The sequence below is a fragment of the Sander vitreus genome, chromosome 6 (genome assembly GCF_031162955.1).
Source record: "Sander vitreus isolate 19-12246 chromosome 6, sanVit1, whole genome shotgun sequence".
In the NCBI taxonomy this organism is placed as follows: Eukaryota; Metazoa; Chordata; class Actinopteri; order Perciformes; family Percidae; genus Sander; species Sander vitreus.
Genome location: NC_135860.1, coordinates 9,489,213 through 9,551,787, shown reverse-complemented (window position 1 = coordinate 9,551,787; position 62,575 = coordinate 9,489,213). Strand labels below are relative to the sequence as shown.

The 62,575-nt window shown below is 40.2% G+C and overlaps 4 protein-coding genes across 5 annotated transcripts; 1 reads left to right on the top strand and 3 right to left on the bottom strand.

The window, feature by feature from the left end:
- Positions 1-1,943: 1,943 nt before the first annotated feature.
- On the bottom strand, positions 1,944-21,471 carry LOC144519349 (mitogen-activated protein kinase kinase kinase 5). Of its 2 annotated transcripts, none has more exons than XM_078252405.1 (28): positions 21,008-21,471; positions 20,768-20,907; positions 19,880-20,067; positions 19,531-19,699; positions 18,634-18,740; positions 17,890-18,060; positions 17,009-17,121; positions 16,436-16,595; positions 16,074-16,224; positions 15,703-15,807; positions 15,354-15,403; positions 14,697-14,792; positions 13,543-13,627; positions 13,048-13,181; positions 12,383-12,510; positions 11,279-11,415; positions 11,039-11,144; positions 9,549-9,706; positions 8,759-8,957; positions 8,377-8,545; positions 7,913-8,078; positions 6,929-7,114; positions 6,730-6,835; positions 6,252-6,498; positions 5,845-5,957; positions 4,022-4,092; positions 3,833-3,909; positions 1,944-3,633 (listed from the first exon to the last, which is right to left on the bottom strand). In XM_078252405.1, exons 1-28 carry the CDS (start codon positions 21,342-21,344, stop codon positions 3,537-3,539), a joined length of 3,966 nt encoding a protein of 1,321 aa, XP_078108531.1. In that variant the 5' UTR covers positions 21,345-21,471; the 3' UTR covers positions 1,944-3,536. The 2 variants fall into 2 exon arrangements, with proteins under 2 accessions (XP_078108531.1, XP_078108532.1); XM_078252406.1 differs by having other exon boundaries at positions 8,377-8,542.
- A 1,361-nt stretch (positions 21,472-22,832) lies between these two features.
- snip1 (Smad nuclear interacting protein) lies at positions 22,833-26,038 on the bottom strand. Its single transcript, XM_078252403.1, has 4 exons — positions 25,722-26,038; positions 25,356-25,485; positions 23,897-24,438; positions 22,833-23,744 (listed from the first exon to the last, which is right to left on the bottom strand). The coding sequence occupies exons 1-4, from the start codon at positions 25,880-25,882 to the stop codon at positions 23,486-23,488; spliced, it is 1,092 nt and encodes a 363-aa protein (XP_078108529.1). The 5' UTR covers positions 25,883-26,038; the 3' UTR covers positions 22,833-23,485.
- Positions 25,420-28,794, top strand: dnali1 (dynein, axonemal, light intermediate chain 1). The gene is made up of 7 exons (XM_078252404.1): positions 25,420-25,507; positions 26,331-26,560; positions 27,371-27,507; positions 27,586-27,755; positions 28,005-28,183; positions 28,435-28,599; positions 28,706-28,794. Exons 2-7 carry the CDS (start codon positions 26,480-26,482, stop codon positions 28,739-28,741), a joined length of 768 nt encoding a protein of 255 aa, XP_078108530.1. The 5' UTR covers positions 25,420-25,507; positions 26,331-26,479; the 3' UTR covers positions 28,742-28,794.
- Positions 28,795-28,826: 32 nt separating this feature from the next.
- gnl2 (G protein nucleolar 2) lies at positions 28,827-41,788 on the bottom strand. The gene is made up of 16 exons (XM_078252402.1): positions 41,579-41,788; positions 41,078-41,162; positions 40,868-40,962; positions 39,538-39,677; positions 35,410-35,594; positions 35,215-35,281; positions 34,947-35,105; positions 34,706-34,819; positions 33,211-33,339; positions 32,135-32,239; positions 31,563-31,721; positions 30,970-31,077; positions 30,366-30,856; positions 29,928-30,016; positions 29,404-29,480; positions 28,827-29,264 (listed from the first exon to the last, which is right to left on the bottom strand). The coding sequence occupies exons 1-16, from the start codon at positions 41,640-41,642 to the stop codon at positions 29,121-29,123; spliced, it is 2,211 nt and encodes a 736-aa protein (XP_078108528.1). The 5' UTR covers positions 41,643-41,788; the 3' UTR covers positions 28,827-29,120.
- Between the last annotated feature and the right edge of the window lie 20,787 nt (positions 41,789-62,575).

Genomic DNA, 62,575 nt, shown 5'->3' with positions numbered 1-62,575 from the left:
TTATGTTGCAGACTTCTACCGCACTGTAAAAAAAAAAAAAAAACTGTATGGTGGGGGAAAGAGGTGTACCAATTTATCAAGGAAATAATGCGAAGAATGGCCCTGACTGGATACGTGTGTGTGAACGTATGCGATCACCTGCAGGCATGTAAGCATGTGAGTGCACACTTTATACAGACCTCAGTAATAGAAGCACAGCAGCCAGCTTGTTAGTGAGCTCTGTTGTTAAACTGGTAATTAACAAGCTCTTGAAGTTGTGGTGCTCTCGGACTGATGGCACGATTTACTCTTCAGAATAAAAGTAAAAGTCAGATTCATGCTGCAACCCCACTGCTGCGTTTTTAATCAAACCAAGTAAGAAATGGTCAAATTTAGCTCTCCCCCGTGCATGTTTGCACAAGTTGAGCCCTGGACAGTGGGGAGACCTATCCTATGGGAGCTGGCAAGGAAGAGGGTGAGCTCGGTAATCCCTGAGGTTCTGGGCCTCCCAGTGTGGCGTCCTCAATCCCCCCATGGCCATGCCAAAATCCCCTTGACAGCAGTCCTCATTATTTGCCTATCAGTGGCTTAGCCTCACCCCCAGTCTGAACAGAGATAGAGGGATTTACTGTAGAGAAGGACGAACAGAGAAACACTTAAACAATACAAACACAGTATCCTTATATCCCAGTTCATCTGAAATATCGTGATAGACTTTTCCTTTATGGTCAAATTCTCTAGTTTCCAATGAGGACAAGATGATAAAAATGAGTCTTAGGATCAAATTTAGTGTGAACAATGACAAGAAACTGTAACCTTGACTGTGTACTCTGTTCATTGTAAACGGATCAGTTTTCCTGCATGAGCCAGTTGACACTGACTCGATGCACCATTATGTCTGATCAAAGCTAACATTTTGCATCCCATTAGCTGGACAACCCTAATGCTATTGTGTGTGTATAAAGCATATTAGAATAAGGGGGACTCAGGGAGTTGCACTCACATTACATTTAATTATCTGTAATAGGAAATGAGTTTGTAGTGACAGCTGCTGCCTGCTTTGTAGCTGTAAGGCAATGTTACTCACAACATAGGACATTAGCATCTCAACAACTGCTTTATGTCAGTTTGTATCGAATAAATCCGCCTCATCTATAAACTGTCAAGAGCTCCAAGGGAGCCATGTGGATACAAGTTTTAATTCCAGCTGAAGAACAGCAGCTCATCTTACTTATTAGCAAATAGCAGTTTTAAGCAGTAACATTATCTGCTGTAGGATTGACAGAAAACAACACACCTTTATACATATATTTCTGAGAAAAAAAAATCCTCTAGGTCACCATTCAGAGGCTTTCAAATTCAGGATAAATATTTGCACTCTATTGTATAATTATTTACGCTACCTAATTATTAGCATGTAATATCAGTGAAAAAAGGAACGTCATATATCAAGATCTTTTTAGTATTTATCAAAAGATTAATTTACTACACAAATAACAGGGAGGCAGGGGAGTGTAATGAGGAGACAGGATGGTGCCAAATTGAATTTAGTTGATAGTATTCATTTCCTTTGACACCATCCAAGGACAAAGCAGACAGATGCCCGGCCTGATTCACTGACCCCTGCACCTTCTGATTTGTCTTGCATTCTGGATTACTGCAGAGGTAAATCAAAGCTTGTCATCTTCACTGCAAAAGGGATGGAGAGGTTTGTTTTTGGACCTTATCATGCTGTACGAATATTGTCATAAATCTATAAAGACAGGGAAGACAAATGCCAGTTTTAAATTATAGTATGAGCTGCTGTTGTGTATATGAGCTGCAACACACTGCAGCGGATTTTAATTACTTTCTTGACAGCGTGTAGGGTGAGGAATATTGAACACACACACATATATATATATATATAAAAAAATACTTTCAATTATCACTCAGATAGGCACACTAGGTCACACAAGGCCATGTCAAAGAAATACCCTTTTAATACACACCCTTTAAAATAATTTTACAGCCAGTTGTTCAAAACAAATGAGTAAGACATTAGTAATATATTTAGTAGGTGCCATATCAGGAGCCAAGTCACACACACACACAATCCTCTGATCTCACACAGGACCAGAGATTGGGCAATGATGACACAATGGAAAAAAACAAAATCAGATATGTGCACCAACGTCTTTCTATGTGTGACGTGTTTCGCCTACAGCTCTATCACCTAACGTTCTGATCCTGACCTTTCCTTCCCGCCCTTTTTATTTTCATTCTAATATTACTCCGGCCCAACTTATAAAGTCTAAACAGTTAACTTGTACCATGAAAAAGTGAGGACGAGACAAAATTATTTATCAGAGTAAAAGAAGTCTAAAACTCAAACCTACACAAAAGCACGGCCACACACACACACAGTTCCTAAGGAGATGTCAACATTGTGAAAACAGATGAGGGAACACGTGCGGAATTTCAACACTGTTCACCACCTCATCACTTCTTCCAGCCTACGTCCCTCGCTGCAACAAACAAATTGCTGCATGCAGATAACAAGCCAGTCTGAAAGATTTAAGGTTCCTGTTTATTATCTGAATGAGTTTTAACAGGATATACAGTACAAGTGATCTGTGTTTTTACCCAGAATTCAGAGACAGTCGTCTTAAATACAGTAGGCGTTTAATAACTTAGGTTAAGTTTTCTGTAAAACACAATAAAACAGCATCATCATAAGGCTCTATTAAAATATAGTTTGCAGACAACTTAATACTCTACTAGGCAGTATTTTTAGTCCCACTTGCCAAAGTCCTGAGAAAATGTATTAAAGTGCTCCTATTATGCTTTTTGGCTTTTTCCTTTTCCTTTATTGTGTTATACATCTTTTTTGTGCATGTAATAGGTTTACAAAGTGAAAAAGCCCAAAGTCCACCCCAAAGGGACTTACCATCTTCAACAGAAAACGCTGTTCACAAACTGCTCCAAACAGCTCTATTGTAGTCCAGTCTTTACTTCCGTGACGAACGTGCTTCACTTTGTAACACACGTTATAATGCTCACCTAGCTGCTAGCGTGAAACGCCCTCATACTCTGCTTCTGATTAGCTAGCAGTGCTTACCTAGCTACTGCACATGTGCGACTCCCAACAAAGATGGAATAGAAGTGTGATGCCTCACTATGTAGCTAAAACGGAGAGCTAAACACACAGGGTGAAAAGAGGAGCTGCAGCAATGTGCAGTACAACAACAATATGGTGTTTTTTGAAAATTAAACTATGGAAACTTATTCTGATATAACCTCTAAATACAATTATGAACCTGAAAAGGAGTATAATATGAGCACTTTAAAAAAATGCTGACTTCTAAGGGAAGATTTTTGCATTCTACTTTACATGCACTATAACTGGAAGAAGTAGTATCTTTTAAAGAAAATACATTCACAGTATAACAAGGTAACCAAATACATATCCTGATTTACATCAGTTCGGTTATGTTCACCACTGCCTCACTTCCTCCAGATGACACAGGACCAGCCCGTCAATAAATCTGTCCTTTGATGTACAACATCAGCAGCCATTAAAGAAGAGTGTCCTCGCTGTCCTCATTGTGTGTGCTGAGTTGGGTCTTCCTGCGAGCTGTGATGGCTGCCCAGATTCGACACAGCATGCCACCTCTGAAACAGCAATTGTGGACTGATTGAAATACAGTGTTACAACTGAGCCATCTCAAACGCCACTGGGGCTTTTTGATGAAACTCAAACTAACGAGGTAATTTGCATCTTTTCGACACCACCGTCTCTGAGGGCGATTCCCCTTTTTTCACGTTTCTGCATGGACGGATGGTGTGAGGGTGATGTGCGGAGGCAGCTCACCTTATTCCACAGTACATCAAGTCATCCCTGGAGGCCATGTAGAAGAGACAGTCCAAGGTGAACTCATGAGAGATCAACTAGAAAACAGGATCACACAGGTTTGGATTAACAGTGGATATATGAGTAATACCAGGCGGCTCCAAGAGTTAAAAAAAACAAAGAAAAAGGCTGAGCTTAAGTTGAGTTTACCTTATTAATAGTGTCTTGGTCTACAGGGACAGACTCGAGCCAGCACACCAAAGCCTTCACATCTGGATTATCTATAATGTACAGAGATTACAACCATTCAGACTGCCTGGGTCAAATTGCACACATACCGTATCTCGCGCTGTTAAATGTTACACACAAGACAAACGTGTATCGTGTTTCCGCAGGCAGACTGTATAATCATTATGCAAACTGCACAGTCAAGTTTGAGCACATTAGTGGATGATTTGATGGTCTACGCCTCAGACAGGAACCAGTCAGGCAGAAATGCAGAGCCTCAAGTTGAGGCGTGGTAGGGATTGACAGGTATAAGTGTTAAGAAACTGTAACGAGAATCACTGAGTGCATTGATAATCCAAAATGGGCTTGGTCTCTTGATGCAACACTGGTCAAGCTGCAGCTTGTGCGGTTAATCATCGGACTAATAGGCTGAGCTCTTACCAAATCCTAGATAATAACTTATCAACTTGTATTGAATATATTCCATTGTAATTTGGCATATTTTCTTAAAGCTTTGGTGCGTAACTTTTTTATATTAATGAACGTCCGTTACATTCAAGCCATTGCCAAATGAGTTGATACAAAGCTCCAGTTCCACACAACTCTCTGGATGTGTCATTACTTTGAATTCCTCGTGGGGGAGACAGAAACTACCCACTACAGTACAATTAGGGGGAATCATAACAAACATATATGCAATGAATATGCAAATATTCGTGATTGTTTGTTTGAAGCTGCTTGGAGTACTGGATGGGTAGGTTTACGAATCACTAAAGTCAAAGCTACTGGCAGAAAGACTATTTGAGAAGACAACCATTAAAAGGATGGCATCAGATTTTTAAGCCTATTTTAATACCCATTATAATGATATGTTTTATAGTTTAAATACACAATGTACATATCATCAGCATCATTTTCATATATAATGCATAAACATGTATACATGCATACTGTCTATAACCACCCATTGCATGTACATAAAGTAACCCATTACATTAAACATTCAGTATTTATTCAAGCACTCTTTGCACTCTGCCCCTTTGCACTATAGTCTAAATTGTATGTTGTTCATTGTTGCTTTGAAAATATATTTATATATCTATTTTTTCCACCTACTTGTATGTTCGTATTAGTTATATATGCGTATGTTTACCAATCTTTGTTGTCCCTCTTTTTAGCTGCACATGTTTTCCATCTATCTATCTATCTATCTATCTATCTTCCTGAAAATTGTTCTTGGAACTGTGTGAGAAAATTGAGTGCAACGAAAAGTCAAATTCATTATGTGTGTACACATAACTTAGCCAATATGCTGATTCTGATACAATATATGAGGTATTGAGTGGGTATATTAGAAAATTGCAGTCTTTTTTTAGCACACAGTTCCCTATTTGTGTTTCCCTGGACAGTGTTTCCTTGCTGAACCAATGTGGAGAAAATAAATACGTCCTAAAAACACCGGCAATAAACCAACATGTGCTTCAAAACAAAGATGGTGACTTGATTTGGCTAATTCAGACTGCTCCAGCCTCATATTAGCGTTAATATTAGCACTTAATATGTTTTAGCACAGAAAGAGGACAATGCACTACCTCCTCTCTTTGACCCGTAACTCTCTCAACATACATGCCATGCAAGTATTGTAATAATTTAACTTTTTCTTTAGCAATTAATATAAAAACTACAGTATCTGAACTGTGCTCCAAAAAAAACATTCTAACACGTGCAATCAAACTTAATTGGCAGTAATACCAGATCTACAAGGATGTAGCAAACTGTGTGGTTTAAAAAAAAAAACACATTACCTTCAGTGACTGCTGATTTCCTCAATGCATCAATCTCTTCCTGTTTCCTCTGGACAGAGTTCATTAGTAGCTCCTGATACTCTCTCTCCTTCTCATTCAGCTGACTCAGCAGTCTTAAAACACAAAAACAGCCATCATTACTCAGCAGAAAGCAGTGCAACTCAAAAATCTTATTAATCACCGTCTACTGCCTAATAAAGAGGCCAGTGTTGGAGGCGTTCGTATTTTTTCCACAGCAAAAACATTTCATTTACAATCCAAATGTCAGTTTATGTAGCCTTGAAAAGTAAACACTTTGCAGACATGACAATCTCCTCTTTAAAAACCATCAGATTTTTTTTTTGTTTTTTTTTGCGTGCATCTTGAACAGAAAAGCTTTATGATAAAGAAACAAAACTAAATGATACCTTCTGGTCTTTACTCGTAGGTCTCTCAGTTGCTCACTGAGGGGACAGTTGCTGTTGAGGACGAGGTCTGTAGGGGAGTTGGGGCTTGCTGTTGGCAGGGTCTCATATTTGGATGCCGTCTGCTCCGTGTCTGCTGGCGCAAACACCTGGTCAGGGACAATAACTACGGGAGTGTCTGGGTCAGCACACTGCTCATCAGGAGTGCTGTCCTCAGTCTCAAATGAGGACTGCAGCTGGAGTTTCAGCGCTGAGGAGAGGGGAGTGGTCGGGATGAACGGAAGAAACATGGACAATTTATAATAACTAAACAACCCTAAACTACTGAACTATATATATATATATATATATATATATATATATATATATATATATATATATATATATATATATATATATATATATATATATATACACACATACACATATACATACACACACACACACACACACACTTATACTGTATAAGATGAGGCGCTACCTGGTAGGAGCACAGTGATGGCATCCTGTACTGAATGTCTCAGCAGATTGTCCAGAGCAAACATCCAGTGAGGTTTCACTTGCTGTTGCCTCAACACCTTCTTTACCTACAGACAGAGCATATAGTTTAGCATGATTCATGATTGAAATCTTACCAGGCCTTTAAGCTGAAACTCTGTGTTGACCCTGAAGTAACTTACTGCATCTTGGAAGCTAAACAGCACCGCCTGCAGGCTGTTCAGTGAAACTGCGGCAGTGAACAGTGAGGTTCGAAGTTCCGTCAAGCTCCTCGTCAGCTGCCTTCTGTCTGGGGAGCGGATGTTGTCTCGCAGGCAGCTAATGAACTTGGTGATGTGGTCTGCAGTTATGGATGATCCCTCGCCATGCTTTAAAAAGAGAAGTTCGGAAAAATGAGGATACAGTACTTCTCTCTCACCCCGGACACAAACTGTTTGAAGCCCTCCACTCTGACAGGAGGCTGCGGTCCATTAGGATCAAAACCTCACGCTACAAAAGCAGTAGGCCTCACCGACAAGGCCCCGGACATCCACTGACACTTAACCCCAGCATCCCTAGTCACTACACTTGCACTAACCTTCATCCTGGACTTTACATCTGCCCCTACTATATGTTGTTAGCAAATTTGGCACTCAACCCATTCAGCCTATTTTTTTTAACAATTACTTTGGATGTATACATTTGTTTTTCTGTATTTAGTGTTTATTTCATATTAATGTTTAATATGTATGTTTGTCTGTCTGTCTGTTTGTTTGTTTGTGTATGCACCTTTCACCAAGGCAAATTACACAGTGTACTTATTGTGACAATAAAACCTTTTCTGATTCGGATTCTATTGTTCTCATTCTGAAAGTACTTAAAGAGTTCAGGTAGTGACGTGTGATATCAATAACAATATTACCAGTAGAATTTGTTTTCCATGCACAATTGTTCCTCTACATTAAGCCTCTGAAGTCACAGCTGTGGTACTATATTGAAGACAGCTTAGTTTTGTGTTTTATGGAATTTGTTTAATTGTTTTAGCCTAGCAAGGGACTGCAAAATAGCTTTAGTTAAGATGCCCTACATTTTAGATAAAAAATGATGTAGTGTATATGTAGGAAGCCATGCAGGTAATACATTTCATAATGTTTTGACCTGTGTTGTTGTGACCGTTCTTCACCCACCTGAGGCACAGATTCCTGTATATTAGAGACGACATCGCTGATGTAGTCAGTAAGGACTCGGTGCAGTGTGGCTCTCCTTTCACTGTCCTTTCTCAGCATAAAAAGACCAACGTTCTCATCTGTTGAGGCTGGACTACTCATGTCTGACGGAAAGTCCTCTGGTATTCTGGACAGTAGGGGGCAATACAATCAATTACACCAGATAAAGTTTAAAAAAAAAACAAGAAATGGAGATACGGACATCAATAATTCATTATGTAAGTAATACATAGTTAACTGTAGACTGACATTTGATACAGTGCCATTATACCCTTTTTATACCTACACAGGATGTCACCTCACAAGACTATCTGACTGAAACCTCAATGTGGTTTGCCACTGATGTAAGATCCTGTACAACCCTGGCTGAAGCAGACATCATAAAGGTTTTTTTTAATCTTCTGTTGGGTAATAATCTGACTCACGACAGGAGGCTGCTGGTGCTGGGTGGGCTCTCAGAGATTTCATCTGCTATGAGGGTGGACTTTCGCTGCCTGAAGTCCAAGGAACTGGACAGGTCGATTGAAACCGGGTATAAATCAGTGTCCTCCACAAGGATGGAGATGGGTACAGACAGGCTGCGTTGGTAGTCTGCTGCAAAACCCGGCGAAATTGTTGTTAGATATAAGTGAGTGTTCAAAATCTCTGAAATTAGCAAGGTTTCATAACACCACTTAACACACACATGTCATAGCACGTGCAATCACAAAAAAAAATAAAATAAAAATAAAAATAAACGTGAGAGAAACAGAAACGTGCTATGAAAAAGAAGAGCAGTATGTGACTAGAAGTGTACTGAAGCTTTACCAGAAGAAATGTCTTTATGTTCCGATTCCTGCGGAGCCCTGGCCTTCTTCTTGGGGGACGACCTGAGGAAGTTTGCCTTCAGCAGCTCTGTGGCTGTGGCTCTGTCATCGGGGTCCGGCACAAAACAGTTCATGATGAAGCCCTTTGCCTCGTTAGACATGCACTCTGGAACCTTGGGGTGGATCTTAAACATGCCCACCTGGATGGAATTGTTGAAAAGGAAATTATTTAGTTCATTAAAAACAACTTTACTTCGAGAGTGGGCGTTAAGAGAAAAGATCGAAGTTGCTTATATTTGTTCATATATTTGTTTTTCGACTTTCTGACTTTTAATAGCGCTCTCATCAACATTCAAGTTGTAATTGTGATTGGGAAACTGTGATGTTTATGAAAGCTCCAGTATATCCAACTTGGCACTGAATAACATGGAAGTGCCTAAAAACCAAACCAATGTGTATTGACGTGGTTTTAGGCTTTTAACTCAAAGCACTACTGTAGTGCTTTAAATTAAAAGCTAACACGCTAATGTTTAACTTGGTCACCTTCACCACCTGACAATTTCAAATTTGGACTTGCTGGCACTAGATGAAAAGTTACCAGTCTGTCTCCCCCTCGCTGCTGAGTACAGCCTCTTTAAGATATTTCAGTCTAAACCCATGAAGAGTGACTTTTATGATTTTTACTCAAAGCCAAACTAAAATGTAGAACTATCCTTTATTTTTTTTTAAACAAAAACACCACAATCTGCATGTATTAACATCGACCTAAAATACAACTTGCCCTTATTTACCTTGAACATGGCTGCCTGAGGACTTCCCAGCTCATGGAAGGGTGGTTTGCCTGTTGCCATTTCTATAATGGTGCACCCGAGGGACCAGATATCAGCCGGCTTCCCATAACCGCGGGGCCCTTGGTCGATAATCTCTGGGGCCATGTACTGAAGAGTTCCTATCGAAAATAATCATAAGAGTAAAATCAATTAAAGTGCTCATATTATACTCATTTTCAGGTTCATAAATTGTATTTAGAGGTTGTACCAGAATAGGTTTACATGGTTTCATTTTCAAAAAACACCATATTTTTGTTGTACTGCACATTGCTGCAGCTCCTCTTTTCACCCTGTGTGTTGAGCTCTCTGTTTTAGCTACAGAGTGATACATCACACTTCTGTTCCTATCTTTGTTGGAAGTTGCACATGCGCAGTAGCTAGGTAAGCACTGCTAGCTTCTCAGTTGGAGAGCCTGAGCGAGTGCCATGCTAGCAGCTAGGTAAGCATTATAATGCGCGTTACAAAGTGACGCACGTTCGTCACGGAAGTAAAGGCTGGACTACAACAGAGCTGTTTGGAGCAGTTTGTGAACAGCGTTTTCTGTTGGAGATGGTAAGTCCCTTTGGGGTGGACTTTGGGCTTTTTACCTTTGTAAACCTATAACGTGCACAAAAAGATAAAATATATAATATTAAAGCACCCATATTATGCTCATTTTCAGGTTCATAATTGTATTTTAAGGTTGTACCAGAATAGGTTTACATGGTTTAATTTTCAAAAAACACCATATTTTTGTTGTACTGCACAGCTCTCTCTCACTGCTGCAGATCCTCTTTTCAGCTGGTCTCTGTTTTAGCTACAGAGTGAGACCTCTTTTCTTCTTCTGTACTATCTTTGATTGCACTCGCACATTCGCAGTAGCTCAGATGTAGATCATGTCAGCTAGCTAGCTCCATAGACAGTAAAAGAAAGGCTGTTTCTCCAACTTCGGTCAGTTACAAGGCAGGATTAGCTGGGAGACTTCTAAATGAGGGCGCACATGTAAGTAGTTCTTTTGTAGATTATGGTGAACTTGTGTGTGCTGTAGCAGTGCTTTGCTATTGAGAACGAGGTAGCATGCTAGCGTTAGCATTCTAATGCTATGAGCTAACTGTTGCGGTTAGCCAGCTCGTTTCGGCTTGTGACGTCACAAGCCGTGCCGATTTTGAACAGCTCACTCGGAGACTGAAGGCAGGACACATTCAGAAACCGTATCTCACTCAAAACAGCATGGATGGATTTTTTTACAAAGTTTGTATGCGTGTGGAAGCACCAGAGACACAAAAGAACACCCCAAATCCCAGAAAAAGTGATTTTTTCATAATATGGGCACTTTAAAGAATAAAGGAAAGGGAAAAAGCATAATATGAGCACTTTAACAATATATCGTTATAATTTAGTTAAATCTGTACATGTATCAAAGTGTGTGAAACAAGAGAGTCATAAAGGTTTTAGAATACGCAGCATCTTACCAGTGAAGGTCTCAGTGCAGGGGTTGATCCCTGCTAATCGTTTGGAGGTTCCAAAGTCAGAGATCTTCAACACACCACTGTAGGTGTTGACCAATACATTGTCGCCCTGCAGCAAAGATAAATGATCCACATTGAGAGGTTTCACAAACACGACAAACTTAAAGCTAGGATGAAATTATCCTAGAAAAGTAGAATCATTATTTGCCACTTGCCGACAGATTCCCAGGGTTCTCCGCTCACCTTAATATCTCTGTGGACTATCTGATTGTCATGAAGGTATTTGAGCCCCTCGAGGATCTGTTTGGTGTAGAAGATGATAGTGGCTTCGTTGTCTTTCAGGGGACCCCATTTGGAGCGCAGGAGAGATGACAAACTTCCTACAAGCAGTACATGTCAAATGACCTAAGCCAATTTCATTTTTCATTTCAAAATTCTCATTTTTAACAACAGAATCCTGCTGTGAAAATCTTATTTCTCACATGTCCATGAAGGCAGAGATGAGAACAAAACATAATTTCTACTGTTTGTATCACATTGGAAAATACAATTTTCTGTTTTTGTTGAAGGTATTTCTTAGCTACATGTGACAATATTAAACCAAGCTATGAACTGGAATTGTTCGCATAGCTTCAGATGTTTTTCCAACAACAACGCCATTCTCCACAGAGATTTTTCTTCAATGGTGCAGGATGTTGGAACCACCCAATTTCTTGAAACTGACTTCCAGTATGTTTCACAACCACACTTCCACTGTCAAATCTGAAGACTCACTTCCTTGATGCTTAAAGGCATCACACAGTAACTAGAAAAATGCAGAGTTGAAAGCTGGGGCATGACTTCCTTAAATTGGCACTTCTTTGTAAGTCTATTTTCATTCCAGTGAAAGTTTCAGGAACATCCGTTAACACTAATATGCCAAAAGCATTAGTTTGTAGATTCCAATCAGTGCAACAATGATATATTAGCCAAAATCTGTGTAAAATGAAAGTGAAAAGGCATCACTAATTGTATGAGCAGATGTGAATGCATAAATAAAACAGAACTGAAGAAAAGTATCACACTGTAGTTTCAGGTTTTTTGATTGAGTGTAGCCAAGAACTAATTTTAAGACATCCTCAGGCAATTCTAGGCAGTTTCTGTTTTCCTGTTTTTAAGTTTCATACTGCAAGGGGATTTTGATGTTCATATTTTTGATAGAAATAGAATATAGTTTTTTAAATACCTTATTATATTGTATAGCCTGTGTGTGTGTGGATTTGGCTAAGGGTGTCTAGTAATGGACAGTTACCCTCTACTGCTCTTTGAAGCTAAAAGTATTGGAAGTTTCAATTTTAGGATTCCTACCTCCAGGTACTTCCTCCATGAAGATCTTGATGAAACCTTCCTGACTGACTGAGCCCAGGTACTGGACAATATTTCTGTGTTTTAGCCTCTTGTGCAGCGCTATCTCCTCATGGAGGGGCTGGGAGTACCTGGGGGAAGGAGGGAGGGAGGGGAGGGGAGGAAGGGAAAGAGCCAGAGCGAGAAAGACCAATAGTATGACTGCCAGGTTTTCCTAAATTCACAATGTCAACAATGCAATAAATACGATAGTTTGTCGTTTTAAAACATTCAGAAATCTTCAGCTTGATAGAAAAGATAAATACTGCGCTGTGTCTTGGACACAAGGTTTGGCAAATGCTTAAAAAGTGATTTCAATAACCCATTTCTTTTGATGGAATCCTTAATTTCCACATAACACTGCAGTGTGGGCCTAAGCTCTTTGTGCAGATTATAGAGCAAACAAAGAAATTAAAAAGTCTAAACACTCATCAATCTTCCCCAATATTCCTAAAGAGCACTGGGGATCCAGAGCATGCCATTGAGTGGCATCTCTGCCAAAATCACTTCCCATTAAGGGTATTATGAAAAAAAAAAACAAAACATTTTTAATGAGAAACGGTGCAGTTTAGTGTCTCCCAGTAAGGGATGACTCTGAAGGGAAAACAGCTAGTGTTGGTTTCTCATACATGCTGTCCCTCTCAGGGATTTCCTTGATGGCGATGCGAACTTGGTTGCTCAGGTCCCTCCCAGCGTACACCACACCGTACGTCCCTTTTCCCAAAATCACTTTGTCGCCATTCTCATTGGTCTCACAGATGTACTGTAGAAAGAAATGAAGGCAGCATAAATCAGAACGCAGTGACTGAAAGCAGGCACATTAGAGAAATTGTGAGGAATTTCACAGAGAGAGAAACGTGAAGGCACTTCTGACATGAAAACAGAGTCAAAGTCCAGAACTCTTAAGAATAAATATAAAAAGGGAATATGAATGCATTTAGTTCTTTACACAAACAGATAATAATACATACAATGCCAAATTACAGGGAAATATGACACTGTGTTATGAGAATGTTTCTGTTGTTGAAAATGAGATTTTCAGCAGTTGTTTTCTACTTGTTGAAGCAAGGGAGACCTAAAATAGAGTACAGTCTGCGTCAGGGGAGTGGAGGACTGTGACTGACCTCTAGTACTCCCTCAGCTTCATGGTTCAGGTCCTGAGAGGAGTGTTCAGCCTCCTGAAGCAGAGAGTTTACCAGCTCGCAGAAGCTAGTGAGAGAACAGTGTGAGGAAACAATGTAGACAGATCCAATGTAAATGAGAATATGCTCTTAATAGAGCATGTATTTAAATGATTTTTTTAGTGAATTTCCATTAAAGTAAAGAGAATACCAACAACATCAGGCAGGCTTGTAGACATTTGCCAAATAATTCACCCATAAAAGGCAAACGAGCAGTATGCGCAAGAAAACATCCCCTTTGTGAATAGAATCAAGTTCACTGTGGAGGTTTTGAGTGGATCCCCATTTTGTTTTGCCGGGGGTAATGCACAAAGAAATATTTGCGTCGACAATGGCAGCGAAAAAGGAGACTGCTGGCAACAAAGCACGAACGTATACAATGCAAGATTTTTTGCAAGAATATTTTTTTTAAAGTTGGCATTGCAAATGTTTTATGGGAAGGGAAATGCTTACACATCAAGAATACACACAATGCGTATTGGTGTGAAACATATTTTCCACCTTTAGTATGTAGTAGCTATGAAGACCGCTTCAGTTTTACTTTCATTTCTTGAATTGGAAGATCCAAGGAAAACGGTCTACAGTCCCGAGGAACAAGGATATTGTATCATGGTTCAGGAGTGCTTCGAGCACCATAATTAAAACTGAGTTCACTTCTATTATTTTAAGGTGGCATCAGAGGTTTCAGCAGTGGGTCTCTCAAAACTGAATATATCTGCAGTGATAGAGACCGCAAGAGGTTAGAAGGAAATGTAATCTTTTTGTGATTTGGGTCAAACGGCTCTCTAAGTCAGAGTGAAAAAATATGTCCTAGGGGGATTTCCTCGACAATAACGAGAACATGACTCATACAGTGTACATTACAACCATTTATTCAGGGCACCTACTAGACTAAGTCTGCGAAGCCAGTTTGCCTATTTTCCGGAACTCTCATTATCTTCCTACACCCTGTAATGATGGTATGTTTGTCTCCCACTAGCCAGTCAATTGGTTAATGAGCAGGTCATTCACACGGTTTCACACACACACACACACACACACACACACACAAACAAACTCTGCCCCGCTGTGTCTTTGCCAGTTTATCAGTCACTCACCCTTTACAGTGGAGCTCAGAGGGGAAGCAGAGCTGGAAGTCATCGGAGTTGTAGTGGACGTAGAGGAAGCAGCTCCGCTCATCAATCTTTGAAGCACTTCAGAGGGAAAAAAGCAAATTAATAACTATTCAAAATGTCATAATCCCTTATTTCTTAGTTTGAAAATGCACGGTAGTGTCAACAACTGTATACAAATACATTTCTGCTGAACATTTAAAACAGACTGAATCTATCAAACACTTTTCTGTTCCAGGGAACCAACAGCTAATGTTTGCATTGCAAAGGGTATCAGCTTACAGTAAACAAACAGGAGGAACATCGACTAATAAAAATTTTTAAAAAAAAAAGAGAGGTATTATTCGTCTTTCCCCAAACATATTACAATCTGATAAAGTTGTTTGTTTACTGTTTTCTTCTCATTTTGGGCATTTGCTGAAAATTGGTAAACAAGAAAAGGCTAAAGTACACACTGATCAGAGAGGAATCAACAAAAAGCCTACAAAGAAAAAAAAGCCTGAAACCATATTGAATACGATCAACAGCCAAGGTTTCCCAGACAACCAGTATGTTTTGGGTCCCCTGGCTTTGCTGCAGGCTCAAACACACCCAGAACAGAGATATTTGAGAGATGTTAGCACATGCTGTACTCCACTTTACCTCACTCCCCTAATTGCAGAGGCTGGGAAAGTCCACTGGTGTAAGCCTTTCTGTAGAATCAGGATAAAGTTAAAACACGGGATAATGACAGTTTGACTGCTAATACTTGGTGCATTACACATGCCTTAGCAGCAAGTAAACAGTCCTGAGGTATGTAGTAAGTCTTACACACAGTGACGCTCAAAGAACACACCCACACACTCACCCGATTAAACATTCACTGAACCATAAATCAGTGTGAGAAAAGTTGGTTCTTCCTTTCATTATGCATTCTGTATGTATGGCAGGTAAACCTGTATTCAGATAAGAAGGGGAGTCTGGGATTTGGGGGGACAAAGGGTCTACATACCTTTAAGGGTGTGACGTGTTCCAACTGGACAGTGCGACTTTCGTCCTCCTCGCTCACACACACAATAGCTGGTTGGAGGACTTTGCTGGGCTCCACAACGAGCACCTGAAAAAGGCAGAACATTTAAATGATATTACCAATATTTTTATAATAGCCACATGACTTTCATTTATTTGTAATGCGGGGTCAAAACCGCCACGCTATCGCCATTATTTCATGCCCATTTCCCTCCGTTTACAGCAGTGTGTGTTACCCTTAAGATTAAAATGAACAGAGCTGGGTCCCAATTAACAGATCAGAACTTCCAGAGAAGTTTAAAGTTTTCTATTTATTGTTACGTTACTGTACAAAGATTATCAGTGCCGTCTTACTGGGCAGCGGCTTGTGGAGTCAGTGGGTCTACAGGTCTGCAAAAGCAGTTCCATCCAGAAGTCCACGGTGTCCTGTGTAGGAGATTTCACCTCCGGTAGCTTGGCAAACTGACGGTACAGGATGTACGTCTCCATAATGGATGCCACATACCTGAAAGAAACATTAAACTCATTAATCTACATTAAGTGAGTCTGGAAATAAGACTGAAACCATTTAAATGAGTTCTTATCCACAGAGGTATCTAAATATTTTTAATTAAAATCATTGAAATTAAACTAATAAGCCCTAAAAACTGAATCCTGATGATTATTAAACACCTTGACCTGAATGATTCTACTAATCAAGAACTGCTAAGCCTCACCAGATAGGGGCCTTTAGCTTGTAGAGTTTATCAGAGGCCATGATGACTTTCCTATGTTCGTTCGCGAGGATGTTTGCTCCAAGGTAAAAGCCAACATCCCAGTAGTCCTTCATCTTCTCCAAACTGCCCTTTCTACCGAGCAGGGTGCTAATAGTCACACCTGAACACCAACATGATAACAGAGAGCAAAACAATGAATTAACAAATGCATATCAAATCAGTTATATATTTCCAAACTAATAGGCTCATATGTGCGTCCACAGATAATGGCCCTGGGCACAACTATAAGCTCAGTCATCCCCCAGGGTGGAGTTTATTTTAAGTTGCGACAGAAAAATAAAATTGGTTTTCTGGATATTGCATTGTGTCTTAAAAACATTTCAAATCTATCCAGAATTGTGGCCTTACACATTTAAATTATGGGTTGTATCGTAGCAAAGCCTAAGGTTTATACCCCAACAACAGAAGTGTAGCGCATAAGTAGTATAAACTTTGACACACTGAATCTGTAAACCATAAAAAGGCATTTGTCATTGATTATCTCCGATACAGAAAGCAGAAAGCATTAAGCACCTATTTTGCGCAGCTCAATAGAAGTGTCAAATTCATGGCCAGCTGCCATCAAGAGGACCACGTTGTTGATGCCCGAGTGAAGAGTTGGCTCCTGCTCAAAAGCTTTTCCATACCTGGTGAATAATATAAAAACAGCACTGATGGATTATACTAGAACACCGACAGTTAAGGGACATCAGTAACATCAGAACAATAATGCAACATAAACTGCAAACGCATACGACCGGCAATGATTTAAAAAGAACTATTAAGTACGGTCTGTAGTGACAAACTGTAGTCCAAGTACAAAAGACAGACATATGCCACCTTTCTCATTAAGTGTAGTCTCGCATTGCCAAACCTTCCTCCACAGCGCTGTGGAGGAAGGTCTGGCAAGTCCACACAGCATTCCGGGATGGGAGAAAAACGTTTATTGGCATTTCTTTAAAACCAATCACAATCGTCTTGGGTGGCGCTAAACGCCAGACGGAGCCACGGTGCCTCAGCACAATAGCCTCGGGAAGGAACTTGTTTTGGTGGAACATGTGTACAGTCAAAGGTTGTTTTAGTCGTACAACAAAAAAAAAAAAAAAAACTGAGATTGGACAGATAGTCTAGCTAGCTGTCTGGATTCACCCTGCAGAGATCTGAAGAGCAGTTAACCATAGTCCTCATAAATCCACCGGAGTTTAAAATGCCAACACAAAGAAAGCAGAAGGTGACGGACATCCGGCCGAAATTAAAGACATTTGGCGGAATTTCCAGAGCACTGGACCAATCCCGGAAGTGGAACATTGTGGATATCGATTAGGTCTAAGTACAAAGGGCAGACACATGCCACCTTTCTCATTAGGTGTGAACCATTGTGTAAGACCAGACACATAAACACAAAGTGGTTGTACCAATAGCAGGACTGTTCTCTGCTGCACTGATCGGTGAACCCAGAGCTCATGAACATGTCTTTGTAGATCCGTCCACACAGGCAGTAGACGTCTGACGCCACTTTGTCCCCCGACTCCACAATAGGCAGAATTGCCTCCAAAGCCTTAGCGCGATCTCCAGGGTGATTCCTCCTGGTGTGGGAAGATTTGATCATTTCAGCAGTGATGAGCTTTGACAAGCCCATTATATCTTGTATACGTGCAAGGAAAATAAAGGCCACAGGCTGAGACTGGCACAAAAACACTAAGCTGAAACCAGATAAGAGAACAATAGTTTAAAGCTATAGTGCGTAGTTTCTGTCGCCCCCATGAGGAATTCTAAGTAATGACATGAAAGCTGTCGGCGCGTCCACGTGATGCAAGCCATCCGTGATCGCCCATGCGCACCCACCCCTCCTCCACGCAGTTGCTAGTAGCCACAGAGGATTAAAAACAAAAACATGGACTCTTCAGAAGAGGTAATTATCTTCCCTCGAGTTTCTGCGTGCGAAAGTTGCAGGACGACAATCTTCTGAACATAGCCATACTGAGAAATACAGAGAGAGTTATGTGGAGCGGATAGTCTTATTCAGCTTTGTATCAACTCATTTGGCAATGGCTTGAATGTAACGGGCGTTCAATTAATATCAAAACGTTACGCACTAAAGCTTTAATTGTGTTCACTTGTAAAACGACATATTGATGCAGTAGGAGCCATCTGGGTACCTGTTTAGAGCAAATATGTAGTTAAACTTGATATTCTGATGTTTTGCTACCAGACACATGGGCAGGTTGCTCAGAGTTTCCACCAGTTTGATTATGGCATCGTAGTCCTGAGAAAAGAGGGTGCAGAATTGCTTTAATAATTGATATCATTACAACATTGACTACTAATAATGATGATTTAAACCTCAACGGTCCTTTTTATTACTATCTACACCCATATGGAACACTTGCTATGCCATCTCATCGTGGGTTTTGGTTCATCGTGATTCTTGCAGGCTCCAACATCTGTTTGCTTAATGTTGTCAACCGTAATACTTTCATTACGAAACAAAATGTTTTTTCATGTATCAAGAAAATTTTGCTCAAACAATATAAGCAACGACAAAATGACATGTTGGGCTCTGCAACCAATCAATTTCTTGATTTGAAAAAGAATTGAAAGTTTAATACACAAATAACCATTGGTAGTAGCCTATGACCTTTTAGACGCTCCATGTCTAGGTAGGGCGGGGCAATATATCGATATTATATGTCGACATCAATATACAAGACTAGATATCGTCTTCAATTTTGGATATCGTAATATGACACAAGTGTTGTCTTCCTGGTTTTAAAGGCTACACTACAGTAAAGGGATGTCATTTCCTGAACTTACCAGACTAACTAGCTGTTTTATTATTTGCCTTTACCCACTTAGCCATTGTATCCACGTTATTGATTATTTATCAAATCTTTTGTTATTTAAATATTTTGTAAAATCACCAATAGTTAACTGTACAATATCTCCACAATATCGCCATTGATGCATTTGGTCAAAAATATCGTGATATTTGATTTTATTCATATCGCCCAGCCCTATGTCTAGGCATTTACTCACATGCACATGTAAACACACACCTGAATGTCCCTGTAGGACAACAACAGGCTCATGACTATATCAGGTGTGAGCAGCTCTACGCTGTCCAGGCGTTTCTGGATATTGCTCAACTCCTCACTCAGGGCTTGACCGCTGAACCTCTCCCGTGCCATACGAATCTCATGCCTGATTGACTCTCGGAAGTACTCACTGTAAGCACAAAAAGCAGAGAAGTCCTAACATTTCACACTTTTACAATCTTAAATACATCCGCCACCATGGAGGAAGCTGTGAGTTACAGCATAAACAAATGCATGTGTAATCTGAGATGATAATGTTTTTGCAAAGCACACAATGGTGGTGAAAGCCGTGCAGTTGCAGATGCCTGACCTGGACTGAATTTGTACATTGTTCAGCAAATGCACCAGTGTCTCCACCAGCGGGGTCAGCAGAGGCTCCAACTGGAAACTAGGCTGCATCAACTCTTTGATAGCAGTCATGATTGTTGCATCACATGCAAACACTTTGCCCTGAGGTGACACTACGTAAGGGATGAACGTGTAATTTCCACACTGCTCCTGGAGGAAGATAATATACGCATCATACAACAAATAGAGTACAAATTGGGAGATCTTGCACAGCCACAAGGGAGCTGGGGCATCATTTGGCAGTTGTCTGTATTTTTCCTTTTAATGCTTCCATTTCAGTTAAACTGTCTGATTTGCTCCTTATTTTTAAACCATTCACCTAATAGTCAAAATAAATCAGAAGATTCATAGATAATGAAAATACTCATTAGTTGCAGCCCTGACCAGATTAACATGCTAGGGGGGGGGGCCTGGGGCAGAAATCAACTGTGGACCCCTATTGACTCCATCATCTTACTCCTTAACTATGGCGCACACAGTGGAACATACAGTGCATCTTAATGGTATTTTGCATAGAGGCCCAGAGAACAACCAGCACCGCTATTGGAATAACTGAGTCCAAGGTTTGCTGTGAAATAATGAATGTCCCAAAACTAAATTTGGCCCCTCTTTAAAAGGCCCCAGATTAGTTAATAATGCAGGATTTTCCTCTTTAGGTCAGTTGTCATTAAATTTAAGTGGTGCATATTCTGCAACTTTTTTTTAAATTATTATTACAATTATCATAGACTATTTTACACAGTGTCATTGACTATTGGGGCCCAGGGGCAGTTTATAATCAATGACTGCAGCCTTAAATTATCCCTAAAGTTATTATAATAAACAGGGGTATGTGTTGATTCTAAATTACCTTGACAGCCTGTAGATCATTATCTTGCTTGTAACAGTAAAGGATTATGTTATTGATCAAGCTGAAACTCTCTCTCACTCCAAGGTGATAGAAAAGGGAAGGCTGGCAGAAAGACTCACTCATCTCGACCACTGCTACATCTGTGTGGGGAATTTAGTAAGGCGGGTTAGTTTGCGTAATTGCCGTAGTACTGCGTACATGTCATCCAAATTTCCCTACAGTCAGCATGCCTTCACTTGCCTGCATTGTAGAAACTATCCAGAATGTCCGTGGTGCCTAGGGATATTCGCTCGAATGAAATTGTTTGGAAAACGGCGTGTGCGTCCGCGCAGGCTTCCTTCAGACATTTCAGGGATAAGTTCTCCTCAGTTTGCGGCACTGTTGCGTCCTTGTTAACAATGTATGCCACGGATACGGGTCTGGTCCGACTCCGTGGAGAAACGACCTGTTTACCCGAACCGCTGGCGCTTAGCTCCAAAGCCGTAGAGTCCTGCCACAAACTTCCAGCTGACACCCAAACTGGATCTTTCCTCTTCTGCTCGCGCAGGCTCATTCGCCTGCGCTCCGAAGTGTACATTTTCTGCCTTATTCCGCAGCTGAATCCTAATGCATGTCCTTCGTAGGGACAACTTCCATTAAAAACGCAACAGCGCGGTTGCTTGTTAAATTATTCCACAGGTGTGTCGCTGTCGCCGCCCCCGCTCACAGCACACCACTCTCATTCCCGGTACTCCTCTCCCCTCGACCCGCCCTCCTCTTCTCTCCGCCCGCTGACATTTTGAGACCGAAACCGTATGCCACGCAGCCTCGACTCTCGCATGACCTCTGCTGTGAAAAACTATCATTCAGCTAGATTACATTTCTGAAAACGGACGTCACGGTTGACATTTGTGTCCCAACCTCAATCCCAATTTGTTAATTGTATTTATTTCTAATCTGTCTTTTAGCATAGAATTAATAAATAAGCCTTAGTACTTGTATCCGTTTCTCCAAAAATAATTCAAGTCCGAGCTGCAGACAGACAAGTGGACAGGCTGGGATGTGAGGGAGATGAATCATGGTGTTTTTGTCTCTTGCTTTGCCTCACCTTTTGCCATGTCTCCATTTTTTCATGTAGTGCCCACACTTAAAGCGTAACTCTCGCCAAAATGCAACAGGTCTTTTTGTGAATGTACCCGAGTCAAACTTTCGTTTAAAAGCATAATTAGGACGTAAGTGCCACTTTTAAGATTGACCGTATTTTCGTTTTCGGTGAAATGGCGTTTTGAGTGCCAGTGCTAGGGGCACTACTATGAATGCATCAAAATCGCTATTTTTAAAACAAAAAGGAGTCTCGACACAACATGAAACTTTGCTCGAAGTATCACCAGGGGCTCTACACATTAACAACATTGTTTGTGTACACAGAGTTTACTAAAAAGAAAGGTTTTAACAACTCACTGTAGCTGTTGGTTTTTCCGTTCGCTGCCATCTTGGCTTTTTAGTAAACTCTGTGTACACAAACATGTTCTCAATGCTGGAGTTCATGTGTAGAGCCCCTGGTGATACCTTCATAGTAGTGCCCCTGGCACTCCCATTCAAAACGCCATTTGACCGAAAACGAAAATACGGTCAATCTTAAAAGTGGCGCTTCCGTCCTAAATATGCTTTTAAACGAAAGTTTGACTCTGGTACATTCACAAAAGACCCTAGGTTGCATTTTGGCTAGAGTTACGCTTTAAAAAGACAGCATACTGTACGGTCAGTGAGCACTTAAGTTATTTAGCTCAACATGGATCTAAACCTGGGAGACATACATTTAAGGAAACATTCTTGTGATATTTCCTAGTCCCTTGCAGTATAGGCTTCCAGTTCCAAACCCAGACTCAGCTAAACCGACCAAAATGAAGATATGCAGAAAATAGGCTTTATAAACGCCTATTGGTGAATGATTACTTTAAATGTTCAAATGCTTCTAAATCTAAATGTCTGATAAGATTTGATAAGATTTTTTATGATTTCTTTAAAAAAAATGCAACTACACAGCTCTGATAATGTGTGCAGCATTAAACCGTTGGAAACGATCCAAATTCCCACTGTCTTTATTTACAGTACATAAATGAAAATTTACTATAAATGCTGTTGGCTTCAGAACAGACAAAAAAAAAAAAAAAAGGAAAAAAAGTCTAAATACACACAGCATTGGTGCAAAGAAAAACAACAGCATCAACTATTTTTCCCTGCACTAAAAAGCAAAAAAGGCAATGTCATTACAAGTTGTATGTCCGTAATGTTTTACTCTGACAATAAGCGCTGCTTTTTAAACACAAATTTTGAGTTCACATTCCATGTATCGACATATACAGCCTGGATATAGACAAGACGAGAGATTAGTCTTTTGCTAAACTTTGTACTCCAAAAATATATAATTAACTATTGTGTTTAGCAAGATATCTATCTGGCACTGAGCACTTTGTATTGTGAACACTGTCAGATGTGAGATCAATCATGCGTCACACAGACATTTCACAAACAACCTGAGAATAGGAAGTCTTCTTTGAGACAGTTGTGGCAGGTTTAAGCAAAAGTTTACCATTTACAGAATATACAAACCAGCCTTGTTCCATTATTGTAGTAAAGTCCCACATTTACCAGTTCAGTTCATTGCTCCATGAATATTGACGATGACGTCGTTATCTAACCTGAATGAACTCGGGCAATACACTTTATGGGAACAATTTACTCATCGAGGCCCTCATCGTCTTCCTCCTCTTCCACCTTGGCGTCCACCTCGCTTGTGTCTGAGAACTCGTGCAAGAGGACGTACTCGCGGCTGCTGAAGCCAAACTTGATAACGTCTTTTTCTTTGAGCTCGTAATAGCGCTGGGCTTCAATGCGTTGGTTGTTCAGGTAGGTGCCGTTGCCGGAACCCAGGTCAATGATGTAAGGCCTTACCCTGCGGCCACTGGTGCCGTCTGCACGTGTAAACTCCATCAGTCTACAGATATACAGACAGAAAGGTAGACATGCATCACTCATACAGCAGCAAAATCATCCAAGTGTCATGCAACATGGAGTAGAGTTTGTCTGAATCACACAGAAGTTGAAGACTTCTAAGCATACACCTTAGCTAATGATCGTTATTCTTACCTATACTGAAATACTGCATGTTGCTTGGAGCAGGATGGATGGTCAATCGGGATATCAGCAATTTTTCTCTGCCTCCCCAACAAATAGGCACTCTGTCTGTGAATGTACATGACTGGAAGGGGTTCATCATTCTTGAAGGGGTACAGTCGCCATCTGCGCTTAGGAATGCGCGCCTCGGGTGGCTCGTTGTACTTGATCACCACCCCCCGGAATGTGTTTGTATCTTCTGTTAGAGCCCCCGACAGCCCAAAGTTGGGCTTCTCCTTCCCAACAGGTGGGTCATTTGGATCGTCGATCCCTCCTTCAGACGGTCCAAAGTCCTGTTCTTGGTTTTCTTCACGACGCTGGCGGTTTTCTCTGCGCCGCTCATCGTGCTGCTGTCTCTCGGCTTGTTGAGAGGCAAGTGCGCCTTGCTCTCTGTGTCTGTCTCTGCCACGGTCTCTCTCCCGCGGTCTGTCTGATTCCCACCTGCTCCGCCTCTCCTCTGGCTGGTCGTTCCTTCTCCTCCGCTCATCAGCACTAGCCCTATGCTCCTCCCGCTCCTGTGAGATTTTTGGTAAGAAGACAGTTAAAGAAAGAAGATTATTAGTCCAGAACAAACGTGTGCAGTTACAGTTTTGTACAGGAATTTCCATTAAAGAATTTATATTGTATTACATTCAATCAGACTGACAATATTGAAAAGTGGCCTTGTTATGCCACTGTCGTATCTAGCATATGACACTGATGACTATGGCGGTATCATTCTACTGGCATACATGGTAAGTTACTGTAGTTACAATAGCTAAAACATCACATGGAAATACACTGTTTAAAACGGGTAATCATTAGACCATTATACTTGCAGATACTTACTTCTCAGTAGTCATGTACCAATACCTTTGTGGTACTGTCGCTATGGTATCTGGCCAACTGTAGCAAAAATAATGTCTCTAAACAAAGCAAGCAGAGCCTATCACACTCAGACCACGTTTAAACGTCAAAACCATTAAATTGTTAAACCGTATTTTATGTGTATTTACTTATACGTTTCGTAATTGGCATGTTATGATACCGAAAGTTTTCAATGCACAACATGCATCCATTGTAATGCCAGTGTCCACATGGGTGTGAGGCAGTGAGACATGGTATATGTCAGGGGAAGACAGGTGACATACAAAAGTACCATATATGCCCGTAAGAATCAGTGTTCAGGCGTCTGATGCCTCCATTTTTAGGTAACATAAGGTGGCTTGTGGCCCAGAGGTGGAGTGGTGGCCCCATAACCACGAGATTGGCGGTTCAATCCCAATGACAAATGTCAAAGTGTCCCTGAGCAAGACACTGAACCCCAAGTTGCTCACCGGATGCTCAATGTAAAAAGCTGTCCAAATATGCTCCCAATATAGAATTACCCTTATAGCCACTATTCGATCTTTGTCATATATTTTATCTTATTAATAATTTAGAACATAATCACCCGCTTTATTTTGACATCAGCACCACGATGGGGAGGAGTGCGACTTCTCCTGTTTCTGGGGGATCTGCTGCCTCGTCTGGCTGGAGATGTCTCTCTTTTAGCTGAACGGTCCCTGGTCCTGGCAGGTGACCTACACGACGAACACAAAAAAGGTCCTTAACAACTTTCTTAAGACATTTGCAAAATGCCAAATTATTGCCGTTTAGATGCAGCTAATGTGGGATGTAGCTACGTTTGGGCTAGCGGACAAAACATTTTCCAGCTTTTAAGGACTCACTGGCCAACGCGTATGTTGTGTCTGTCATGGTAAAACAAACTAAACACACATAGAAAAAGCTAAGTGGTATGATGATTTTTTTTAAATACCTGCTCGTTCTTCTCCTCTGTGGACTTGAGTTGCCGCTGGATCTGGACCTCGAGCGGCGTGATCTCTGTGGCCTAACAGGGCTCACTTGCTCCTGCTTTATCTTAACTTTGGGCTCCCGTTCCGGAGATTCCCTTCTCTTGTGTCGCTTTTCTTTGGTCATTCTAATGTATATATACTAATCCACACGTTATGTAACATCAAAGTCCGCCCATAAGCATGTACAAAACAAAAGAAAACACAAAAATGTAGCGATTAAAAACTTCGACTGTTATGCTCAAATAACACACTTCCGTTTCCGGTGGTACGCCGAGAATTTATGCCGGTGTTCCGGCATGACAGTAATTTTACACTTTAGTTCCGCAGGACCGCGTCTCGGTATCTTGAATAAAGCCAATGTTGTTTAAATTGACAGGATTCTTTTTTTACAACAAATATTTGCATTGTAAGGCGTAAAAGTGACGTAACATTTAAAATCACACCAAATAGAAATCCAGTAGCGTTTCAGCAGTCTTCTTTTGTTGCGCTGATTTATAATAAGGGTCACCAAAAATGAACAGTGCAACAACCACAGAGTTCAAAAAATATTTATTATTTATCTTTGATAACAGCCTACATTTATGAACCAAACCGCTGATGCCACCAAAAGGGAACGCCGGGACGCTGTTGCCATGACAACGTAAACAGTGAGAACGAACTTTTTTGTCATCAACAACACCGATATTTCTGTAACTGAAGGCCAAACTAAGAAGCAAACACAATGATTCCACCAGCCGAGTCTCTCCTGAAATACGAAAATCCAGTTTTGATCAGCAAAAGCACAGACAGAAAATCACCAAAGGTGAGTTTTTACTAAGTAACGCCACCCGAGTTTAGTTAACGTTAACTGGCTAAAGTAACGTTGGATGGATCTGGTGCCAGTCAGGAAAGATAAATACAGGACATCAATACAGAATGGAATATAATATTTACAAACGGGTGTATTTAGACATGCGGATGTGTGCCACTGCCAACTAGCTATACAAAGAAGATCCTTCTCTCCCTATATAGGTGCTTTTTGCGTGTTTTAAAAAAATATGTATTTGATTTTAAGACTCCAAAGACTTTTCTGGACCCCATTTTCTGTAGTAGAGTTCACATCATATCACCTCATCCTAAAAGTGTGTTATTCAAACACATTATGTAGCTATGTCTACTATGCTCTGTTAACTTATTTCTGACAAGTGTCTGTACCCTACAGGTAAGTTAACGCTTAGCTACTTGTCTGAATAACAAGTGCATGAAAAAAGCCATTGATGTTTATTAAATTAAATATATGTCAGCCTTTAAAGGCTAATATGTAACGTTTTACAGCAACATGCTTAATTGTGTTTATATTTGATTGTTTTATCAGGTGATAAATTTACAAATACTTACACAAAGACAATGCAAATACTTAAAGACAATGATGGCAGCTATATATATAAAAAAAAAAAAAAAAAAAAACTTATGCCGTGGCCCTCATTGCCTACAGATGGTACAAGCATTGAAATTGCAGTAGAGTTACAAGGCAGAATATTAAATATTATAGCCATTTAAAAAACATGATTTAATCAAAATTGTTAATGTTAAGTTCATGCAATATATAATGTAACAAAATATGTCACTACAGGGACGTCCTTTAAGAGTGAGCCATCAGCAGCCTGCTAACTCTACCCCTGTTCCACCACCTCCTAAACCCAAATCAGCCACTACTGATGCCACCAAGCAGGAAAATGAGGAGATCCTGAACGCCATCCTTCCACCCAGGTATAGCTCTTCCTATCAACAATATCTTGTTAAACAAGTTCAAACCACACTCATTTATCTCAACTTCTGCTATTGCAGGGAATGGATGGAGGGAAACCAACTGTGGGTGCAGCAAGTGTCCAGCGCACCTTGTACAAGAACAGATGTTATTCACCTAGAGGAACAGCTGGACATAAAGCTGCAGCAAAGGCAGGCCAGAGAAACAGGGATCTGCCCGGTCCGCAGGGAGCTCTATTCCCAGTGCTTTGGTAAGGAGGAGGCTGACACGCTGGTGATCACTGAAGTCACTATGGTTATGATGATGACTGAACACACTGCCTTATACACAGACATGCTAAAAGACATGGATTATAGCTAGTTTTGTGATCAATATAACTGGATTTCTATCTTTATTTGGCTTTTTTTTCTGATGACCATGTTCCTATATTCCAATGAAGGCAGATTTCCACCCACATCAACTCAACTGTCTTCTGTTCCTAATTTTCTATTTCTGTAAGACGAGCTGATCAGACAGGTGACCATCAACTGTGCTGAGAGGGGTCTGCTGCTGTTGAGGGTCAGAGATGAGATACAAATGACCATCGCTGCCTACCAGACACTGTATGAAAGCAGCGTTGCTTTTGGAATGAGGAAAGCACTGCAGGCTGAGCAGGGCAAGGCTGACATGGAGAAAAGAGTAAGGACAGTTCTATGTTGACTTACAACAACCAATGGCATCCTGGGCACAAAGCATTTCATAGGATTGCTGAATTTTCCACTCATCTAAAGCCATAGGAATAGTTATAGGCTGCCGTTCAGTAAGGTATCCAGCAGAGAGCAGCATTTCACTTCAGTTATTGTAAAATACAAAATATGGTGGTAGTGCTCTTTACATAATTGATCCCACATCTGGAACAAACTTACAAGTGTGTCTTATTACATACCTAGATCTCTGATCAGGAGGATGAGAAACAAGACCTGATGAAGCAACTGAACGAACAGAAAGCTAAATGTGATGCCATTGAAAAGAGAGAAAATGAAAGGCGACAGGTGGAGGAAAAGAAGCACACTGAAGAGATTCAGTTCTTGAAGAGAACCAACCAGCAGCTCAAGGTGAGGTTTCAAGATTACATAGCAAAGAATTATAATTTTTTTGATTTAGCACCAGTAGTATCCGTGTTGCATATCTCAATATTTTAATATTTGTCTTCCTATTTAGACCCAACTGGAAGGGATTATTACACCAAAGAAGTAACTTCGCCAAACAAGATCTGAGTTGCAATTTCCCAGTACAGAATGTCTCTTTCTAAATTATATTAATTAATGTAAACTTAACTGTGTAATAAGCAAATATTTTTATTACAGCATGGCATGACAAGTACAGTTCATACAACCGTACATTTCTCTTTAACATCAAGAGAGCATTACACCTGTAAATGATGAATGAAATGTCATTCAAAAACAGTTCTGGGTTGAAGGACAGTCAAGATAAGGCATCAAGTGGCCACATGATAAAGACCATTTAACACTTAGTTAGAATTCCACCTGCTATCAACTCTGCATTTTCAATAAAAAGCTGTCCTTTTTGGCTAGTTTAAATAAAGATTTATTACAAACTTTATCATGACTCCAGTTTAGTGCTTTGATCTTTTGGCCTTTCGGCCTTCTGTGGCTGATGCTGGGGCCTTTCTGTTCTTGTTCTTGTTCTTGACATTGTGTGTTTCGTAATAGCGCACACCAACTTTCTTCACCTTCTTGGCACGGTCCATCGCTCTTCTCTGTACAGATGGATAAAAAGAACAAAGAAAAGAATGAGCTTTTCATCTCCATTCCTGTTACGTCAGTATGAGGAATGGACATTCACTTAATGCGTCGACCCAGAGAGATCTGTTTGACATCTGAGAGAACACTGCATACCTGTTTAGACGTCAGTCTGTCGGATTGGGTGGACTCCTCGTCCTCAGCTTTCCTCTTATTGCTCCTCTGGTTTGCATCTGAGATTGATAAAGCTGATGTCAGTGCCTGGCTGGATCTCAATGTTACCTACCCAATTTGTATGGCTATAGGCAAATAAGCTGTAATATATATATATATATATATATATATATATATATATATATATATATATATATATATATATATATATATATATATATATATATATATATATATATATATATATATATATATATATATACACACACACACACACACTACACACACACACACACACACACACACACACACACACACACACACACACACACACACACACACACACATTCATAATAGGCCAGTAAGATGGCATGCTTGTGTGTCTTTTATTTTGTTCTGAGGAAATGTGAAAGCTCTTTCGGACCCTAACCAAATCTGATACACCTTCCAAAATATATCTACATTCCGCACCATACAAAGTCATGACAAACATGTTGACTGACTACCTTTCTGCTGTGCTTGCTTTGCTGCTGCCGCCGCCACTTGTTTAGTCTTGATGTCTGTGAACGCTTTGTCAGAAAGTGCCTTAGGTATCCTGTCCAAAGAAGAAGAACAAGAAAAAATGTAAATCAAACGGTTTACTCCTGTTGGGATCAGTTGAAATAAGCATTAGTGATTAAATTAGGCTCAGATTATCTATACAACTGTTATTTGACTTGTCTTCAGTGTGTGGGCAGAAGATTAAAGAACACAATCACATGCAAAAGTAGAGAGTAAAACTGAAGACCGCTAGTCCTCAGGAGCTTAAAAACTGGTTAGCACGGACCACCTAAAAGGCATGGCATCTCTACCCGACAACCTCACGTTGACTTTACTGAATAAAAGAAATTAGGGCACTTCACTAAACAAAGTAATATGTAAGGTTTGGGTGAGAGAAGACGGACCGGATTGCAGAGAAGCGTTTGGATTTGGCCCGGTCCAGGAAATGCTTGTACTTGGAGATCTTCTCATCCAGCTCTCGAATCACCTCGCGTGAACTCTTGTTGCTGGTGGCTTTGCCAGTCTGAGCAGTTGTGGGCTCGGAGGGCCCGGAGGCCTCAGGCTCTCCATCGGCTGGTTCAACATTGGTCCCGTCTTCCTCTCCACCCTCCTCTTCTTCACTGTCTTCCTCGCCATCAGAGCCAGAGAAGTCAGAGAGTTCCAGGTCAGGCATCTCCACAGGAACCAAGTCTTCCTCGGTGAACTCAGGTGCCACATTGATCTTGCCAAAGTTCTGTCGCACATTAGACAGAATCTTCTGGACCTGCTCCTTCTTTCTCTGCAGCCGCTGCTGCTGTTCCTCATGTTCCGCCGAGATGGCATCCGGATTGTCTGGCTGTTCCTCCTGCACATTTTTGACTTCCTCTGAGGGTCCTTCAACTGGCAATAGCTTGTCCTTGAAGAATGGCAGAAACAAAATGCAGGTTTACAACACAGAACACAGGTTGTTGTGGGAGAAAAAGTAATTTACTGAAAAAGACACAGGTGGAAAAATCTGTAAACTCTTACGTCTTGATCCCTCTCAGGTCCAGGGGGTTTCACAAAGAAGGGGATACGTCCTCTCTGCCAATCATTCAACACCATTTTGGAGACTGTGGAGAGATCTGGCTCCCCGCCCTGCACAATGCCAAGAACACATTGCACAAGCTTAGGATTGAAAACTAGTGGTTGACATACACTTTTCTATTTAACTAAAAATAGACCAGATATGTTACATAAGGATTTGCTGTTGCACTAAAATTGACAATTAAAATGCTTTACATACTGCATATAAAGCATTTGTAGAACACCCACAAATGCTTTAACTGAAATTATTTCAAACTGATAATAAGGTTTTGTTTGGTAACCAAATTCTCTGCTTCTTACCTTGATGTTACATTTTTATGAAATAAATAAATAGAACAAAAACTTATTTTTTTGTTTTGTTTTCTTTCCCGAATGCCTTTGCATTGTGCTCCCTCTGTCACGGATGACCGGCAGTATGACTGTGTATGTCTCGGTGGACTGTAGAAACTGAATTGCCCTTTGGGGATAAATAAAGCTATCTGTATCTATCTGTACAGCCTGTTAAGGTCCTGCAAGCAAGAAAATGAAAGAGGAACCTTCAGAAGTTTCCCAGTGCGAAATGCCATCTTCTCAAGGAAGTCCTCAGCAGAGCTCCAAGTGGGGATGCGGTAGGTCTTCTGAATGTATTCTGGCTTGGCCCGCTCCAGTACTGCCGCAATGTGCTCCTCTGGGTTCCTGATCTTCTCCACTTGAACCTTTGTGAGGACGAGAGAGAAAAATAAGTGCAATTTAAGATATGAACCTGCAACCTTTCAGTTACGGGGACTGGATGGCCTAGATGTTAAAGCTAGGATCTGGAAGATTAGAATCGGAGCTGATTAAGGCTCTTTTTTTTTCTTCTTTTTTTGAAACAGCTGGGCATTAGCAATAGGAATTCACTTCCAATTCTTTATTCGTCACACTCCAGGTACTCAAGCTTTCAAATATGCCACATTATCAGTTACTGGGACATTGTGTGTCTGTTTTTCAGATGCTACTGTTTTTTGGTGCTACGAGAAGCAAAACTGAAATTCACCTTGATTGTATCGGGGTGGTAGCAGAAGAATGCGAGGCAGATATCACAAAACCTTGGTAGACAAAAGGAAAAACAAATGAAAGAGAGACTTACCACTCCTTTCAAGACAATATCAGATTCACTGTCTTCTGAAGGATAGACAACACCAGGACAGTCAATGAGGAAGATGCGCCTCATCAAAGTGATGTACTGCCACACCTAGGAAAGGAGATTAATGCTGTCTGTATGATGAAATCGTTTCAGTTACACGTGAGATGGTAAATCTCTCTCTTCTCTTACTGCAACAAAGAATTCTCCCTGCTACTGCTTCATCCAAGGAATTGTGAAGTAACTTTTCATATAAACATAAACACCCATCCATTCTAACAAAAGGAGGAACAAGCGTCACAGCAGTGCTGCGGATCATGAGCTTGTTTGGCTGTCATTAAATAGCGTAGAGTATGTGGTGAGAATCAAAGACAAGGTGAGAAATAGTGTTGGCCACATGCCCATCAGATTCATTGGCTGGGTGTGCAAAAGAAATTCTCGCCTCTCGTGGTCCAAGTTCACAGCTTTGCAAAGCATGTAGAAATACAGATATTTTCCCTTTCTTTCCCCTTGACCCTGCTGTGGACATTGGGGTTTTCAGACCCTTGTTCATTTCCAAGTAGGATAAGCAGCCCCAGAGAGAGGAAATTAAGGATAGAAATGGTTGTTGTTCTTTCTCTTGACCCTGATTCCACTTAGATTTTCAGTTATATAGGTAAGAACTCAAAGCCAACTACTTCTGCTGTTGCAACAACAATTACCAAGTTAAGAAGAGGAATGTGCATCTTTTCACCTCACATCACCTCCCCACAGAATCAAAGCTCCTCTACTTTTCACTCTATACACAAAAATACCATTCCCTTCTCTGCTCCTATCCTTATTTTATTAGTAGCGTTTATGTACTACCTGTCTTTTCATTTTCTATATTGTAGGCCTTTACATTATTTTCAGTGTAAACCATCACAATTTAGATTCATAATTTTCTTTTAAAATGATCAAAAATTGTTGTTTCCTGTAGTCCTCTTTATAGGACCAACCACGGCAGTGCTTACTAGACAGATTGTCTAGCGTTCACTTTGCTCTGTTGCATATTACAGGTTTAAATTTAGGTCTGCATGGCTGAGATGACACTCAAATCCTACCTTTGTTTCTCCGGCAAGGGGTGCCACATTGCAGACCTTCTTAGAGCGCAGTGTGTTGATGACGGAGCTCTTTCCCACATTTGGGTAGCCAATGAAACCCACACTTATCTGTTTCTTGTCTGTGTGGAGCTGTGGGAAGCAGAAAATAAAGTCAGAATGTTGCAGTTTATGAAACAACAACCTTAGCCTGTCCCCAGTTCTTGGAGGTAATTTTAGATGGGGCTCTGTTGCTCTTCAGCAATAAACCAAGTGAACTTGTCATCACACCAGAACTATAATGTTGTTTGTTCAAAACACATACCAAAGGATATCTTAAAAATATTTTTTTACGTAAACAAGACAATCACGAAACCTTTTAAAACAAGGAGATATAGCTATCTTTTAGTTTTTGTCCCAGGATGTAAACTATGAAGGCTGTTTTAGAACAGATTTTTCACCTTTTAGCCCATATTTTAGTCAACGTGGTCCAACAGAGAAAACCTTTTACACAAAGAAAAACAATCATAATAGTTTTTTTCTGTGCCTTTCTCATAACAACCTCTTTAAGCCCCATTATTAAATCCAACAAGAACAGAACCCCTTTTTGATTTTTTTTGACCTTTTGGTCCTTTTAAGTTTTCACAAACATATTCCACTACGTCACATGTCTAGGGGTAGGTGATACAGCCTATCATGGTAAAGGTAATCTTATGTCAGGATAGCCATGTACATTATAATGTATCAATGGTTTTGGAAATTTGATTAATGAACAATTTTAGAAAAAATATCTAAAAAGGAATGTCTTTTGACTACTCCATTGAATTTAATATGTGACAAAGCAAGATACGTCCATCACATTGATGCATTTATCCTAATGATGTTTGCAATTCTAATGTTATGATAAAGTGAGTCCTGCATATTGATTTTCAGCATTGCCCACAATGTCCTAATACAGCAACATATATACATTTTACAGCTACCCTAGTATATATATATATATAGTACAAATTTGAACCATCTCACATGACATAATTCTCAAACCCTATCCTTGTTTATGTTTATACATGAAGAGAAAAAAGCAGCTTCAATATAAACATGCCCTTTACTGAGGAGCTGTGATTGCCCTCATTTTGCAATTTTCACACAGTATTAAGCATTAATGAATTGTGATTATAGTGAAATCTAAATAATGAATATACTGTATAAACCATTTCCATCTATAAACCATATGGCATAATTTTGGAATGGGCAAAATATTGAGGACTGTAGAGAACTGAAGCCCAAGCACTAACATCCTATATTATAGCTAGTAGTTCTTGTTTTCACAAGTATATCTGCAACTTTATAGTGTGCTCATAAATCAAAAGGGGTTGCACTTAGTTGAATATCCAAGGTACTAGATTTATCAGCAAATAAATTATTCTGTTGAAGATAAAATTACACCAGCAGTAAATAAGTACATTGTTTTCTGCTCATGACAAATCAAAGATACTTTGAATTTGAGGAATGTGCTTACCTTGCCAAACTGCCTGAGCAGCTGGATGAGGGAGCCCTTACCAAACGAGTTGGTGAGGCTGGCATGGAAAGCCAGAGTAGGGTACTCTTGGGATAAAACAGCGACCCACCGTTTCTGGTTCAAAATTGAGTTGAGACAAAGAGACACCCACATAATTTAATATTATGAAAAAACAGACACGACCACTCCCAATTAAATGGGAACCAAAGATAAACCGGTTAAAAAAGGAAAAATGTCTTACTGTGACCCAGGTGGGGACGAGGTCACACTTGTTTAGAACAAAGATCAGATGTTTCCAGGATTTCTCCTTCTTCATATATGCCTCAATGCTATTGGAGCGCGTTCCCATGGGATCACGGGCATCCAGCACTTGGATGACGACATCAGATGAGTCGATCACCTATTACAAAAAACACAAGTGAGGAATGTAGAACGGCCCCGTAACACTTCAGCGTACCACCTCTACATTAACGCAATGCACAGTGCTGACAGGAGGATGGAAAGAATACCTTGTAAAGTTCTCCCCAGATCCTCTTGGACTGTCCCTTTTTGAAGATTTCATCACGTACTTCCTCCCTGTTGCAAAATGAGAATTAAGAATGAGCATCTTTACCTTTAAATAGGAAAATTCAGCAACCATGCTTCTGATCAGTTAAGAGTAGCCAGTAGAGTGGATTGATTATAATATCTTCTGAGGGTCTTACCGGACCCCTGTGTCCTCAGTCACTAGGTCTTTGTCCTTGTCTGCACTGTAGGTCAGGACTGAGGCCTCAGCCTTTTCTACGAGGTCCTTCATATCCCCCACCACGAGACTGGGCCTCTTCCTCTGAGCCTTGGGCCCAAACGTGGTCTCAAACCCCTCCGTGTCTAGAATGTGCACTTTGGAGTTCTGCACGTGCAGAAACAGAATAAAAAGATTAGACATGCAGGTCGGACTGTTTTTGTTTTGTTTGTTAAATTGACAGCAAGCCACGAGAGAACACCAGTCCAAAGTGTTCTATTCTGTTAACTGATGAGACACAATACAGTAATGTTGTACTGAGACAAACAGTATGCAACAGGAGTAAAGGTTTTTGTCTGTGTTACAATTGATTTTTATATAGTCCAAGTGGTACGCTCCTTCTAGGGGGTTTCAGACAGAATCACAAAATAAATGCATACAGTAAACAGAACACCCAGATATGCAACAACTAAGCCAATAAAACCACCAAGCCTGTGTCAGGACTGATCAAGAGTTCCAATGATTTTAATCACAAGTCATACCTCTATTGCAACACTGCCATGAGGGGTGGGGGGGATGGGAGACAAACAGTTTACAGGGCTTGTCAGAAACAATGGTGCTTTAAGGCTTCAGGTTGCCTGAAGTTCTGCCAAGATCTTCTACAGGACTCTCTGTTTCTTTGAAGAAGCATTTCCCCTACCGAACCACAAACTCTGGATTATCTGACTTTTGGAATACAGACTTTTGGGACAATCCAACATCCAGATCAAAGAGCATTGTTTTTTTTTTACTAAAATTGTAAGATTTTCTCAAAATCTGGTCATGAGTTTGCTATAAGCCCGTTGGTATATGAGGATGTCTTCACTTAGAGAGGGAAAATAATGCTCTGCATGAGCATGAACGCTACACTGTTCTGAGACGCCGCTACATATATTTAGAATGTTAATTTGGGGGGGGAACACAACTGCATGTAATGAATGATAATGCAGTGATTGCAATATAACTGGTGGTCGTTATGGTGGTTGAATGTCAGTAATTCCATTCAAAAAGTGAAATTCGTATATTATATTCATTCATCTCACACACACAGTGATACATTTCAAATGTTCATTTCTTTTAATTGTGATGATTATAACTGACAACTAATGAAAATCCCAAATTCAGTATCTCCGAAAATTAGAATATTACTTAAGACCAATACAAAAAAGGATTTTTAGAAATGTTGGCCAACTGAAAAGTATGAACATGAAAAGTATGAGCACGTACAGCACTCAATACTTAGTTGGGGCTCCTTTTGCCTGAATTACTGCAGCAATGCGGCGTGGCATGGAGTCGATCAGTCTGTGGCACTGCTCAGGTGTTATGAGAGGCCAGGTTGCTCTGATAGTGGCCTTCAGCTCTTCTGCATTGTTGGGTCTGGCCAACGCATCTTCCTCTTCACAATACCGCATAGATTTTCTATAGGGTTAAGGTCAGGCAAGTTTGCTGGCCAATTAAGAACAGGGATACCGTGGTCCTTAAACCAGGTACTGGTAGCTTTGGCACTGTGTGCAGGTGCCAAGTCCTGTTGGAAAATGAAATCTGCATCGCCATAAAGTTGGTCAGCAGCAGGAAGCATGAAGTGCTCTAAGACTTCCTGGTAGACGGCTGCGTTGACCCTGGACCTCAGAAAACACAGGGGACCAACACCAGCAGATGACATGGCACCCCAAACCATCACTGACTGTGGAAACTTTACACTGGATTTTAAGCAACGTGGATTCTGTGCCTCTCCTCTCTTCCTCCAGACTCTGGGACCTTGATTTCCAAAGGAAATGCAAAATGTACTTTCATCAGAGAACATAACTTTGGACCACTCAGCAGCAGTCCAGTCCTTTTTGTCTTTAGCCCAGGCGAGACGCTTCTGACACTGTGTCTTGTTCAGGAGTGGCTTGACACAAGGAATGTGACAGCTGAAACCCATGTCTTGCATACGTCTGTGCGTGGTGGTTCTTGAAGCATTGACTCCAGCTGCAGTCCACTCTTTGTGAATCTCCCCCACATTTCTGAATGGGTTTTGTTTCACAATCCTCTCCAGGGTGCGGTTATCCCTATTGCTTGTACACTTTTTTTTCTACATCTTTTCCTTCCCTTCGCCTCTCTATTAACGTGCTTGGACACAGAGCTCTGTGAACAGCCAGCCTCTTTAGCAATGACACTTTTGTGTCTTGCCCTCCTTGTGCAAGGTGTCAATGGTCGTCTTTTGGACAGCTGTCAAGTCAGCAGTCTTCCCCGTGATTGTGTGGCCTACAGAACTAGACTGAGAGACCATTTAAAGGCCTTTGCAGGTGTTTTGAGTTAATTAGCTGATTAGAGTGTGGCACCAGGTGTCTTCAATATTCAACCTTGTCACAATATTCTAATTTTCTGAGATACTGAATTTGGGGTTTTCATTTAGTTGTCAGTTATAATCATCAAAATTAAAAGAAATAAAACACTTGAAATATATCAGTCTGTGTGGAATGAATGTATACATTATACAAGTTTCACTTTTTGAATGGAATTACTGAAATAAATCAACTTTTTCATAATATTCTAATTATATGACCAGCACCTGTATATCGGTTGGCCGATATTGGCCTATCAGAGACATATCGTATCAGCGTATACGTTTTTCCAATGCGCCGATATGAAAACCTTTTTTACAGAACATGTAATGCAGAAAACTATGCTTGGGGTGATTTATTTCTTACTCTTGAGAACGGTCTCTATTTCATAAGAGACTACAGTACAGTACGTAGAAAAAGAAATAAAAAGAAACAGACCCAATGATATATTGGAAGAGAACTGGATGTTATTCAGAAATGTGTTGGTTTTGGGGTAGAAAAGTTAAAGCCTGGCAGAGTGCAACTCTTTCAAGCCAAGCGCAGTGCCAGTACACTCTGGCTAGGGATGTAACGGTATGAAAATTTAACCTCACCGTTATAGTGACCAAAAATATCACGTTTTTTGGTAATATCGCGGTATTTTTAAAAGTGTGGTCAATATGTTCAGAAAGCACTTATAGGCCTACACAAGCTGAAATAGTTTCAAAAAGTGTAACAGTTTACAAAAATATAGGAAACACCTTATCAAAAGTGCAACTTTTGACATCAAAAGAACAAGGGTTCAGCATGTAAACAGCTTATTTGTCAGGAACATTTCCAGTAGTGCAAGTTTAAAATTATACAAATCCAAACATTCAAGCTAAGACATAAGAACAATATGTAACCAAATCAAAGAAACACCACTAATTATATACTTGTATTAAAACGGTAATTGTTATCGTCAACATTTTTATCACGGTTTACCATTACACCGGTGATTGTTACATCCCTAACTCTGGCTACATTTACATTGCTACGTTTTGGTTAAAAAGCAAATATCTTTTGCTACGTTTACACCTCGCATTCATAATGCTCTGGCGTTTCAGAGCCCCTAAACCTGAGAAATTTCAAAACACGTCTGACCCCGTTTTGGTTTGGAATCTGCGGGGTTGTGTTGCAGTTTCGATGGCCACAAACGGAGAACTTTGGCGACACCGACGCCAATGTTTCGCCATCTGATTGGGTCTTATCCGTCATGACGTCTTGTTCTCTGCGACTAATCTACTAACGTTACCATGGCAACTAACAGCAATGGGCGGAGTATACGTGCTGCCTCCCGTTTACGCCCAGTGTACAAGAATGTTGATGAGATATGCGGTTTGGGCATGTTAGTTTAAACGGAGATTAGTTATTCTACTGGAGCTACAAACACATAAATGTAGCCTCAGGCTCACAGTGGGGCAGCGTAAGAATTGAATGAGGCCTCTTGTTCACCTCACCTCATAAAATCCTAACAAACAAGCTACTGAGGAAAACAGAGGAATGATTCTCTTCTGCACCAAATAATATGAGCCAGTTAAAAAACGTGAATAGCTTTATATGCCAGTATACGCATAATAAAATGTATTAAACGGTGTGTTCACACAACCAATGCACATCCCCGCTGGAGAGTCTTCCTTGGACACAAGGCCAATTAAAAACAGAAAACACAGGACAAAAAACCCCTGAAAAAATGAATTTCATTTACAACATTTATTTATACTCACATGGGCTTTGACTCTATCATGCAAGAGAGACATGGGGAGTTTGCTTTGTTTCATCACCACACGATATGGATCCTTCTGTATTGCTCCCATCTCTTCTTGGAACTTCTGCAGGGACGACTGCTTAATCACACGGGTATTTGCTGAAATACAGAATATGAAATTGCAAAGTATGACCTATTTAGTTGACATTTCCAATGAGATTTATTACCCCTTGTCTTATTTGTTACCCATTATTTTCTCACACTTACTGATCAGTTATATAAGGGGTACTAAAACATGTTAATTAAAAGTCCACATTCAGCAGGCTTTCCAAATCTGCCATCACGGCAATGGACGACTAATGCAATCAACAGGTTAACTAGTTGAGTTTTAAACCAGACTATCAGGTTTTATGACCTGTTTGAATTAAAAATGTACAGTGCACCTGTATATATTTCCGCCGTATACGTTCCTAAAATGCTGTTTGTCTAACCCAGTGTATGCTATATTGCCGTAACAGAACACTAAGCTATTGTTGCTGCTAACCCAAAATGGAGACAACTAGTGAGTAGTATTGAATAACCATCTGAGAAGTAACGTGAGTATGCATTTTTGGATTTGATGCCACAGATGGAAAAATAGTGGATAAAGTTGAGGGTGTTTGCTGACTTTGTAAAATGTGACTGCATTGTATTTGAATTACGTGCTAGATCTCATTTTCTCAAACCTGACTTTTTTTATTAATTTTTTTTTATTTTAAACAAGTGACAGCCCTCGTATCCACCATCAGACCCTTTCTCATGCTGCTCTCAACTGTTCTGCATTCTGTCCACTATCAATGCTGATAAATCTACAGAACTCTTGTTAGTGATATAGTAATGATAGTATTGTTTATACTTGAATAGCCCATTATCTATTGTATCATCTTGCTTAATAGCCGCAGTTGGCAGTGATGATTTTAACGCAGCTCCCATGAAATACGCTTTAATGTCGCCAACATCGTCAGTTTTTAATAAAGGTGGAATCAGAACATTAAAAACCCAGACACCTTTAAATTCTATGCAGGAAAAATCCATGTGTTCAATATTGTCTTACTTTTAACCAAACATGAACCCATTCATCCGTAACACATGAAGAGGCAAGTGTTACCCAAATTATCTGCACTGTCCAACAGCACCGCCCTCTCAAAACTGTTGTTCCTGTTCTTGCATGTATCCAAAAGCACCACATTTAGTAATGTGGTTCCCCTCCACAAAGACAGACAGAACAAATATAATACACTGACAACCACCACAGCCAATCACTGCTGTTACATACCCAACATATACAAAAGGTAAGGAAGAGCACTTACCAAACCATTTGATGTTTGGTTCCACTCTGGCTACAGTCCCTGGAGCCACCGTGGACTGGAACTGTAGAGGTCTGATGACTTGACCACGGTTATTACTGGAAACAGAAGATCAGTGCCAGTGTAAACATAGCACGTACTGTTCTTTTTCTCTGCCACAAATCCGCCAATCAGCATCTCATTAAGATAATGCAAATCTGTATCATTAATTACCATCTCTTCTTTTGTCTGTACATATTCAGACGTTTGATAGTGGCTCGGTCCCTCATGTTGTTCCCACCAGCACCCTTGGCTCGATCTGTGAAATACAGTTAATTTAACAATTAATTTGCTCAACACACGTTGCTTTTCAAGGAACATCAGTTACTTCAGTAGACATCCTATGACCAATTAATAATAGCAACTGTTTCCAGACTTTAAGAACAATTAGCCTAAACACTTCCACTTGACACAAACCCTTCCCTCAAAGTTGGACATTACTTCAGTGTCAAATTTAAAAGGCCTAACGTTACTAGTTATAGCGTTAGCTAAAGGTTTTAGTTAAGTCTTTCCGAGTTAATAGTTTTATTTTGACACACTGCACACTTAACGCCACTGACTAGTTTAATTTAACAAAAGGTAAATAACCCATACATGTATTTAGCAGAGCATAATACCACCATGCTAGCAACAATTAGCATTAGCTGTAAACAAACCATAGACATATTAGCTCACCGGGGTTGCTGCTGGACGACGAGGTGTTTATCGAGCTTTTCCCCTTGAACAGAGGCTTCACCATTTTGACCGCTTAGTCGGCAGAGCCTTCACCGGAGAAAAAAATGAAGAGAAGACACGAAAGTGTCTGAAAGCTGAGGTTTAATTGATGTTATTCCCTTCAGCTCGAAACTGTACACCGTACACGTGTTGTTACGGTGAAGCCGGAAGGACGTCATCGAAGGAGCGACAGGACAAATCCGCTTTCGGCTTTCATCCTCATCCCAGGCTCCTATTTCTCCAAATTCTTAGAAACAATTGTATTTTTTTTTGCAATGATGAACCAAAATCTGTAACACATTTATATTACCATTGCATACGTTCAACTGCTTTTTGGATTCGAATGACATGAATTGAGTGTAAAAATAGAAATTGTTACTTTGAACATGAGAAATATAACATTGAATTCAAACATATTGGTTATATTTGGTCAATTTTACTTACATAAATGCAAAATATCAAAAGTCACCCCATAATTTCATTGCTTTTTTATGTGTACTTAAAGAATAAAGAATACATAAACGTATAAACACAAAGTATTACTTTGTAAATGTAATACTTTATATATCCCCATTTTAAGTTTTGTTTCTATTCATTTTTAAGTATTTATTTAAAGCCAGATGTATGTTTATTTGTATCATTATGTTGAGTACATGTCTAAAATGTTGTATATTTTCTTTTTTAAATAAACGTTGGGGTAAAATTGTAGACAGGTTTTAATTGTAGACATAGCTTTCTGTATAAAATACCTTGTGTAAAATTCTTAACAGTAATGTATGTGAAATGGCTTCATCTAAACTTTAAGCAGTATTAGGATGTATTCTGAAATAACTGTATCTACAGTTTATTTTGATAAATCAGTTAGATGTGTAAAATTAGTTTAATAGAAAATGCATTTAATAGACCAGCTGTTATGTTGTCTCTCTTGGAGGGAAATAGAATAACGCAACAGAATCTAGAGCTTAGTTACTGCTATTCTTGTCGTCTAAATGTTGCATTGCTATACTCTTTTTATTCCAGAAGAGGGTGCAATATAGTCTATATTTGGGTATTGTTATACGCCAACATGCCCTGCTGAATAGCCTATCTATGGTCTGGCGTGCTGATTCTACCTGAGTGGCCTCGGTCTGCCATTTGATATAAATAATAAGGGTCATATGAGGCATAAGACTTGAAAGGAAAATATGTTTTGCATTAAAGAGGCCAGGTGGTTAAAAAAATGTGTTTTGGCTAAAATAAGGCAAATAATTCATGATCGGGACTGTAGCAGGGATTTTAGATATACTGAGGTCATGTGAGTCCAAGTTTCCCTTGTGCACCAAAAACATATTGTATTTGTTTAATTAGCTGTTATATGTTTTATGTATTTCTTCTTAACGTGAAGATGTAGGCCTACGATTCAAAGACTTCCTCACACTTAGGACTAACATTCTGATGGGAAAATACTAAATCTTTTATCTTTTGTTGTCCTAAAAGTACCAATGACAAGACCTCAGTGTCCAATGAAGGCTACGACCCTGCTCATGAAATGCAAAAATACGCAAATCAAAGATACAAATACACATTGCCAATATTTAATATAGCAGGTACAGATGGTTTAATGTTGTTGCTCCATATTCATTTGAAAGTAACTGAAATATTTACCCTGGCTGGAGGTGATTTGCAAAAGAAAAGACCCCCAGGACACTGCCATTTTTAATTAACAAGTGATGCAGGCCTATTTGACACCAGAATGTACGAAAGGCCAAGTTTTGTCTGCTTGTGATGCTGCTGCCTTCACAGTGTGTACGGTATGTTACAGAAGTGTGGCTCCAAGCCAAGGTAGGCAAGTTCGTAAAGACTCCGGTCTGGAGAGGCGCCATCCAGTATTCAGTTTATACAGCAGGGAGACCAAGGAATGTTCTCTGTTCATTTTCATAGATGAAATTGGAACTGAATACATCAGCAATCCACTGCAGTAAATGATTTTTTAAATCAGAAAGTAATTTTTGTAACCCTCTTTAAGCTGAAGCAAAGCAAAACAAATTCAATCTAAACATTTATTCCATTTTAAAATCTACATTTACAATAGAAAAGTCCATCAAACAAAGAGAGAGAGGGAGAAATAGGCTACTGCCAAGTCCCTTTTATTTCAAACCAACTTCATTTAAACCTGAACGTTACGATCGTAGCTGTGGACAGAGATTTCGGACCATAGATAAAAAAATTTAATTTCTTGTGTTTTATATCTATATGTTGTGGACCCTTCCAAATCCTTACTATCTTTACCTTTTGTATGTAATCTTTTTTTTAACATATATTTATTGCTTTTATACAATTAATACAATGTAACCTACCTAACTGAACCTTTCCCCAAATTGAACATATGGCAGTATAATAATAATAAAACATATATATATATATATATATATATAAAACTTGAAAATGAATAAATACCTAAACATACAATTTAAAAATACATAGATTTACAATGAAAATAAAATGAAGTAAATAAATAAATAAAACAAATACATAAATAAATAAAATAAAATAAGAATAACAAACATTGAAGAAAGTACAGCACACATTTCTCACAATAGATTATTCATTTTCACTGTAACTTCACATTTCTAATCCTCTTCAATATCACCACTTTTAACAAATTCCAAAAAACGTGTCACAGCTGTTGTAAAACTCAGAAGCTTTCTTCTTAACTACATATAAAGAGTTTCTCAACAGCCTAACTTCAAAAATGTAACCATTCTTAATCTTGTGCCTAAACACAACTTTCTGTTTTGGCAAACCATTCACAGCACTGAAGTGGCATGATCCCTTGCTGTGCCTTGAGGAGTGTTGTATTAAAATGTACAGCCATGTCTGCTTGTATGCTTTTCTGTGTCTTATTGCACCTGATGCACCCCGTTGAATGTCTTTAGCACTCAATAAATTCTTCCACATCCTTACACATTGTGCCTTTAAATCCAGCACATCGTTATGAGAGCTTGTTTGAAATCCTCAGCACTGGCTGAATCATTTGGACAAAAAGACTGAAATGAGCATGTTTTTTTCGTTGCACTAAGGAAATTTAGTTTCCCCTCATAAAAAGCCAGCGCAAGTTTACCTCTTCAATTAGAAGAAGCACTATAAAGACAGTTTACAGAATGTAGTCTCAGTCATTCTGTCATCAGAATGAATGTAATGTATATTTTGTCTGTCCTCACGTCTGTATTCAGCGGTTGTGCATTTTACAGCTGCTGAAGCAACAGGTTGGCTGAACTTAATGTGACCTTGATGTGCAAGGAAGTGTGTAGTTACACAACGCAGTACCACCACCAAGAAAACAAATTAATTGGACAAGCATTAATCAGAATTTGCATGCAGGAATGCAACAAGGCAAGGAAGGAACATTCATCTACCATCTAAGACAGAGTGACCACCATTTATGATTTATGCCCTCAGCTGTAGCCAAAACACCAGCCTCAAGCAATTTTAAACCAATACAATTCATGACAGGGTACATGTGTTGCTCAAACAAAAAGACCAATTTGCTTGCCAGGAAGTAGAAAACAACATTGAACAATGTGATAAATATTACTTTTGTACCACTTCAGCAGGTTCATTTATAGTGCATCATCATCTTTGTTCCTTTCTCACAGAGACATAAAAATACCTAATAATGAAAATAATTTTATTTATATAACACTTTTCAAGCATTAAGCAAAAAGTGCTTTCAGGATTAAAAGATTTACAGGATATGAATTCAGAATCAGAAACCCATGTAAAAAACCCTACCAAACAAAAATTTGAACAAGCAGCACTTATAAATATAAAACAGTGACAGTGCAAGATAGAATGTCTTATAACAGATACATGCAACTAAAAACACTAAAATGATAATAGAAATCATGCATAATTTAAATACGTAATGACGGTAAAATTCAAATAATACCATGAAAAAGTAGAAAAAAAGAGGAAATATGCAGTGTTACAAGAATGGAAGAGACGACACAGTTAAGTGTAGGCCATCTTGTAAAAATAAGCTTTAAGGCTGCAGTTGAGTCAGCCCATCTCACACTGAGAGAAAGGCTGTTCCAAAGCCGAGGGGCCATAACCAAAAACGCAAGGTCACCCTTAGTTTTCAGTCTGGTTGGTGGAATAGCTAAACCATTTTGATCAGCTGAGTGTAGGGGCCTGGCTGGGCTATAAGGGGTTAAAAGCTCTTTCATGTAATCTGGAGCCAGATCATGGGTGGCCTTGTATGTAATTAATAACATTTTAAAATGTATTCTAAACGTAACGGGCAACCAGTGCAGTGATGCTAAGATTAGAGTGATATGACAGAACCTCCAAGACAGTTAATAATCTGGCTGCTGAGTTCTGGATAAGTTGCAATTGTGAGACTGAGTGGGAGTTTAAACAGGTAAAAAGTAGTAAGCAGCTCTAAATTAAACCACTACAATAAATATAATATTTAAGGAAAAGCTTAGTATCACAACACAAAATTCTGTTATAGATTAATATCCAATATAATAGTGAAAAGGTTGAAAACAGAGGAGCTCCATGTTCTTTAGCCTCCCATCAGAGTGATGGAGTAAGAACACTTGACAGATGATGAAATTTCCCCCCATTGCCTTTGCTCTTTGGTCTAGCCCTGAAGCATGGCAAGTAGAGCTTGTTTGTTTCTGTCTAACTGTATAGAGAGCCAACCTTTGAAGTAACAAAATTCATCTTTCAGGCAAATGTTTATTCAGTTAACCAATCTCCACCGTTTGTGAGGTACTGACAGCTCAGGCATTGAAGGGAGTGGAGCATTAATAGTTAGCACTAGAATGCCTGGGTTTTATAAGGTTATTATAGAAGTTGGCATAATTGATACTTTAGTCCTAGCATGTGTCGTACAGATTTTACATATTTAAAGAGGTTCATCCAAAAATAAAATATTTAAAGAGGTTCATCCAAAAATTAAATAACTGATGAGGTGACCACTGTTTGAAAAATTGACTGACATTCTTTCAAAGCGATAAAAAGCAGCAAAAGGAGAGATGTTTTAACTTTAAAATAGGGAATAAACTGTTCTTAAAATTTACTGAATGATCGTTTATACTAGAAATATCTATTACTTTAAATTACTCTAATACAAATCTTGCAAAAAGTTCCATAAGAATGTGGTGTTAAAAAGGGATTTCTTTAATGGAAAACAGTGACAATCTAACAAGCTTACAACAGTAACATATTTATTGTGTGTTGTAAAACCACAGCACACAAAAAATACACTGTTTCATTATAAAAAATACAATTAAGCTACTTCCCCACTGTTGCTTAGCGAGGCTATAATAATCTTTGGCAGGAATTATAAACATTTGCTTTAAAAAACTTTTGCCCACCCCCACGTCCCCCATTCACTTGCTGAGAAATACCACATGCAAAGGATGTCAGTAGGTAAAGGTACACAAGTTTTTTACCCATTTAAAAAAAAAATCTACAATACACAGTGAAATGGGAATAAGTAAAATAGGGTTATAGTGACGGGTGCAGCTTCACAAGTCAGTGGCAGTATGTTGAAACTCCCCCTAACTATTCATGTGAATGTGCACATTTGTGTGTGTGAGCATAATATTTCAACCTGGCTCATTTGCTGAGTCTCTGCTTTGAATCAAAACTGGAACACCAGCTAGATGACGGAGCACAGCCTGCAGCCGGCCTGACTAAACAAAAAGAGCAAAATTGACAGAGGCCGGAGGATTCCTCCTCCTTGTGCCCCATTGTGGAGAGGGTTTGCAATAGAAAGCTTACATTTCTGCTGAGAGTACCTCATGGCTTACCTGGGTGACTGAATGAAGTGCTGAAGGCTGATAATCACAGTTGTGTCATGAACTATTTCACAAGTTCTTCTGTACTTAGACAGGGGTCACTACTGCAACAATTAGGCACAGCAGTGATGTGAGCTAAATGCTAACAGCCACAGGCTAACATGCTCAATACAACAGTGCTAACACGCAGCTGTTAAGCAAATATAATGTTCACACAATGTTCACCATTTTAGTTATGCGTGTTAGCATGCTAACATAGTCATAAACCAAAGCATTGGACAAACTAACATTTTGATCTGATAATGGTGCTAGATGAAAGATATAAGGGATCACCAAAGTGATTACAATTGTAACGTGAGGGTTTGATATGTGGTGGTTGGATCACTCTTAATGAGAAGAAACAGCCGGATGCTTTCTTTAGCAGCACTTTACTGTTTTCAACACTAGCTGTTAGCTAAACTAACGTAAGCTTCCTGGCAGAGGCTAACGTCAGAAGCATGGAACAGATCGTGATTCGTGCAGTGTCGTAAATCCTTGTGACGGATCGTGCAGGCAGCACAGATCGGGTACTGACACCTCCCCTCCTCACCAGCATGAGTTCCACCAATCAGAGGCATCACTGTGGGATTGTGGGATTGTTCAGGATTGTGGGTAATGAAGTACTTATCCAAGACATCGCGAATAAAAGACATTTATCTCAAAACAAGGGTAGTGCCCCATGATTTGTGGTGTCTATATGAGCATATAGAGGGTTTTCACGGCGCGTCATCAGACCTGAAGTCGACATGTTGGAGGTACTCCGCATCACAACAAAGCACAGGCACTGAAGTAGATCCCAAACGGCATTAAGGAAAATGGTTAATTATTGCCGTGTTTTAGGTTGTACCAATAGGTCAGACCGAGAAAAACATTTGGAATATTATCGACTTCCAAAAGTTATTAAAAACCAGGGAGAGGAATGTCAGAAGTTATCAGAGGAAAGGATGTGCTTGTGGTTGGCAAAGCTCAACCAGGATCTACGAGGGAAAAACTGTCTTGTTCGGTCTTTAAATTGAAAACAAACAAACATTGAGAGTCACTTGGCTACACCTTTGAGTATCACAATGATATCAAGTTAAAGTTAGGTTGATTAAAGACGTTATTGCATTACTTACTTTGGCCTTCGTTAATGACTTAGTACTGCGTCTCCCTCACCCAGCCACACACCATCTGGTTATAAGCCTCCAAACTTTTGTAGGATTTAAGGTCTTCCGCTGTATATGGGCTCGGCGAGAAAACCAGGTAGTTGACTATATCGGGATATGCAACTGAAGGAAGAATCACCGGGTCGCCATGGATCCAAGAAGAGTGAGGCAACTTGTAGAGATCTGCACCACCAGTAAACTGTAATTTCTCAAAATATCGTGTCTTTTTTTGGTGGTCCAAGTCCTTCCATGCCTTTGCATCTTGGATGCGTTTTGATGAGCTTTTCTGTTGTTTAGACATAAAGTATTAAAGTATCCAAAGTGCACAATACTCCATTACTCCATTCAGTTGTTTACACAGAGTGCCTCCAATATGGCCGTGCATCCAGGTTACCACCCAGAACGTGACGTCGGTGAAAACCCTCTATACAATCGCTGAGTTATGTCGGCATGCTGGTTTTAAGTCTACCATCGACGGTTACGATTTTATGGCTTATACTCCAATTTGTCAATAGAGAAATTGCATTGTATTTTTACTTCCGGAACCCGCTGTGGGCGGGACTGTTGAGCTCTATTAGAAGCACTTTTCCGGTGATGGCTCAGCGTTACTGAGCAGCCTCCAACTGAGAGAGACGACATAAATGTGCCGTGAGCAACATGTCTGAAAGTTGTAAATCTTCTGGTAGCTGTGAGAAATCTCAATCATTCCGAATCTTGCAGAGATGGAGAGCGTAGGTATATGTAAGGAGATATTATAGGCTAATTATTGCTAACTAAAATGCTAGTTAACATTAGTAATTACACTTAAACAGCTAATGTGAGACAAAACTGACTGTGCGCTTCTCCTGTACTGTACGGTAATTTCTTTACTGTGCCACATGTAAGTCGCGTGGTTATGACACAATCGTTAGCCTATTTTTACAAAAACGTCTGCTACGGAGCCATAACGTGAGGTACAAGGTAATGGAGCCTTTTATACATTGTCGTGTTTCTTTAGAAATAAACAGTGGACAAATAGAGTCTTTAAACGCTTCAGATGTAAAGTTATTCGCTATATGGAATGCTAACGGGAGGTGATGGCTTGGTAGCATAAAAATGGCGCCATAGGAGCTACGCGGTCCGAGGAGAAGCTTACCCCCTTGTCCATAACAACAACACTTCCTGGTTTCTCACTCACTAGCTGAAGATACCAATCAGACGCTAGCAGAACTTAAGACTGGTAAATGTGAGAAAAAAAAACAGAGGTAGTTTCTGGAGTAATCATAACTGCTGTTGTAAATAATTAAACATGTACATATGTAAATAATAACTGTGTAAATATATATTTTCAGTAAGTTAACTCAAATATATGAACTAACTTGTAAACCTTGTACTGTAAATACACAACTCTTCCTGAGGGGGAATGTCTGTACAAAATGTCATGGCAGTCCATCCAGAGTCATCAAGACATCTCGCTAGAGGCCTAACCCAAAAATGTCTACCTCAATGTGGCACTACAAGAAAAGTCAGGGAATCATCAAAGTCAGGATTCATCCAGAGACCATGATTTTTTTCAGGGCAAGCCATTGAATACTTGTTTAGATATTTCAGTCTGGACCAAAGTGGTGGACTGACTTTTAGAGGCTAAAACTAAAATCATGGCAAACAGTATCTTGTAATAGTCAAGGTATCCCAGACTAAAAGCGCAAGTCTCTAAATTTAAGCTCTGAAGACTTTTGGAAATACTAAGGTCATAATAACAAATATTGGATCTTGTTCAGGCTATGTGTAATGCCACATTCTCCCATTTCAAAGCAATGATGAGAGCAAACACACTCTTGCCAGGAGCTCCTGTCTTCAGATAGCACCCACACCTCATTTATAGTTTGTATAATGGAGATACTATTTCCAGTTTCAAAATGGGATTAGACAGATTTAAAATTACATAGAGGCAAAAGAAGGAATGATGAGAAGCGAGAACCATGAATCATGAAACAAATGAAAACTAATTCCTGGAAAAATCCAGCTGGAGATGAAGTGATGGAATATGTTGTTTTTCAACAGAATATGTTTCACTAATGCACAATATCCACCGTGTTTATTTTCACCAAACCTTAATCTTCCACTTATTTAGTTCACGGCTTGTCCTGGCCACAAATTTCACACCACATAAATGATTGTATAATCTGTTGGCAAGGACCTTTGGGAGGCGTTCTCTGAGCCCTCTAATGAATGGTGTTTATGAGTGCTAATCTGTGGCATGTAAACCACCATTTTGGGTTGAGATAAGCCACAAAAAGGTGAAAATGTATTTTAAAGTATGTTCGGTGCACTACACACTCATTGAACTTGGCTCACAGGTCAGTTTCCACTTGTATAATAAGTGACCTTCACTTCAGACATTCAGAGTTCAGAGTTGCAACAGCAATGTGAAGCGAAAATATTTACTAATGTCACTTAGAAACTCAACATAGAAAAATGTCAGCATACATTTACATTTTTATAACGTGGACATTTCTCACATGGTGGAAATCCATACATAATGACTTCATAATCATTGACACGCAACTGTGAGCCACCTCTGATGTTAGTGAAAAAACAAACTGCAAGGCCTCCAGGTGAAGGTAATAACTTAATGTGGTTTATGGAAATATGGGGTTTTACAAGAAGTTGTTTGGTTATCTGAAACATTTCACTTTTGGTTAGTATTTTGCCTGATAAGATTGATATCTCTTGAGAAACATGTGGGACCTATTACAGGGAAATAGGCCTGAAAGGTATAAATAACCACGATTTGAAGAGATTTTAATGGAACAACATTAAGGGCCTCTATAACAGTAAACACATGACTGACTTACCAGAGACAGCGTTGTGTCTTACAGTTTCCATAGCAACAGAGCATCAACGAAGAGTTCTCCCACATGTTTAAAGACAGAGACCAGTGAAGTTAAAACAATCTTGTGGCCTGAAATATCAAATAAAATGCACTAAGAAAGGCAAGAATACAAGTTATCCCATTGTGTTTGATGGAACAATCAAACAGATATCCTCTGATAAGAAATATGCGTCAAGCATTTCTCAAAAACGTAATACTAATCTTAAGTGAAATGCAAGAATGCTTCCCTGCCCGCAATCTTAATGTATACCAAACCCGTTTGGTTGCTGCTCGAGCACTTGCTCAGGCCCTTCTTTACACTGTGCATCTGGTCCGCAGTACCAGCTTCACATTGCCAACGCAGTGTGTTCATGCAAACATGGTTTGGACCTCTACTACACTTTAAGTGTCAGTAACTAGACCGTGGTTTGGCCATGATCTAAACCTGAAGGGTCAGCTAAAAATAAGTGTTGCATGGCAAGTTTCAGGTGGGCTGTGTGCCATAGTGCTTCTCGCCAACAATCTTCTCAACTTGAATCAAAATAGTGTTCACCAGAGGTCGGCACCACCACCACCCCTCTCTCCTCTCTCTGCTTGTTTTTCTGTGCCCCACCAAGGCAGCTTGTCTCTAACGTTTATCTGCTGCCCTTTCAATTAGATAGGGACAACAGAGAAGCCTATTTGGACAGAGGTCTGTGTCACCTCAAGGCTATGGTTGCCACTGCTGAGGTCATGCCATGAAAGGAAAATGGAGCAGTACTGTTTCCCCTGAGCACTCTAAAACACAAGTGATTACACTGACTGATCTGTCCAAGGGACCCTGGTTGGTGAGGATCAAAGGCAGCCTGGAGACCACCTCGAACGTCTCTTGGCAGTAGACTTGGTCTGTAGAGGGATGAGAGGCTATGGGAAAAGGCGCAGAAGCTCTGTGCCTCTCGTTCCCATCCTGATCTTCGTGAGAACACAGGCTCTTTGACTGAGGAACCTCCTTTGTTTCCAATGTGATTTTTTCCTGAGCATTTAGTGTCACATTCAAATGTAATATATCCTTGGCTTTACTTTGGTACAATCTAAGTAGAGTAGGACTAAAAGGTGGTGGGTCACCATAGTTAAACAATTGGTCTCTGTGGCCTTAACATCCTGGTAGGTCTTCCTGGACCCCCATGATAGCTAGATAAATGAGTTAGGACCAGGCACAGAAATGGCACAAGAAAGACAGAGAAACTGCATCCACATATCAAAACAATGTTGCAAAGCTCACAAATGTATAATGTAATAATTATAATAATATTACAAAATTATATTTCACGCTTTATACTCATATTTCATTTATTTTTAAATTTTCCACATTAAGCAACACATTTTAGTACATAATCCTTGCACATATAACAATATTACAAATTTACATACAATTTAGTCGCATTTCAGAAAGAATAATGTAATTTTCAATTTCTCTGCACTCAACAGTAAAAGTAATTTCATCTAAGTGCATTAAAAGCTGTTTAAGTGAAGAAATGTGGAAAAATACTGCAAGTCACAGAGGGACGTAACAAGAGTAAGTAAAATATTGGACCATTTAGCTCCTAAATTCCTATCTATGGGCCAGTAGTGTGGTTTGGCGAACACATTACCCCTCATTCTACTCTATGACAAACATACCCAAATGTGCACTCAATGCAAGAGAAAAGACAGGATACATTTAGTGCTGAATCGCAGGGTTGGGACTGTGTGAATGGCCGAGAACTCTGTGCATACAAGTTGCACATTGGAATAAAAAGGAATGGGATACACAAAGTGTTCCTCGTGGTCTGACAATATGTCTACAAACAAATTGATTCTGCTTGCATACAGGCAATATTTTGTACATATGGCAGTGGTATACATAGTCTTTACTACCATACATTACATTACAGACCATACAAAATCCATTTAGTGTGCTTTATTAAGGCCATACCAAACTGTTAAACAATACATTGATTGCATAATGTGGTTTGATGCTATCTTGGTCTGTTGCTATGCATGGCATGCAGTACAGTTGTGCTCAGCATTTTCTGAGCAAAGACACTAAAAGAGTAGTGGTGAGTTCAATAATCTATAAATGTTACACACTCTACACAAACTCTAAAAGTGAGATTTGTCAGACCTAATGGTTTTGTTTGTTTCTGTTTCCATTGCGTTCATCCATGATTCTGTGGTAGACAGTTTGTGTTACTGAACACCAGCGGAAGTAAATGCTTAATATCCTCACGAGTTACGAATGGAAACTGAGGGGTGTTTGTTTCCACCAGCTAAGGTTTTATCTGTGTCCCCACGTTAATACTACATGTGATTGTTTCCCAACCATTTATCCTTGGCAAACAAGACAGTGTCACTATGGTTCAAATGTTACCTTTAAAGGACACAGCAACTTAGAATGAACGTCATTATTGGCCCTCTTTTGCATAGCTCTCAGACATGTTTACCAAAGAGCTGTCTTGGTCTTGCTAACCATGATGTCGTTGTTCTGGCTTCAAAGGTGATCATAACAAACAAAGGCTAATCCACTCAACCTGCACCATGTTTGGAAGAAGTGCCTCTTCTTGTTTTCTGTGATTTTACAGAGGTGACCCTCTCTCTAGTGGCTCTTCTTTTGGCTGATTAAATAAATTAAGATTAATTGGGAAGAGAGTGATTTATTTCTCCTCCAGCACCCCAGAAGTACTCAGTACTCTTTGACCTCCTCTTGGTCTGCTTGGCTAGATATCTGCTGAGCACGTATCACTTTATGGGAGGTTGGATTACAAATAGAAGACCACATTTAGACTGAATAAAAAGTCTAAAAGATACAAAGACCATGAGGCTTGTAAATAAGCAGTGTCTTCTATGCATACAGTGAAGTTGTTCCAATGAAAAAGACAAATGAGTTTGCCTTTCGGAACAATCTGCAATTCATGGCATTGCGTGCTGGGTAAGGACATGCTGACCAGGCTTTCTGAGTAGAGAGATAACTGAGTGCACTGCTTTCTGATAGTCAACCAGGACTGAATGCATTCAAAAAATGAATTGTTGTAAATAAAAATCTACACTTTGCTGCAGTGGAATCTGGATGTATGAGTGCTAAGTGGCACTAGGGCTGCAGGGCTTGCTTGAGAATATTTTTCAATCCAGACTTCAGAGACCAGAATTTCATAGAATAAGTCAGGAATGACATGCAATCTCAAACACTTTCTTGGCATGCTTGGCTGGAGCTTAGAGTATTGTCCACAAATATGCAAAAACAACGATTTCTGCAGCCAAGGCCTCCATACCTGAGGCCAGAACGAATATTTGGCACCCAGACAGATTAGCAAGACAGTTTTTTAAGAGAAGGTCCTAAGGGAGGGGGGGGAGCTTAATTATTGCCTTACATATGGCGAAAAAACTTCAGTTGAATTTGAATGAACTGATTTAGTCACCTTATTGAACTCCTTATAGTTTAGTTGTCTAAAATTGTTCTGCAAATGATAAGCAATTAGACTGCCGGCCCCCTGCCATGAGCTATATGAGATCTGAAATATTGGCTTCGACAGGAGAGTTAGAATAAAGAGCCAACCTGCGTCTGTCTCCAGGAGGAACTAAACCTGAGTCTGAAGGAATGTTCCAGACCATAGAGAGTTTCTGTGGTGCAGATCAGAACCCAGACGTGCAGACTATTGTGAGGGGATTATTAGTTCCCATGTAGTCCTTATGCCCTCTAACCCCCCTTTTCCTTCTCAGCACTCGTCTTTGTGTCTGACTCTACTCCCTGGGTCCATTGAGCTGAGAAAATTAGGTTCTGCTCTTAAAAGATTCATGTCCACTAATTACATGACTCAGCTTGTGTAGTGTTGGTTTGATGTGTTGGTAGGATGTAAAAAAAAAAAAAAACCTGTTTCCATGACGTTGGCCTGCAGATGCTTGTTAGTGCCATATTTCTCAAGAACACTTTTGACCTAAGTTCTTTTACTGCCTTGCCCTTCCTGAACCTAAAGAGAAAGGAACAATTTGCCATTGGCTGCAGTTTTGGCGCTGAGGGATCCCCAGCCAACCACAACACTCTCTCCACAGTGGGCCTGAGGACCTGTAAATTAGACAAGCTCCCCCAAATCCCCTGTTTTTTGATGAATTGACTGAAGAGTCTAATGGTATTTTCTAACTGGGCAGGCAAAAACGGCGGATTTGGCATCACAGCGACTATCTCGCTGTGCAGGGTCCCATAAATTTTGCGTTAAGTTTTGGTTTTACTGAGGTCGATCTGCCTTTCCCCTCACTCTGTCTGTCTGGAGGATGAGGAGAGATGAAGACACTCAGCTCACTCCTGTGTTGTTTTGCACTGGGGTAATGTTGCATTGAACCTCTCCCAAATCCTGGGCCTGGTAGCCTATTTATGGGCCATTTTCATGCCTCACCTACTTTTAAAAACATTCCATCATTTGTGCACCATTAAGTTTGGTGTAGATGGATGTAAGATTCCTTAGATCACTCTTTCCAGTCTCAGAATCTTGGATGCAATTTTGACACGTTTGTGACTACATTTCTTCTTTGTGGTCATACAATATGTACAGAACATAAGATCAACAAAAAACTTAAAAAAATATATAAAAAATAAAAAACATTTAAAGACTAGTATCTGGTCAATATAGCTGTCCATTTACTGCGTTTATAGTACATGTTGGGGGAATACTAGTCTTTATCATAGACAGTGAAAGAAATGGACACAGCGACGCCATAGACTTCGACGGAGACCAGTGAAGTCAATTAGAAGCACTTTTCCGGTGATGGCTGAGCGTACTGTGCAGCCTCAAACTGAGCTTGACGACGTAGTTGTGACGTGAGCAACCGGTCTGAAATTTGTAAGTCTTCTGGTAGCTGTGCCAAGAGAAATCTCAATCATTCCAAATCATGGTCAAAAACACTTGAACAGAACGTTTTTCTTTATTTCACATTAGGTTATGTAGGCTAGGACATGTTGTAGATGGCTTCCAACCATGATGAAAGGGATCACATTCATCTTCAAGCATGTGTAGACGATACGAGAGCGGACAGAACAGAGGAGGTTGTGGTCTAGGTGGAACCTGCCCCAAAAACACCGACAACGCCACCCTGGGAATTTCGCCCAGAGAATGATTTTACTTCCTAATTGCAATGTTATTGATACAATTAAGGACACACAGGTACGTATACAATTTAGCCAGAGATGAGGTTCAATTTGAAAGGAACAACAAATTTAAGTTTTTAATAATTTTAAAACAATTTAAAACACATTCATACCTTGGGCAGTGAGGGATCCCAGGGAGAGTCACCCGTGAACACACACAAACACATACAACAGTGAACACAGCAAAGAAAACGGGGTGGACAACACAGCACACAGGAAGTGGATACCAGCACCCGGACACCAGCACCACCACCTTCGGCTCTCAGCAACTGAAACGGGGACAAAAATGGGACACACACACACGATTGACGGGGATTCACTCAACAGAAAGAAAATCAGTATATGAAATTATGATGAAAAGAACAAACTGAAAGAAACTTAACACAATATAAGCACAATATAAGCTGCCAGAACCACCAGTGGTTCCAGGAAGGGAGTGCAAAACAAAAGAATATAAATTCGAAAGAAAACACTTCAATAAACCAAGAGAAGCAAAATACTAAGTATGATTAGAACACAATGAGGACTTAACCAAAGAAACGCAACTTTTTAGGTAGAAAACTAAACTCAGTAATAAGAAAATCAAACAAAATGTAAACGCAACTTTTAACTAAATTAATCAGAGCAACTCAAATGTTTAGGTAGAAAACTAAACCCACTAATGAAAAGAAAACCAAACAAAATGAAAATGCAACTTTTAACTAAATTGAAAACAAAACAACAAAAAGGAAAAGAAACAACTTAATCAACCAAATTATAATGTAGGTAGCCAATCCCTTCCGCTACATTCAAACATTTTAAAACACTGGTCCACATAAAACAGGTGGCTCACACATTTGACCGTATGGCCGTATTTGCCCAGTGGCCGTGAAGGCAGGAAAGGCGTGCAGCAATCTGTTGAAGTTGCTGGTACAATATTCAGAACATGCACTTTAAAGGCAAACAGCAGCCCAGGCAAAACAGCAGCCAGTGGGTGAACGCTATGCGGCTAAGACGATCTCTAGCTGAACCAGCCCGGTTCCGATCAAGCAGTGTTTGTGTCAACCCGAAGGAGGCAGCTCAAAGCATGCAAACAGCACAGCAACTATCAGTGAGATCCGCTTTTGAATGCGTTGAACGGTGGGGTGGAAGACTGACCCGCCAACTGGAGATCTGTAGCAGAGCAGAACGATACCATAGACAGTATATAGAATGGACCAACAAATCCCGTTGCTCTGGACTGAGACCAGTGAAGGATATTAGAAGCACTTTTCCGGTGAGCGCTGAGCGTTACTGCGCAGCCTCCAACTGAGAGAGACAACGTAAATGTGACGTGAGCAACCTGTCTGAAAGTTGTAAGTCTTCTGGTAGCTGTGCCAAGAGAAATCTCAATCGTTTTTACAAAAACGTCTGCTACGGGGCCGTAACGTGAGATACAAAGTAATGGAGCCTTTAATACATACAGTCGTGTTTCTTTAGAAATAAACAATGGACAAATAGAGTCTTTAAACACTTCAGATGTAAAGTTATTCGCTGTCAAAGTGACGCCAAAATGAATGGGAGTCAATGGAATGCTAACGGGAGGTGATGGCCTGTTAGCCTTAAGGCCGTTTTATGGTTGTGCGTGACCTCCACGCCGTAGCTATGCTCCTATGGCGTTGTGACCCTTTCGGAGTTCTGCGTCGGGGTTGAACATGTTTCTTTGCATCGCGGTGCATTTCACCGCCAGAACGCTAGGGGGTGTGTGGTCTTCGGAGGGTAAATTGCGAAACTCTTTGTTTACATTGGTGTGTGCCTCGAGCCGGCATCTGTGTGTGTGGGGAGTGGGTGATAGAGCGAGGGAGAAAGTGAGCGAGTGATGGCAATTGTCTTCGGAGCAAATTGTGACTCTAGAGTCATAGTGAGAGAAACGTGTCTCCCCTGTTCTTTCTGACCACGGTGGGAAATCTGTAGCAGGAAAAGTTAACCCTCTCCTTGATTTCATGTTGTTTATGGAGAAGGAGAACCAGGAAATGAGTTGGGGGAAATGCAACGCTACCAAACCACGGCCGAGCGACGTGCATGGCCGCAACGTGTAGTTACATTTTTCGAGAGGTGCACGTCAGGCTACGGCGTAGGGTCCGGCATAGATGCAGAGGGGTCTGCGGGGGTACACCGTCGATTCTACACAGAACCATAAAACAGCCTTTAGAATCTCCCCATAGGAGGTATGCTTTCCAGATGCTCGCTTACCCCCTTGGTCTATATCCTTTGCGTTCCACTCCCGGGATTGCTCCGGTGCTGCAGGAAATTCCGCCGGATGCATGTATTTTCCGTTTCCTTCCTCTTTCTTTGTGTTGGAATTTTAAATCTGGTGTATTTATGTGGACTATTGTTGACTGCTCCTCAGATCTCTGCATGGTAAATTAAGATAGCTAGCTAGACTATCGGTCCAATTCTCTCGCACGACTATTTTGCAACAGCTCTGTGCGGAGTTTAGCACCGCCCATGACGATTCTGATTGGTTTAAAGAAATGCCATTAAACCAGAGCATGTTTTCCTCCCATCCCCAAATGCTGTGTGGAGTAGCCAGACCCTCCTCCAGCTTGCTTTGGAGGAGGGTCTGGCAAAGCAAGACTGGGGGAATACCCAACACGGTCTCACGGCAGTTTGTGAAATGGTCACGTTATTTTTAATCTATTGATTTGTGTACATGGACACGTTAATCTCGTTTATTTTGTGGTGGTCAGCACGTAATGGGAACCTCATCTACGGAGATTGAGTTTAGGAAAAGAAGAACGGGGAAAGGACACGTCACACACCGGGACACGATCCGCGGTCTCTGGGGGACACGCGACAACAACGGGACGGTTGAGTTTAGGAAAAGAAGAACGTTGAAAGTTAACAACACACACGGGACACTATCCCCAGTCTCCGGGATGAAAGTCCTGTGTTATTTGACCCATCCACCACCACAACCAACCTCCCTGCGCAGATTTTCGGCATTTCATACTACTCGCTACCGTAGTCGTGCTGTGATCGCGAAAGATGCTTCCCATTGAAATACATTAGTTTAAAATACGTGCTGACCACCACGAAATAAACAACATTAACGTGTCCGTGTACATGAATCAATAAATTAAATAACGTGACCATTTCACGAACTACAATGAGACTGGGTTGGAATACCAGGACAAAGATGATGGTGTGTTCAGGAAAAGTAGACGGTTGAAAGGCCTTTCAGTCATACAAATATTCCATACTCTACCCATAATAGTGCACCAGCTTTACAAAAAGGCTTTAAAACCTAAAATTTTAAAACAATATATTGTCAAATTTGTACTAACTAATTCCTGATGTGCTGTCTCAAACACTGAAGCCGCCAAACTATACGTCAGGCTTTCTCATGCAATTTAGGATATAACAGATTGCCTAAAATTTTACCATCATTTGACTTAAGGAAATACTAAAACTCAAAGACAGACGTCATGATGTTAACATTATGCAGTTGATTACTGGTTAAATGATGTTTTTAAGCACAAACTTTGGGGTTTTAGAATTGTGATTACAGCACCTAAGGGGATTTAAATGACCATATTGTTGGTTTATTTAAGCCCATTCAAACAAATGAGAAACACCTAATTCTAAAAAGCCGAAAGATCTTTCTTTCAGGCTCTGGTTTGAATTCAGTACAGTCAGCACAATGTGAAAAGAAACTTGATATTGGTAATAAATCACAGAGAACATTGTGATTTGTCACTTTATTTTTTGGGGGAGGTATACACTGTTTTGGTTTTAGTTTTACATTGTATGTGTGTTAAGGGATAGGGGGGCTGGGGGAAAAAAAGAAAAGAAAGAAAAGGCTAAATCTGTGATGTGTAATGTTGTTAATCTTGTGCCTTTCACCATCCATCCATCCATCCATCCATCTTCATCCGCTTATCCGGGGTCGGGTCGCGGGGGTAGCAGCTCCAGCAGGGGACGCCACATTAACCAGCTCCGACTGGGGGATCCCGAGGCGTTCCCAGGCCAGGTTAGAGATATAATCCCTCCACCTAGTCCTGGGTCTCCCCCGAGGCCTCCTCTGGCTCAGCTCTCTTTTCGTCACAACGGTGCGATAAATTGAATGTAATACCGCACCTGCTGTGCCGATTCTCCGACCAATCTCCCGCTCCATTGTCCCCTCACTCACGAACAAGACCCCGAGGTACTTGAACTCCTTCACTTGGGGTAAGGACTCATTCCCTACCTGGAGAAGGCACTCCATCGGTTTCCTGCTGAGAACCATGGCCTCCGATTTAGAGGTGCTGATCCTCATCCCAGCCGCTTCACACTCGGCTGCAAACTGATCCAGTAAGTGCTGAAGGTCACAGGCCGATGATGCCATCAGGACCACATCATCTGCAAAAAGCAGCGATGAGATCCCCAGCCCACCGAACTGCAACCCCTCTCCACCACGACTACGCCTCGATATCCTGTCCATAAATACTACAAACAGGATTGGTGACAAAGCGCAGCCCTGGCGGAGGCCAACTCTCACCTGAAACGAGTCCGACTTACTGCCGAGAACCCGGACACAGCTCTCGCTTTGGTCGTACAGAGATTGGATGGCCCTGAGAAGGGACCCCCTCACCCCGTACTCCCGCAGCACCTCCCACAGTATCTCCCGGGGCACCCGGTCATACGCCTTCTCCAGATCCACAAAACACATGTAGACTGGTTGGGCATACTCCCAGGCTCCCTCCAGGATCCTTGCAATACAAAAAATGATAAAAAAAAATGGTGTGAATTTATCAAAGTATGACAGCTTATCACATTTGTCTCTTGTAGTAGAACTCACAGAAATATATTAAGCCTTATTAATATCAGAAGAAACTAGTTATGATTGTCAATCCAAACTAAATGGCAGGAAAAACATTTTCTTGTTAGCGAGGACATTCCCTCATGTTTGTGACCAATAGCTCCTGTGCAACATTTTGGAGTTGATCATCCCACCATTCATTTGTTGCCGGACCTTTTGAAACAGAATGTTAATGTTAACCCTGCAGTGAATAAGCCTGGATGTTTTCTGTAATTGATCAAGATATGGCATGTCTGCATTCATCATTACAGTGATTGGTCAATGCAGCAGAGTTAGTGGTTAGTGCAAGGATCATTTTTCCTCCATTTTTGTGATTTTTTTAAGTTTATCTGTGATTCTCATAGTATTTGAGGAAAACATTGGACATGACTCCCCTCCCATACCCTTGCCTTTGCGTGTGTTCTTTTGTGTTTAATGTATCTTTGCTGACCTCAAATGGAGAAATAAATAAAGGGGTGAAGCTGTTTTATATGAGCATAAAAAAGGATGAGTTTCAGAGTGTGTGTGTGTGTGTGTGTGTGTGTGTGTGTGTGTGTGCTTATATGTGTGTATAGGGAGGAGTGTCTTTGCCCCTGCTTCCTCACTCCCCTTCCCACTTTAACCACATCTGGAAGGGATCAGCTGGAAGGGCTGGAGACCATGAAAAATTAAGAAGCACTTAAAACAGAGCAAAATATTTAAATTGAGCGAGCAGATAGGATGTGTGAATTACACCTCCTTGCACTGCAGGAATGTGAAACTGGAGAATCTGTGGAACATGCATCCCTCGTTTTCTCTCTCTCCACTCCTCGTGCTCCTTTATGGTTTTGTTCTAATACGCAGTTACGATGTTACAGGGCCATAAAATGAAAAATACCTTTTAACCCAGCTTCCCTTGTTTGTGTGAAGTGTCAAGTTTATGTTGAAATCATGAAAAAACACAGATTTTTGGGATGGACATGCCAGTGCCAAAAATTATTTAAAAGCTTTAGGTTTATCTGTGTCTTAAGCTAACTAGCGCAACATATAGCAGCAACATATAAAAACAATGGCACTTTCTTTCCTTTTTTTAAAGATAATTTTTTGGGGCTTTTCCGCCTTTAATTTTTGACAGGACAGCTAGGTGAGAAAGGAGAGAGAGAGGGGGAAGACATGCATGAAATCGTCACAGGTCGAAT

Coding starts and splice junctions, on each gene's coding strand:
- gnl2 (XM_078252402.1), bottom strand. CDS start 41,642: ATGGTGAAGCCTCTGTTCAAGGGGAAAAGCTCGATAAACACCTCGTCG. Junction 32,240..33,210: donor CCCTTGCCGGAGAAACAAAG/GTAGGATTTGAG, acceptor CTCCTTTCCTAG/GTGTGGCAGTACATCACTTT. Junction 29,265..29,403: donor ACAGACTGACGTCTAAACAG/GTATGCAGTGTT, acceptor CCATCTGTACAG/AGAAGAGCGATGGACCGTGC.
- LOC144519349 (XM_078252405.1), bottom strand. CDS start 21,344: ATGTACACTTCGGAGCGCAGGCGAATGAGCCTGCGCGAGCAGAAGAGG. Junction 20,068..20,767: donor ATGATCTACAGGCTGTCAAG/GTAATTTAGAAT, acceptor ATCTTCCTCCAG/GAGCAGTGTGGAAATTACAC. Junction 13,628..14,696: donor TCTGAGCTCCACTGTAAAGG/GTGAGTGACTGA, acceptor TTCTCTCACTAG/CTTCTGCGAGCTGGTAAACT.
- snip1 (XM_078252403.1), bottom strand. CDS start 25,882: ATGACCAAAGAAAAGCGACACAAGAGAAGGGAATCTCCGGAACGGGAG. Junction 25,486..25,721: donor CAGAGGAGAAGAACGAGCAG/GTATTTAAAAAA, acceptor TTCGTCGTGTAG/GTCACCTGCCAGGACCAGGG. Junction 24,439..25,355: donor CTGATGTCAAAATAAAGCGG/GTGATTATGTTC, acceptor AAAATCTCACAG/GAGCGGGAGGAGCATAGGGC.
- dnali1 (XM_078252404.1), top strand. CDS start 26,480: ATGATTCCACCAGCCGAGTCTCTCCTGAAATACGAAAATCCAGTTTTG. Junction 26,561..27,370: donor CAGACAGAAAATCACCAAAG/GTGAGTTTTTAC, acceptor ATGTCACTACAG/GGACGTCCTTTAAGAGTGAG. Junction 27,508..27,585: donor AACGCCATCCTTCCACCCAG/GTATAGCTCTTC, acceptor CTGCTATTGCAG/GGAATGGATGGAGGGAAACC.